This window comes from Hyperoodon ampullatus (assembly GCF_949752795.1).
Source record: "Hyperoodon ampullatus genome assembly, chromosome: 2".
Lineage (NCBI taxonomy): Eukaryota > Metazoa > Chordata > Mammalia > Artiodactyla > Ziphiidae > Hyperoodon > Hyperoodon ampullatus.
In genome coordinates this window covers 92,610,059-92,682,147 of record NC_136915.1, presented here as the reverse complement: position 1 = coordinate 92,682,147, position 72,089 = coordinate 92,610,059, and the positions used below count along the sequence as shown (strand labels likewise).

At 34.4% G+C, this 72,089-nt stretch overlaps 1 protein-coding gene across 1 annotated transcript; it reads right to left on the bottom strand.

The window, feature by feature from the left end:
• Window positions 1-35,266: 35,266 nt before the first annotated feature.
• Window positions 35,267-60,215, bottom strand: RNPC3 (RNA binding region (RNP1, RRM) containing 3; the record flags this gene model as incomplete). Its single annotated transcript, XM_079698380.1, has 15 exons — window positions 35,267-35,469; window positions 38,041-38,112; window positions 38,817-38,949; window positions 41,074-41,132; window positions 41,221-41,315; window positions 42,396-42,557; window positions 45,010-45,161; window positions 47,875-48,000; window positions 50,804-50,946; window positions 51,372-51,440; window positions 52,526-52,637; window positions 53,055-53,138; window positions 54,305-54,423; window positions 58,814-58,861; window positions 60,024-60,215. 14 exons carry the CDS (start codon window positions 60,213-60,215, stop codon window positions 38,053-38,055), a joined length of 1,554 nt encoding a protein of 517 aa, XP_079554506.1. The 3' UTR covers window positions 35,267-35,469; window positions 38,041-38,052.
• Between the last annotated feature and the right edge of the window lie 11,874 nt (window positions 60,216-72,089).

Below are 72,089 nucleotides of genomic sequence, written 5' to 3'. Positions count from 1 at the left end.
TGAATTTGTTGATTAATTCTAACAGATTTTTTGCTGGAGCCTTTAAGAGTTTCCATATATAAAATCATGTCATCTGCAAACAGAGACAAGTTTATTCTTCCTTTCTCATTTGTATGTCTTTTATGTCTTTGTCTTGCCTAATTGTTTTGGCTAGAAGTTCCCATACTATTTTGAATAGAAATGAGGAGAGGTAAGGTTCCTGATATTATAGGAAAATTTTTCAGCTTTTCACCTTTCAGTATGATGTTGTCTGTGGGCTTGTCCTGTACGACTTTTATTATGCTCAGGTACATTCCTTCTATATTTCATTTGTTGACAGAAGAATGTTGATTTTTTTTCAAATACAGGCATATCTCCTTCCTTGTTTTGTTGTGCTTTGCAGATATTGCACTTTTTACAAATTGAAGATCTGTGGCAACCATGCACAGAGCAAGTTTAAAGCCATCATTTTCCAACAGCATCTGCTCACTTTGTTACTTTGTCATACATTTGGCAATTCTCACAATATTTCAAACTTTCTCATTATGATTATATTTATTACACTGATCTGTGATCAGTGATATTAGATGTTATTACTGTAAAACTATTATGCCTCACTGAAGCCTCAGATGAGAGCCTCTTTTAGCAATAAAGTATTTTTTCAAACAGGCACGTACATTTTGAAAGATATAATGCTATTGTACACTTAACAGATTACACTATAAATATAACTTTCAATGCACTGGTGAAGCCAAAAAAAATCTGTGAATGGCTTTATTAAAATACACACATTATTATGGTGATCTGGAACTGAACCCATGATATCTCTGAGGTATGTCTATACTTCTTCTGCTTCTACTGAGATCCAAGCACATTTATGACCTGAGAAATCAAGGTAATCAGGAATTGGTGAAATGTGGGAAGAATTAGACTGAGGATGAGAGGAATAACTCTATTCCAAGGCCTTATCTTTACTAAGTTTCTACTTCTCAAAAATTGACATATTTTTCTTTTCTTCTTCTCTTTCATTACGTCACTTCATTTTAAAAATAATTATTGAGTTCTTAAATAATATCTGCCAGACCCTGTCATGCGACTGAGGATTCAATAAAGACCAAAATATACACTGTCCTATAGATTTATGGTGAGTGGTAAGAAGGAAAGTATAGAAAGTCATGACAATAATAGGGGAATTTGACCTAATCCTGGATAAATGACTTTATAGGAGTGGCCTTTGAACTAAGAATTGAATGATGAATAGCAGTTAAATAGGGAAAGAGGTGAAAAAAGATCCTTCCAAGTAGAGGAGGGAGAATTTCCCAGAGTTGAACTTGAGGAGATAAAAGGAGCTCAGTGAATCTGAGTAACTAAAAGATTAGTATGGCTATAGGAAAAAAAAAAAGTTGAAGAGGAGAGTTTGGGAGATGAGGCTTCAGATGCAGAAAAGTCTAATAACCCTGCTAAGAATTTTGGCCTTTTATTCTAAGGTAAGTGGTAATCCATTGACAGGATTTTGGAAAGGTGGTGGTGCTGGTGGTGGTCTTCTGATTTGAGAAGACCATTCTGGATGCATAGTAGACAATGGAATGATTAGAGGAAGGGCAGTAGATGCTGATGCTGAAGCGAGCCCCTCCATAATCAACAGAACATGAAGTTCTATCAGTTTGATATGCTAATAGTAACAATTTCAATAGATGCCCTTGATGTTTTATTCTCCTGGACAAGCTCTTTAACCTCTATACACATATGCTCCCTGTACAAATACTGCTATCCCATCATAGAATCCCTTTCAAATATCCTTTTTGAAGTTTGCAGCCTTAAGTCCATAATGTTCATCTTCCCTTCCCGGACGTACATACCTGATTATCACGGTTACCCTACTCCCCTGCTAACGACCAGGAAATTCTTAAAAGAGTTCTCTGTGTACAATCTTACCTAAAAGAAAGCATGTAATTCTGATGTGTGACAAAACTGCTGTGAGGTGTTCCCAGGCCGTGGCTTGTGTTTGGACTCCCTGCGTCCATCCTGCAATGCATTTTTACAAACAATAAAGTCTGGTTTTAAATTGTGAGTCTGTGGTGTTTTCTTCGTAATAATGTTGGTAAAATAAGAGATTTCAGTCATTTAACAAAAGCATGACTAGATAGTGGCAGTGGAGAGAGAAAAGAACTCAGTCGAGAAATATTTAGAAGGTAACTTAGGAATGTGACGCTGAATGCATGATGGTCTGAGTGACATATGAGAAGAGGGTTTCAACGATGAGACCAGCTTTCTTGCTTGCAGAACTGAATGACTGGTGATGCCAGTCACTGAGTTATGGGACCACTTATAAAGAACAGGAGCCAGCCATACTAAAACCTGGGTTAGGAGCATTCCAAAATAAGTGAGGGTAAACATCCCCAAAAATCTCCAAGGTGAAAAATAACATGGCCCATTCAAGTAAATGAAGAAAGTCCATCATGACTGAGGGTATGGGATTGCCAAGGGAAAGAGCAAAGCTGAGGTTCGAGGGCTAGATTCATGCCATATAATGTGTAGTATTGTAGGTTATCATGAGGAGTTGAGATTTTAGTCTAAATGCAATAAAAATGTAATAGTGTTAGGCATGCGAGTTTGTAATTTGACTTAAATACTATGAATATTATTTTGTGGTTTGTAGTAAAATCAATTGAGGAAGTAAAACAGTACAAACAGGAGAAAAGTTGTTTTGGAACACAGGCAGGACATAATGATGAACTGGATGAAGAGGTGGAAGAGGATACAAGAAAAGAAGTGAAAGGAATTAAGAGATAGTTTGAAGATAAAAATTCATAGATCATGCTAAGGTTTATATGAAGAAGTAGGGCAAGTTATTAAGAGAAGGGGGAAAAAATCAAGGAATACCTCAGGTATCTTAGTAAGTGGTGAAACAGAGCAGTGGGGAGACCAAAAGGCTTCTTGAAGAAACAAATTGAAGGTCACATTTTGGATATGTTAAGTAGGAGACGTCTGTGAAACAGTGAAGTAGAGATGTGAAGCATCTCTTGTAAATGTGAGGTTGAAGTCCAAGAAAAGATCTGCTTTCAACATGCAGACCTCCATGCCAAAGTATGTTTTCTAAATCCATGGAAATGATGGCAAACACTTCAAAGAGAGGATTGAAAAGAAAGAGAATTAGATCCAAATGAGTTCTTAGGTCAAAGAGAAACTAAGACAATAAAAAAAAATCTGAAAAAGAGCAATTAGTGAGAGAGAAGGAAAACAAGAAGAGAGTACAATCACAGAGGCCAAAGGAAGAGAGGAGGTGAGAGTGTCTTTCCATATTGAATATTATTGTGAAGTAGAGCAAGATGAGTATAAAAAGGTACACTGTATGAGTAACAAATATTTTATGTTGACAAGAGCAGATTAAATAAAGTGATGATGGAAACTGAACAGTAAGGAGAGGAAACATGACTAGTGCTGAAGATGTTGAGACTGTGTGATGAAAACTCAGCAGTTTGACTAAGTAGGGAAAAACTGAGGGTCAAGGATATTTTAGTTGAAAGATTCTAATGTGATATATGTAATCTGAGGGGACTAATCTGTCAGAAAAAGAAAGACTGTTAAATCCGAAGAGAAAGGATAATTTAAGAAGTAAAGTCCTCACAAAGGTAAAAACGCAGAGAATGGGCTTGGTAAAATGAAGTGCACTTTGTTCATCATAACAGGAGGATAGAAGAAAATGACAGGGACAAGTATAGATAGATTTGTGGGTGAAAAGAAGAGAGAGCTTCCAAGTTATGGCTTCTATTTTCTTATTCAATCATTAAAATAAAACAACTGAGAGTTATAAGAAGACCTAGATGAAAGTGTTAATAAATTCCACATTTATAGTCAAGGTGAAGGAGAATAGCTAGAGGATCAGGAAGAAAACTCGGAGTAAATGGTGTCATGAGAGCCCTACATAAACATCCATTCGTATTAGGGGTTAAAAAAGGAAACCAAAGACATACAACATTATCATGTGAAAGCCATTGGAAAGAGAATGAAAAAATGAATATAGAGAATGTAAGAGAAGATTCCTGTGAGCTCAGATAATTAATTATTATAGACTGCATAATTTGTTTCTTTTAGTTTTTTAACTTATTAAACATGAAAGGACCTTTATATTGTAAAAAGCACCTAAGTGTTATGACTTTGTATGGGAATCATCATTAAATCAGCTACCCTTAACTGTTAGAAACACCCTATGTAAGAAATACAGACATATATTAGAGATACATAGTTGGGCAAATGGTGTTAATGGCAACAAACATGTTTTTCAACATGCTTTTCTGAGTTCTTAGAAATGCCTTTGACAAAAAGATTAATGAGAATCTTCTAAAATACAACAAAATATTGAGTGTAATGATATTATAATTATTTAAGTATATGTGTTTTTTTATGCCTTTCTGAGTTTTTCAAGTTGCTTACTTATTAGAGCTGATCTAAATGACATTTTATAACAATGTTTTCCTTATTGAGGGAATTTTAACCTTTTTAAACATCTTGCATTTTATATATATATATATACACACACATCTATATATATACATATAAAAAGTCTGCAAGCAATTATTATTTAACAGGATTAGATTTTATTTCTAAAGTTCTAACCTAATAGAAGGAAAATAACAATTAGAGCCAACTGAATTCACAGTCAAAATATTGCCTTAACTACCTACTGCAAACATTTGCAATGTTTCGATTTCAAAAAGAAACAGAATATTCAATTCAGTTCTGGTATCACAAGCAATATTTTTAGTTACTGAAGTTTCTGCATTAAGATTTAAGAAACTATTTGGAAGATGAATGACCATGAATTGAGGAAACAGACTTTCCCCCTGCCCCCTCTATCAAATCCTTTGCTTAATTCATTGGCTATAGCAGTAGTGTGTGGCTTTTTTTCCCTTATCTCTTATAACCAAATATCTCTTATACCTGAAAAAACACTAGATTAATACATTCACATCAATTTTCCTTCTTAATACATGAAATCCTACTAGAGAGAATATAGTACATGTGGGGAAAAAGATCCATTCATTCAACAGCATTAACTGAGTGTCTGCCTTTTGCTAAAGCACAAGGATGATATTCAGGATACAATGATGAACAAGACAGACAAGATTTTGTTCTTGAGCAGCTTATATTTTAATGGAAAGGAAAGAAAATACATGAGTAAATAATGATAATAATGATGATAATAATATTAATAAAACAATTTAAGATGGCAGTAAGAACTAGTATGAAATAACAGTGTAATAAAATAGAAAATGACTTCACCATCAGGGTATTTTAGCCTGAAGAGTCAGGGAAGCTATCTCAGAGAAAGTGATTTTTAGGTAGAATTTGAAGGATTAGAAGGAGCCCGTTATTTGAAGATAGGAGAAAGAGCAACCTAGATAGAAGAAAGTGCAATAGTAAAAGCCCAGGTAGAAAAAAAGCTTAGAATACTCAGTGACACTAAAAAAATAAAATAAAATAAAGGCAGTGCATCTAAATAATGTGTGATCAAGGGGAGAGTAAAATGAGATTAGGTCAGAGAGGTAGGCCATATCATGTAGGACCCTTCGGAACATAATGAAAGAGAAAGCCATTGGGGTTCAAAGAAGGGGAGCTAAGAGATTCTGATTTACTTAAAAAAAATCATTCTTCCTCTTCTGTGAAGAAATTGGATTACACGAAGACAACATTGGAGGCAAGAAGATCAGTTAGGCTTTTCCAGTGGTCTAGGAAAGTAGTAAGTGGCTTGGAGTGCTGCACTAACATAATACATCTCAGAGGTAGAAGGGCAATAGGTTTATACATAGATTCAAGCTGAAGAATGAGGGAAAGAGAAATATTAAAGAAATAGGTATTTGGTGATACCATTTATTAAGATGAGGAAAAATGAGGAAGTACTAGCTTTTTCGAGGGGGTATCAAGAGCACTCTATGAATCCTAATGCTCTCCTTTGGTCCTTTCTAGGACCCAAAGTGGGTCCATATTCACCCACTTTATGAATATACACTGTGTCCTACTTTATGAATATACTCTGTGTCTTATTTTCTTATTCAGTTCAAGCTGCTATAACAAGAATACCATAGGCTGGATGGCTTATAATTAAATATTTATTTTTCACATTTCTGGAGTCTGGGAAACCAAAGACCAAAATATCAGAAGATCCAATGTCTGGTGAGAACCCCCTTCCACGTTCACAGATGGCCATCTTCTTCTTATATCCTCACATGGTGTAGAGTAAAGAAAATCTCAGTCTCCTTCCCTTCTTACAAGGACACTAATCCCATCAGGGGGGCTTCACTCTCATGACTTCACCTTAATGTATTTACTTCTCAAAGGCCCCATAGCCTAATACCATTCCATTGGGAGTTGGGGTATCAACATTTGAATTTTTGGTGGGGTGGAACACAAACATGAAGTCCCTAACACCCATCCATTGCAAAACTAAAATTTCTTCATATTTTACGAGGAATTTTATTCCTCCATGACTTTCATGCACTTTATTTAACTTTTTATGGTTCCCTTCCATTACCCCTGAATATCTGGTAACTTTTGTTCCTTTCAGATGCAGTTGAAAAAGCACCTGTATGAAGCTTACCTTGATATTCCCAGGAATAGTTAATGACTCCTCTCTAAGACAGCTTTTTAACTTATATGATATTATTAAGTGATATTTGATTTTTATTGTAAAAAATAAGTATTTATATGGCCATCATTCTGGGACCAATCTTCTTAAAGGTAGACTTCATATTTAATATTCCTTGCAAAACAAGTAGCATAATGGCTTATGTGATCAATAAATGGTTACAATATACAGACTCTAAAATCCAGGTATTGCTGTAGCTTGGGTCATGTCCACATTGATTTTTTTTTAAGTAAATGAACACCATGTCAGAAACTGTGTAATACAGTCAACTCTAATCCTTGCAAAATTTTTGTATACATAAAGGAACTAAGGCTAAGAGAGATTGAATAAATTGTTCAGGCTCATATAATAAGTAACAAGGCCAAAATCTGATAATCGTCCTATCATGAGTCAACATTCTCTGTACTAAACCAATGTTTCTCATAGAATTCTCAGGTTGTAATGTCCAATATGGTAGCCAAAAGCAACACTTTGCTATTGAACCCTTGAAATATGATTTATCTGGACAGAAATACGATATGTATGTAAAATACACTCCAGATTTTGAAGTTAGCATGACAAACAATGTAAAAAATTAATTAGTATGTTGTTTACATGCTGAGATAATATTTTGTGATACATTAGGCTAGATAAAGTTTATTATTAACATTAAATTTCCTAGTTTCTTTTTACCTCTTTTAATATGGCTACTAAAATTTTTTAAATTACATATGTGGTTTTCATTATATTTCTATTGGACAACACTGTTGTAGCACCTTTCTCATACTAAGTCTGAGAAAGGACACGTCCATGCACAAATACAAATAACAATAATAAAATGAAGGATATGATCACTATCTTAAGAGAGAGATGAGTAAATTGCTTTAGGATTTCATTAATAGGAAAATCCTTTGTAACTGATGGGAATGCGGGAAGGTAAAATTGACTTGAAGTATGGGTTTGATTTTAATGAAAAGAGATAAGGTGAAATGGCTTTTAAGTAAGAAAAAAATATAGCAATTGTAGGAATTGGGCAAGGAAAATAGCAAGAAATTAATATAGTTTTGTAGAACATTGAGTTAGAAGTAGGGGAGCCATAGGACTTAGGAAAGTTATATTGGGGGGCTCTCAAAGTCAGTGAGAAGAAAGCAGACTTCCTTCTGATAGCTATGAGAAGTTATAGAAGGTTTTTATTCATTTGTTTGTTTTTAAAAAGGGAAGTAACATGATTAGAGCTTTTGGAGTATAGCAGATGGATTGGCAGGCAAAGAGAACTGAGATAGAAACAATCGAAAACTTGTGCAGTAGTAAAACAGAGTAGTGATGAAAATCTGAACTATGATTTCAGCAGTAAAAATGAAAATTAGGAGACTGGTAAACTGTAACAATAAGTGCCAGCCAATGAATGACACTTGACAGTATCCATATTTTTGTGGAATCTCTTCCTACATAGATTATGGAATTGGTTTATAACTTGTTTTGTCCAGAGGGATGTCAGCAAACAAGTCACAAACACAAACAGAAGTTTGATTAGCATCTGCACATCTCTTGAAAATCTAAGACTATTGTGTTGTGATGATAACTGGGAAGACCACATGGAGAGATCTAATTGGCCCTAGCCATTCTAACCATGTGAGTTGACCTACCAGCTAACTGTTAGTTGAATGATTGTTCCAGAGCTAAATCAGCAGAAGAACTACTTAGTCAACCATAGACATATGAGACATAATATATTATTGTTATTCAGCAATAATGAATTGATATAGAAAGGAGAGATGCAATAGATTTGGTGGAGATAATTCTGCAGAAATGGTAGCTAATCAGATGTAGGGGAATAGAGAAAAGGAAGAATCAAAGAGGACTCATGATTTAAAGTTTAGTGAGTGGAACAATGACAATGGCATTATCATGCATAGTGCAACCTAGAGGCAGATTGATTTAGGGAAACTGAAGAGCTGATATGGAATATACTGAGTTTGGGCTATAAAAAAATTAGATATGAAGAAAGAAGAAGAGAGACTTGGCAGCTTTCAACAGAGAAATGATAGCCTCAGAAATGGCACACAAAATATTTAACAACTAATTTAGCACAGACACCAACCAGTCGGAACAGATACCATTCATAAGCAACTAGTGTGTATAGGCCATTTCACTCTGGTGGGATTATCAGGCCTAGAGAGCTGGACCCTTGAGAGTTGACAAGGTACCAATAGACATGTTGAATCCAATGTTATAACTCTGCAGTCTATATGATAGGGCAGGTAGTAGGGAATATATAAAGAGTTACCTTCAACGTAGGGAGAGGAGTTTAATTACCAAAGAAAGGTGTTCAAAAACAAATAGGGGGGCCTCCCTGGTGGCGCAGTGGTTGAGAGTCCGCCTGCCGATGCAGGGGATACGGGTTCGTGCCCCGGTCTGGGAGGATCCCATATGCCGCGGAGCGGCTGGGCCCGTGAGCCATGGCTGCTGAGCCTGCGCATCCGGAGCCTGTGCTCCGCAACGGGAGAGGCCACAACAGTGAGAGGCCCGCATACCACAAAAAAAAAAAAAAAAAAAAAAAAAAAAACAAACAAAAAACAAATAGGAAGGAAAATTTGCAAGGAGGACAAGAGACTAACTGAATGTACATGAATATTAGAAACAGAATAGGAGAGAAGACTTACTAAATAGTGGATGACATACGGCTGATGGTGATAAAGCGTTGAGAGTTAGAGAAGATAACATTTGAACTTCACACTTGACCCAAAGTTCCAAATGTTAAAATGTAATGGTTAAGACTATGACCTTAGGAGTTAGACAAAGCGTAGTTTAAATCCTGACCTTACCATTTATCTGCTGTGTGATCCTGGAAAGTAACCTCTCTAAATTTATCTGTAAACTAGAAAAAGTATTATGTACCTCATAGAGTTGTTATGATGATTAAATGGATTAACACATATAAAGCTGTTATCCCAGTGAATTGATACAGTAAAAGCTCAATGTATTTGGTTGCTGTAATATTGTTATTGTTTTATTGCTATTTTTACTTCTGGTACTATTCAAACTGCTATAAACTCATGTTCTCTCCCCACTTTCACTTATCATTACTTGGACATTCTGTCTTTCCATTCCACTATTCCCAAATTCTAATAATACTTTCTATATCTCAGACGTATTTTTATCCCCCAGAGGAACAGATGGTGATAAGAAAGAACCAGCAATGTTTTCTACCTGCAATTTTTTCCCCATTCTCTTCTCTTTTTTTAAAACTCTTTAGAGCTTCTGACAGTCTACATGTTAGTTTTGAAACAACTTCTCCTCATTGCTTCATTAGTTATCTCTGAACTGTTCTTTAAGTAACAAATAAGCGTTTTTCACAAAGCCTTTAAAAATATTATCAAAATAAAGGATAACTTGCAAACACAATTTGGGGGATTTTATTAGCATAGCATAGGTGGAGATATGAAAACATATAATAAGCTTTTACCAAGGATCAGCCATTGTCAGATGTTTTCTCATTTAATCTTAATTTTCATCTCAGTTAATGTAAAGAGTTATAAACTTCACAGTAGAGGCATTAAAACAACTAAAGTATATTTATATCATGGGAAGTAAACAATGCAAACAAATTCTTGACATCTTTGGCATCAACAACAAAACAAAAAAATAAGGACTTAAAATAGTTGTTATGTCTACTTCCCACTATAGTTTTCCTAAAATGGTTCTCCTCAGAGAAGCTATTCATAGTTAGTGATACTAATATCAATGCTCTGTTGCCCACACCTCATTTTTTCTGGATTGCTCTAAATAGAGGAAATTTCTTTTTATTTTAAAGCTCTTATAGTTACTATAATGTGCTAAATGAGATGTCTTGGGAATTGCTAAATAATATTAAATAGGATATTTGGTAATAGCTTAACAACAAAGCAATACTTTTTAGGGAGTATTTATATTTGAAAATTTATATTTGAAGTTTCAATAAAACATATCCAATGTTAAGAAGAAAAAAAAATTGTTAGCTCAGACTTACCCATAAGGTTTATTCTCAGGATAATAAGTCACATGTGAAGGTTAGAGAAATGAAGGCAAAGATAATCAAGTTTGCATACCACATTTCTGAAATGAGAGAAACATTTTGAGCCAAGCCTCAGACGCATTTCAAACACAAACAGTATACGCTGCTGGAAACTGAAACTTGAGTTGTCAACAAACCTAAAACAGATTGTGAGACTCTGAACTATATCAAAGCATATGACAGAAACCACCTATTTCAAGAAAAAAGGAAGGGGGGAACTATATGATACACAGAAACCATTAAAATAACTTACCACATCGACTTCCCTAAAGTCAGCAGTCTCTCAAATCCACAGTTCAGTCATTTCAATTATAAAACAACAAAGTCACACAGTTCTGGTTTTGTTTTCTCTTCAGTTAGGAAAAAAATGCTGAATTTAGGACTTTATAGATTTCCTATCATATTCTTCCTTTCAGTAGGTGGTCTTACAATTCTGCTCTAATTCTCCAAATCCAATTTGTACAAAAAGTCTAATCTGAGCTCCACAACGGCACCAGCTTGGCCACTATCACTCCTGTTTCCTGAGCAAACCACTGACTTCCCTCTGCCAGCTCAGTTGGCTGCCCTGCCACCTACTCTAATTACACTGCATCTTTTCAGTTGCTTGCTTTCTCTTTGTCTTCTTTTCTCATTCTCAATATCCTCTCCCAATCTCAGCCAGTCTTTTTTTCCTGAACCATTTATATCAATCTATAGGAAAAAAAAAAAAAAACCTTTCGCTAAAATAACCTTAAAGACACAGATTAGAATATGATTGTGTCAAATTAGTTAAATAAGTGTGACTAGAATGTAAACAAAATCTCTAAACCAAAAATCTAATTTTGAATCCAAGCTTTGCCATCTACTATGTGAACCTTAGAGAAACAATAAAGTCTATAGATTGCATTTAGGTTTTCATTTAGAAAATGAGAATCATAGTACTGTTGATAAATGATAAAAATACAAACAAATAATTAACAACTAGCAATATGCATTGAGTGTTACTATGTGCCATTTCCATGTATTATCACTTTGACTCCTCACAGATATACAAATTCAGGATAGAATTACGATTATATTCAGTCCTAAAAGAAGGAAACTGAGGCACTGAGAAATTAAGCAATGCAACTTGTCCATGAACATATTTTAGTACATGTTGAGACTGAAATTCAAAACCAAACGATCTAACTCTGTAGTGAGCCTTTGGCCACAATTCAGTCTTTTTAATCTCCCTCACTGGGTTGTTCTAAAATATCAAAAAAAAAAAAAATTGTATGTGAAGATATTCTGATATCTGGTAATTTCTGTTTAGCTAATATTAATATGTTCAGAAGATTGGAGAAGTAGTAAGAGTTATTCTCAAATTTCCTGTTTTTCTAATTTTCATTTTAAATACAATTCATTTTTCTGTTAGTTTTTATTCCTAATATCATACTCACCCACAGAATATATTGTTGTTTATAAATATTCAGTGCTCCTCCCTGCAGGTGAAATATATATCCCTGTCCTATTGAATTCAGGAGTGCTCATGTGATTTGCTTTGGCAATGAGATGCAAACAGAAGTAATGTTTTACTTTGGGGCTTCTATATGGTAAAATATGTGCCAGTATGTTTCTGTGACAGAATGTAAAGTGACTGATACAAAGAATCCCTTGTTGATCTGAGATGAACAAGAGAAATAAACTTTGCTTTTGTAAGGCACTGAGAATTTTTAATTCTTTGTTACTGTAGCATAACTTATTCTATCCTGATTGATACAACCATTAAGTTCCCTTAAGATATTTGATTCATAAAACATTCTTATATGACATTTTCTTTCTCTTGGGATGTAGGAGGTCAAAGGAAGAATAAACCATAAGATCAGAGAATGTTAACCTTGAGAGAGACTTTTGGAATAAACTAGTCCAGTGGTTTCCAGATTTTAAGTAATAACTAAAATTTCAAAACATTGTATAAAAACATATTTTAATATAAAGTCATGAAATTGTAGCTTTATAAAAAATCTGCGATTAATTGTAATGTCCCTTTTTTGGTAATTTGAAAACACATATCTAAATATAATCATCTTGTTTTATTGATATAGAAAATAAGACCAAAGAACAAGACAATTAGCATTTACATTAGAGAAATAACCACTCTAAAAAGTAACAAAACTAACATGAAATCAGCATCATGGTGCTATGCATTGTTCCTTTTTTCTCTCCCCTTTGATTTACAACTAATTGGACATCCATAAGCAAACAAAAGTCCTCTGCATTTTATACCAGGATGCCTAGGAGATTTCTACCCACCTGTGCATTCAAAGTAGGTAGATAAGACCTCAGATGGGGCTGCAGATCCAAGGGAGTGGATGAGTCTGCTTTACTCTCACTTGTTCCAATTGGGAGAAAGGGAACCTGGAGAACACACAACTGGGTGGACCCTCACAGCAGACAGAATTTGTGGAGGTCCAGCCAGCCTGATGGGGGAACCCAGGATGCCACTAGAGCAGAACTGAGACAAGTTTGGAGACAGAAGAGAGGCAGGAACCTGCCGAGGCAGCCCCCCTCTCCAAGGTGACACTAAACAACACTGGACTTTTAGCAATGGAAGTAGCTACCTCTGTGTTAGAGGAGGAGGAAGGCAAAAGTGGTGAGTGACAAACTGCCCAGATGCAGGTGGGTCGCAGCTGGAGGGTTCCAATTCTCTCCAGCAGACCTGGAGTTCTGAGGAGGGACCTCCATGACTGGGGGGGGGGGAGGAAGAGGAAAGGAAAGGGGGCAGATAAGACTATCAAAGGGCATTGAAGGAACATGTTTCCTGCTATCTGCTTCAGGACTCTGGGACACCCCACTCTAGGATCCCTCTACCAGGACATGGCACCCCCAAAGTCTCAGTTCTTAAGCCCAAGCCTCCTCCTATTCTGATGCCAGCTCTTTTTACAACTCTCAAGCACAGCCCCAAGAGCCAGCTTCTACAGGAGAAACCTAAAACTTGAGCTACAGCGCCACCTTTTGGAAAACAAAAGAAAGTTTTCTAATTGCCAGCCTGATGAGCTGTAAGCAAACAAATCCTTAGCTAAGAAAAGTGCTTGCTACTTCAACTGCGAAAGTAGAGGCACATATCGTCAAACACTATGAAAAATCAAGGGATATGGTATCACAAAAAGAAAATGATAATCTCCCAGGAACTGAACACAAAGGCACAGTATACTGAGATCTGATAAAGAATTCAAAGTAGCTGTTATGAAGAAATTCAATAAACTATAAGAAAACTCAGAAAGTCAAGTCAATGAACTCAGGAACAAAATTAATGACCATAAAGGATTCTTTGCAAAAGAAACTGAATTTTTTGGGAACCAAACAGAAATTCTGAAGCTGAATAAATCAATGAATGAAATAAAGAACTCATCAGAGAGCAAAGGTAACAGAAACAGAACAGATCAGATGGAAGAAAGAATAAGTGACTGGGAGGATTAGAATTTAGAAATGATTCAGTGAGAAGAGAACTAAGATTTTTTAAAAATGAAGAAGCCCTGTGAACCCTAACGACTTGTTCAGAAAAGCAAATATAATAATAACTGGTGTACCACATGGAGAAAAGAGGGAAAAGCGGAGTTTATTTAAAAAATTATAGCTGAGAACTTTCCAAACCTGGGGAAGGAATTAGACATAAAAGTTCATGAAGCTAACAGAACACCACGTTATCTCAATACAAAAAGTCTGTTTACCAGACATTATATTTCTTTCATCAGTTTCTTATAATTTTCTGCATACAGGTGTTTTGTCTCCTTAGGTAGCTTTATTCCTAGATATTTTATTCTTTTTGTTGCAATGTTAAATGGGAGTGTTTCCTTGATTTCACTTTCAGATGGAGAGATATACCATGTTCCTGGATTGGCAGAATCAACATTGTGAAAATGACTATACTACCCAAAGTAATCTACAGATTCAATGCAATCCCTATCAAACTACCACTGGCATTTTTCACAGAACTAGAACAAAAAATTTACAATTTGTATGGAAACACAAAAGACCCCGAATAGCCAAAGCAATCTTGAGAATGAAAAACGGAGCTGGAGGAATCAGGCTCCCTGACTTCAGACTATACTACAAAGCTACAGTCATCAAGACAGTATGGTACTGGCACAAAAAAGGAAATACATATCAATGGAAAAGGATAGAAAGCCCAGAGATAAACCCATGCACATATGGTCACCTTATCTTTGATAAAGGAAGCAGGAATATACAGTGGAGAAAGGACAGCCTCTTCAATAAGTGGTGCTGGGAAAACTGGACAGGGACATGTAAAAGTATGAGATTAGATCACTCCCTAACACCATACACAAAAATAAGCTCAAAATGGATTAAAGACCTAAATGTAAGGCCAGACACTCTAAAACTCTTAGAGGAAAACATAGGCAGAACACTCTATGACATAAATCACAGCAAGATCCTTTTTCACCCACCTCCCAGAGAAATGGAAATAAAAACAAAAATAAACAAATGGGACCTAATGAAACTTCAAAGCTTTTGCACAGCAAAGGAAACCATAAACAAGACCAAAAGATAACTCTCAGAATGGGAGAAAATATTTGCAAATGAAGCAACTGACAAAGGATTAATCTCCAATATTTATAAGCAGCTCATGCAGCTCAATAGCAAAAAAACCAAACAATCCAATCCAAAAATGGGCAGAAGACCTAAATATACATTTCTCCAAATAAGATATACAGACTGCCAACAAACACATGAAAGAATGCTCAACATCATTAATCATGAGAGAAATGCAAATCAAAAATACAATGAGATATCATCTCACACCAGTCAGAATGGCCATCATCAAAAAATCTAGAAACAATAAATGCTGGAAAGGGTGTGGACAAAAGGGAACACTGTTGCACTGCTGGTGGGAATGTAAATTGATACAGCCACTATGGAGAACAGTATGGAGGTTCCTTAAAAAACTACAAATAGAACTACCATATGACCCAGCAATCCCACTACTGGGCATATACCCTGAGAAAACCATAATTCAAAAAGAATCATGTACCAAAATGTTCATTGCAGCTCTATTTACAATAGCCCGGAGATGGAAACAACCTAAGTGTCCATCATTGGATGAATGGGTAAAGAAGATGTGGCACATATATACAATGGAATATTACTCAGCCATAAAAATAAATGAAATTGAGCTATTTGTAATGAGGTGGATAGACCTAGAGTCTGTCATACAGAGTGAAGTAAGTCAGAAAGAGAAGGTCAAATACTGTATGCTAACACATATATATGAAATTTAAGAAAAAAAAATGTCATGAAGAACCTAGGGGTAAAACAGGAGTAAAGACACAGACCTACTTGAGAATAGACTTGAGGATATGGGGGGGGAAGGGTAAGCTGTGACAAAGCAAGAGAGAGGCATGAACATATATACACTACCAAACATAAGGTAGAAAGTTAGTGGGAAGCAGCCGCACAGCACAGGGAGATCAGCTCGGTGCTTTGTGACCTCCTGGAGGGGTGGGATGGGGGGGTGGGAGGGAGGGAGACGTAAGAGGGAAGGGATATGGGAACAGATGTATATGTATAACTGATTCACTTTGTTATATAGCAGAAACTAATACACCATTGTGAAGTAATTATACTCCAATAAAGTTGTAAAAAAAAAAAAAGACACATTATAATGGAACTGTCAAAAAAATCAATGATAAAGAAAGAATCCAAAAGGCAGCCAGGGAAAAAAAATGAAAGTAATCTACAAAGGAATACCCATTAGGCTATCAGTGGATTTCTCAGAAGAAACTCTACAGGGCAGGAGAGAGTGACATGACATATTCAAAGCATTGAAAGGTTGAAAATCACCAGCCAAGAATAGTTTACCTGGCAAAGTTATCCTTCAGACATAAAGGAGATACAAACAAAAGGTGAAGAAGTTCACCATCACTAGGCCTGACTTACAAGAAATGTTAAAAAAAAACTCTTCAAGCTGACATGGAAGGATGCTAATTAGTGATACAAAGACATATGAAAATACACAACAGTTTAGTAAAGGTGAAAAATAGATAAGCACAATTAGAAAACTGTAACTCTATATTAGAATGGTGTGTTAACCATTTCATTATAGTACAAATGTTAAAGGAAAGAAGAATTAAAAATAACTATAACTACTACAATTTGGTAATGAATTCACAGTACAACAATAGGAAAATTTGGCATCAAAAATATAAAAGAAGTAAAAGGATGGAAACTTTATAGATGAAAAAAGAGAAGTTCTTATCAGGATAAAAAGGACTATTTTATTCCTATGAGATGTTTTGTGTAAGCCTCATGGTTACTAAAAAGCAAAAATCTACCATAGGGACACAAAACATAAAAAGGGGGGACTGAAAAAATCACTAGGGATAACCACCAATTTACAAAGTTAGGCAGAAACAGAAGAAAAAGAAACAATTGAGATGAAAAACAAGCATAAGGTGAATAATAAGATGACAGTAGTTAAGTCCTTACATACTAATAACCATTGTAAATGTAAACATACTGAATTCACTAATCAAAAGGCACAAAGAGGGCTGGGAAAACCAAGACCCAACTATATGCTGCCTACAGGAGACTTATTTCAGGTCAAAGTGACATACATAGGCTCAAAGGATAGAAAAAAATATTCCAAATAAGTGAAAACCAAAAGAAAGTGGGGTTAGCTGTACTTATATCAGACAAAATAGACTTAAAGCCCAAAATAGTAACAAGAGACAAAGAAGGTTATTAGATAATGACAAAGAGGTCAATAGTTCAAGAAGATATAACAATTGTAAATATACGTGCACCCAACATGAGAGCACTAAAATATATTAAGCAAATACTAAAAGATCTAAAGTGAGAAACAGACAACACTACAATAATAGGTGACTTCAATATGCTACTGTCAGCAATGGATAGGTCATCCAGACAGAAAACCAACAAGAAAACATTGGATTGAACCACACTTTAGAACAAATGGACCTAACAGACATTTATAAAACATTCCACCCAACAGCAGCAGAGTACTCATTCTTCTCAAGTATGCATGAATAGTCTCCTGGGTAGATCATATAATAGGACATAAAACAAATCTTAGAAAATTTCAAAACACGGAAATCATACCAACTATCTTTTTTGACCACGATGGTATGAAACTAGAAATCAACAAGAGGAAAGCTGTAAAGTCTACATATATGTGGAAACTAAACAACACATTTCTGAACAACCAGTGAGCTGAAGAAGAAATCAAAAGGGAAATAAAAAATTATCTTGAAACAAATGAAAATGAAAATACAACATATCCAAATGTACGGTATGCAGCAAAAGCAGTTCTGAGAGCAAAGTTCATTGTGATAAATGCAGATATTAAGAAATTAGAAAAATCACAAATAAAAAATTCTGATTTTAATATCTCAAGGAACTAGGAAAAAAGAACAAAGTAAGCCCAAAGTTAGCATAAGGAAGGAAATAATAAAGATCAGAAAGACAATAAATGAAACAGATAGAGATCAGAAGAACAGTAGACAGGATCAGTGAAACTACGAGATGGGTCTTCAAAAAGATTTTTTTTTAATGACAAATCGTTAGCTGGACTAATTAAGATGGAACTAAACTCAAATAAATAAAATTAGAAAGTAAAAAGGAGATGTTAAATATAATACTACAGAAATACATAGGCTCATAAGAGACTATTAAGAACAATCATGTGCCAACAAATTAGATAACCTAGAAGGAATGGAAATATTTCTAGAAACACACAACCTATCAACACTGAATCAGGAAGAAATAGAAAGCCTGAACAGACCAATAACAAGTAAAGAGATCAGGAATCAAACCCTTCCAACACAGAAAACCCAAGGACCAGAGAGTTTCACTGGCAAACTCTACTGAACATTTTCAGAAGAATTAACACCAATCCTTCTCAAACTCTTCCAGAAAATTAAGCAGAAGGGAATACTTACAAACTCATTCCATGAGGCCAGCATCATCCTGATATCAAAGCCAGATAAGGACACACAAAAAAAGAAAACTGTAGGTCAATATCCCTGGTGAATATAGACGTAAAAATTCTCAACAAAATATTAGCAAACTGAATTCAAGAACACATTAAAATTATTATACATTGTGACCAAGTGGGATTAATCCCTGGGATGCAAGAATGGCTCAACATATACAAATCAATAAATGTAACATATCACACTAATAAAATGAAAGATAAATATCACAGTCATCTCAATAGATGCAGAAAAAGCATTTGACAAAATACAATATCATTTCACGATAAAAATACTCTACAGATTGGGCATAGAAGGAACATACCTCAACATAATAAAGGTCATATAGAAGAAACACACAACTAACATTATAATCAATGGATAAAAATTGAAAGCTTTTCCTTTAAGGTCAAGAACACGACAAAGATGTCCACTCTTATCACTTTTATTTAAATAGTAGAAGTTCTAACTAGAGCAATTAGATAAGACAAAGAAATAAAAGACATAAAATCTGAAAAGAAAAAGCAAAACTGTAGCAATTAGCAAGTGATGTGAGCTTGTATATTGAAAATCCAAGAGACTCAGCCAAAAAAAAAATTGGAACTAGTCAATTTCAGTAAAGTTGCAGCATACAAAATTAACATACAGAAATCAGCTGTATTTCTATACACTAATGATGAACCATCTAAGAAAGAAAGAAATCTATCTCATTCAAAATAGCATGAAAAACAACAAAATATTTAGGAGTAATTTTAACCAAGAAAGTGAAAGATCTGTCAAAAAAAACTATAAGAATTTGCTGAAAGAAATTGAAGAAGACACAAACAAATGGAAAAATATCCTGTGTTCATGGATCAGAAGAATTAATATTGTTAAAATATCCATACTACCCAAAGCCATCTATAGATTCAACACAATTCCCATCAAATACCAATGGCATTCTTTACAGAAATAGAAAAAAAAAATCCTAAAATTTGTGTGGAGCCACAAAAGACCCTAAATAGCAAAAACAATACTGAGGAAAAAGAACAAAGCTAGAGATATCGCACTTCCTGATTTTAAACTATACTATAAAGCTATAGTAATAAAAACAGTATGAGACTGGAACAAAAATAGACACTTGGACCAATGGAACAGAATAGAAAGCCCAGAATTAAAACCCCTGAATATACAGTCAACTAATATTCCAGAGGAGAGCAAAGAACACCCAGGGTGAAAGAATAGTCTCTTCAACAACTGGTGTTGGGAAAACTGGATAAACACATTCAGAACAATAAAATTATACCCCTATGTTACACCCAATGAGAGCTCAATAAAGATTTATTGTATTTTTAAAAGATTACAATATGCAATATTTCTATCACATCTCAGAATCCCTTTGTAGTCAGTTCATCTACCCAGACCTGGTCCCTTGGCGCTCATTCATCAGGTAGTTGTCTTATAGTTTTGTTTTTATATTATTTTATAAAAATGTAGTCACAAAGTATGTGACTTTCTGAGTCTGGCTTCTTTTACTGAACATGATACATTTGAGATAAAGCCATGCTGTTCCATGTATCAGTCATCACTATTTTGTATACAGGTACTAAAATAGTTGAAGAACATTCGAGTTGTTTCCATTTAGGAGGATGACGAATAAAGCCACTGTAAATGTTTACATGCAGTTTTTTTTGTTCAAATTTTTGCATTGTTACACATACATCAAAATTTACCATCTTAATTTTCTAAGCATACAGTTCAGTGGTATTAAATACAAACATAATATTGTACAACCATCACCACCATTGATCTCCATAGCTCTCTTTGTCTTGCAAAAGTGAAATTCTGTACCAGTTAAACTCCCCATTCCTCCCTCCACTCAGCTCCTGACAATCGCTGTTCTATTTTATGTCTCTATGATTTTTATTACTACAGGTACCTCATATAAATGGAATCATATGGCACTTGCCTTTTTGTGACTGGCTTGTTTCATTTAGCATAATGTTTACCCTGCAAGGTTTATCTCTGTTGTAGTATATCACAGAAGTTCCTCCTTTTTTAAGGCTGAATAATATTCCATTGTATGTATATACCATATGATTCTTATTCATTCATCTGTCAATTGACACTTGTGTTTCTTCCACTCTTTTTTTTTTTTTTTTTTTTGCAGTATGCGGGTCTCTCACTGTTGTGACCTCTCCTGTTGCAGAGCACAGGCTCCAGACATGCGGGCTCAGTGGCCATGGCTCACGGGCCCAGCCACTCCATGGCATGTGGGATCTTCCTGGACCGGGGCACGAACCCGTGTCCCCTGCATCGGCAGGCGTACTCTCAACCACTGTGCCACCAGGGAAGCCCTCTTCCACCTTTTAGCTATTGTGAATATTGCTGCTATGAACATGGGTGTACAAATATCACTTTGAGATCCTGCTTTCAATTCTTTTGGATATTCACCTAGAAGTGGAATTGCTGGATGGTATGATAATTCTACTTAAACATTTTTTTTAGGAACTGCCATACTGTTTTCCACAATGGCTATACCATTTTAGATTCCCACAGCAGAGCACAAGGTTCAACTTCTCCACATCCTTATCGACATTTGCTGTTCTCTGTTTTTTTGATAGTAGCCATCTTAGTGTGAGGTGGTATCTCATTCTTGTTTTGATTTGCATTTTCCTAATGATTAGTGATGTTAAGCATCATTTCACATGCATAAATTTTGGGCTGTCTTCTTTGGAGAAAAGTCTATTTAATCCTTTGCCCATCTTTCAATTGGGTTGTTGTTTGTTACTGAGTTTTAGTAGTTCTCTATGTACTTTGGATATTAATCCTTTATTAGATACATGACTTGCAAATATTTTCTCCCATTCTGTGGATGGATTTTTCCTCTATTGATAGTATCTTTTGATGTACAAATTTCAAACATATTCATGAAGTCCAATTTGCCTGTTTTTTGTTACCTGTGCCTTTGGTGTCACATCTAAGAAATCATTGCCAAAAAAAAAAATTGTGAAGTTTTTGTCCTATATTTTCTTCTAAGGTTTCATTGTTTTAGCTCTTAAATTTAGGTCTTTGATCCATTTTGAGATAATTTTTGTATATAAGTGTTAGGTAAGTGTCCAAATTCATTCTTTTATGTGTGGCTATCCAGTTTTTCCAGCACCATTTGTTAAAAAGAACCTTTGCCCATTGAATGGTCTTGGCAACCTTGTCAAAAACCATTTGACCATATATGTAACACATTCATTTCTGGGCTCTCTATTCTATTTCATTGGTTTATATGTTTGTTTGTATGACACCACACTCTTTTGATTACTGTAGGTTTGTAGTAGGTTTTGAAATCAGGAAGTGTGGGTACTCCAGTTTTGTTCTTCTTTCAAAAGATTGTTTTGCCTATTTGAGGCCCCTTAAGATTCCATACGAATTTTAGGATGGGTTTTTCTATTTCTCAAAAAAAGTCATTGGGATTTTGATAGGAATTACATTGAGTCTGTAGATCACTTTCCATAGAATTTACATTTCAACACCATTAAATCTTCCAATCCATGAACATGGGATGTGTTTCAATTTATTTATGTCTTCTTTAATTTCTTTCAGCAATGTTATCATTGTACAAGTCTCTCATCTCCTTTGTTAATTCCTAAGTATTTTATTCTTTTTCATGCTACTGTAAATTAAATTGTTTTCATAACTTCCTTCTCAGATTGTTCATTATTAGTGTATAGAAATGCAACTGAACTGGTTCATTTTGTTGTACAGCAGAAACTAACACAACATTGTAAAGCAATTATACTCCAATAAAGATGTAAAAAAAATGCAACAGATTTTTGTATGTTGGTTTTGTATCCTGCTACTTTGTTAAATTTATTACTTTTGACAGTTTTGTGTGTGTGTGTGTGAAATCTTTAGGGTTTTCTAAGTAAGATCATATCTACAACTTAATAGAAAAAACCCAAATAACGCAATTTCAAAATAGGCAAATGACCTGAAGAGACATTTTTTCAAAGAAGATATACAAATGGGCAACAGGTACATGAAAAGGCTCAATATCACTAATCACCAGAAAAATTCAAATCAAAACCACAATGAGATCACCCACTTCACACCAGTTAGAATAGCTATCATTAAAAAGACAAGAGGTAATAAATGCTAGCAAGAATGTGAAGAAAAGAGAAGGCTCATACACTGTAGGTAGAAATGTAAACTGGTAGTCACTATGAAGAACAGTATGAAAGTTCCTCAAAAAATTAAATACATCTACTATATGGTCTACTAATCCCACTTCTGGCTATGTATTCAAAGTAAACAAAACCATTATCTAGAAGAGGTATCTGTACTCCTATGTTCATTGCAGTAGAACCAAAATGGTCATTAACAAATCAATGGATCAAGAAAATGTGATATATGTATATATGTGCATAAACACGCACACACATACATACAGATACATAATATTCCATGGTGTGTGAATGAGCTTGGGGGTATTAAAGAAACCAGATAGAAAAAGACCAAATACTGCATGGTATCATTGTATCATTTCTATATCAAAAAAAAAAAAGTTGAACTCATATGCAGAAAGTAGGAAAAGTGGTTGCAGGGGTTGGATGGGGGGTGGGGAATAGAGAAAGGTTGGTTAAAAAAAAGTACAGACTTTCAGTTATAAAATGAATAAGGACTGAGGACATAATGTATAACATGATGACTATAGTTGGTAACACTGTATTGTATAATTGAAATTTGCTAAGACAGTAGTATGTAAATGTTCTCACCAAAACAATATAAAACAAAAAATGTGATACGATGGATGTTAATTAAATCAACGTGGAAATTCCCTTCACAGTGTATACATATATCAAATCACCATGTTGTATACATTATCTTATAATTTTGTCAATTATATCTCAATAAAGTTGAAAAAGTCATATTATCTGTGAACAGAGATACTTTTACTTCTTCCTTTTCAATTTGAATGTTTTTTATTTTTTTCTTGCCTGATTGCTCTGGTTAGAACTTCCAGCACTGTGTTGAACAGAAGTGGCAAAAGTGGACATCTTTGAGTTGTTTCTAATCTTAGAGGAAATGCTTTCAGCCTTTCAGTATGGAGTATGATGTTCACTGTGAGTTTTTCATATAAGAATATTATTATATTGAGGTAGTTTCCTTCTGTTCCCAGTTTGTTGAATGTTTTTATCATGAAAGGATGTTGAATTATGTCAAATGCTTTTCTGTGTCAATTAAGATGATTGGGTAGTCTTTGTCCTTCATTTAGATTTGATAGATTTCCATATGTTGAACCATCATTGCATTCCAATATAGATCCCTCATGGTCGTGATGTATAATCATTTTAATATGCTCCTGAATTTGGTTTGCTAGTGTTTTGTTGAGGAGTTCTGCATCAGTGTTGAACATAAGGGATATTGGCTTGTAGTCTTCTTTTCTTGCAGTGTCTTTGTCTGGCTTTGATATCAGGGTAATATTGGCCCCAAGGAATCAGTCAGGAAGTTTTCCTTCCTCTTCAACTTCTGTGAAAAGTTTAAGAAAAACTGGTCTTAATTCTTCCTTAAATGTTTGCTAGAAATCAATAGTGAAGCTATCGGGTTCAGGACTTGTCTTTATTCTGATCACTGATTCAATCTCCCTACTAGTTACAGGTCTATTCAAAATTTCTATTTCTTTGTAGTTTAGTCTTTAGTAGGCTTGTGTTTCTAGGAATTTGTCCATTTTATCTCGTTATACAATTTGTTAGTGGAGAACTGTTACAGTACTCTTATAGTCCTTTTTATTTCTGTAGAATCTGTAGTTTGTCCCCACCTTCATTTCTGATTTTAGTAATTTAAGTCTTTTTCTTAGTCCCTGTAGCTATAGGTTTGTCAGTTTTGTTGGTCTTTCTGAGCAATCAACTTTTGATTTTATTGATTTTCTCTACTATTTTTTAATTCTCTATTTCATTTATCTCTAATATTTATTATGTTCTTCCTCTGCTAGCTTTGGGTTTAGTTTGCTCTTTTCCGAGTTCTTTAAAAGTTGTAAAGCTAGCTTGCTGATTTGAAATCTTTGTTAATGTTAGTGATTGTAACTATAAATTCTCCTCTTAGCACCACATTTGATGCACCCCATAGTTTTGGTATGTTGTGTTTTATTTTTTTTTAAGTATTTTTTTTCCTAATTTCCCATGTAACTTCTTTGACCCACCGGTTGTTCAAGCGTGTGTCATTTAATTTCAACAATAGTGTGAATTTTCCACTTTTCCTTCTGTTATTCATTTCTAACTTAATCCCATTGTGGTTGGAGAAGATACTTTGTATATCTCTTTTCACTGAAACTTAATTTGTGGCCTGACATATGGTCTATTCTGCAAAATGTTCCACGTGCACTTGAGATAAATATGTGTGTTATTGTTGGCCACAGTGTTCTGTATATGTCTTTTAGACAGTTATTAAGTCCTCTATTTACTTACTTCTGTTTAACTGAACTATCCATTATCGTTATTAGGGTCCTGAAGTTTCCAACTATTATTGTAGAATTGTCTATTTCTCCCTTCAACTCTGTCAGTTTTTGCTTCATATATTTTGATGATCTGTCATTAGTTTGTAAATGTTTATAACTTTTATATCATTTTGCTCTATTGAAACTTTCATTAATACATTTTCTGTCTTTTAACCTTTTTTGATTTAGTGTATTATTTTATCTGATATTAGTATAGCCACCCCTGCTCTCTTTTGGTTATTATTTGCACTGAATATCTTTTTCAACACTTTCACTTTCAATCTATTTGGTCTTTGGATCCAAAGTGACTCTTGCAGATAGCATACAGTTGGATCAACTGTTTTAATCCATTTTCTCAATCTTGGTGTTTTGCCTGGAGAGTTTAATTCATCTATACTTAAAGTAAATACTGAAAAGGAGGGACTTACTTCTGTCATTTTGCTTGTTTTTTATATGCCTTATAGGTTTTTGGGGGGTTTTTTTTGTTGTTTTTTTTTGTCCCTCATTTCCACCTTAACTGTCTTTTATGTTTAGTTGATTTTTTTGGTAGTAAAATGTTTAAAATACGTTCTCACTTCCTCTTGTGTATATTCTGTAGCTCTTTTCCTTGTGGTTACCATGGGGTTTACATTTACCATCCTAAAGTTATAACATTCTAATTTGAATTCACACTAGCTTAACTTCAGTAACATACAAGAAGTGCCTTTACAGTTCTGTCTCCAGTCCTTTCTCCCCCAAATTACATCTTTATACATCACGTGCCCCTAAACATAACTATTTTTAAAAGCATTAGTCCCTTAAATTGTGTTGAAAACAACATGTAGAATTAGACCACAGTTACAATAATATCAATACTAGCTTATAGGCTAACAATTGTCTATTCAATGTATTAGTCTGTTAAATCATGTAGATAACAAGTGTAGTAAAAAAAAACACTGTTACAATTATACTAGCTTTTATAGTTGTTCATATATTTCCCTTTGTTAAGATCCATATTTCTCCATATGGCTTTGAGTTATGGTCTAGTGTCCTTTCATTTGACTCTTGAAAGAGTCCCTTGAGCGTTTCTCACAGGCAGGTCTAGTGGTAACAAACTCTACTGCTTTGTTTATTTAGGAATGTCAATTTCTCCCTCACTGTTGAAAAATGGTTTTGCCAGATATAGGATTCCTGGTTGAATTTTTCTTCCTTTAGCATTTTGTATATATCAGTCCACTCCTTCTGGCCTCCAAAGATTCTAATGAAAAATCTGCTGATAATCTTATTGAGAATCCCTTGTATGTGAAAATTCACTTCTCTGGCTTTGTTTTTGTAATAAGTTTTATTATGTCTTGATGTGGATCTTTGAGTCAATCTTACTTGGAATTCGTTGAACTACTTGGATATTTATATTCACGACTTTCATCAGACATGGGAAGTTGTCAGCTATTATTTCCTCAAATATTCTCTGTCTCTTTCCTCCTCTCTTCTGGTACTCCCACAGTGTGCACGTTGGTCTGCTTGATGGTTTCCCATAGGACTCTTATGCTATGTTCATTTTTGTTCAATCTTTTGTCGGTTCCTCAAACTTGATAATTTCCATTGTCCTCTTTTCACTGTCTTATGTTCACAGATTCCTTCTGCATACTGAAATCTTCCTTGGAATTCCTCTAGTGTATTTCTCATTTCAGTTATTATACTTTCCCAGCTCCAGAAATTTTTGGTTTAATTTTAGATTGCCTATCAATCGATATTTCCATTCGTAAGTTGTTTTGCTTTTACTTCCTCCACATCTTCTGTTAGTCCCTCGAGCATCTTTAGAACAGTTATTTTAGTCTTTAAGTATGGCTGCCATCAGGTCTTCTTCAGGGATAGTTTCTCTCCATTTAGTTATTTCTCTTTGAACCACCCATGTTTTCCTGTTCCTTTGTATGTCTTGTAAATTTTTTCGTTGAAAACTAGACATTTGAATTTAACATTATGGTAAATGAAATCCATATTCTTCCCCTTCCACATGGTTTGCCTTTTTTATTGTTTTTGGTTTTTTGATTATTGTATGCTGTATCTGTGCTAAGGACCAGCCTGAGGTGTAAAACCCAAGGTCTTCTCAGACTTTAGAGCCTTTCCCTTGAATTAGTGGGCAATTTCTAACTTTCCCCATATGTGCAGTTGTTTTTGAATATCCTTGTCTTTAAGCATGTCTGGCTCCCAAAGGGGAAAAGGAAAAATAAAGAGGGAGGGGAAAAGGAGGTGCCTGCCTTATTATTCCCCTGTAAGTCATTTCAATGGGGCAGCAGATAGAAGGGATAGCTTACAAAAATGGGAGGAGGTACAACAACCATGGCTGCCAACCTCTTTGTACCTCTGTGATCAAAAGCAGCAATTAACAATTAGAGCATAGATTCCCCAGTATTTAGAGTTCAGGGTCCTTTTGCCCACCCTGACTCCTACCAGCTGCACGCAAGGTGTTCCAGGATACATACATGGCTGCCTGCCACATGGTTGGGGTTGGGGGATTGGTAGATGCTACTATGAGCTGAAATTAACCTAAATTAACTACAATTTATTGTCCAAGGCTTCCCCTGGAAGTTGCAAGCTTTTAATAGACTCTAGAGTTCCAAAATATTGACATCAGGCAGATTCTGCTGGTGCAGCTGTCTAGGTGGGGAGATGGAATCCTGGTACTTCCTACTCCACCATCTTCCCAGAAACCTCTTAGGTATAGATTTTCATGTGAACATAGTTTTTTTGTTGTTCTTCTTGGATAAATACTTAGAAGTGTTTTGCATAGGTTACATGTAAGTGTATGTTAACTTTATTACAAACTTCCCCAAACTGTTTTGCAAAGCAGGTGTACCAATGAGAGATGTAGTTGCTCCACATTTTTTTTTTTTTTTTTTTTTTTTTTTTTTTTGCGGTACGCGGGCCTCTCCCATTGCGGAGCACAGGCTCCGGATGCGCAGGCTCAGAGGCCATGGCTCACGGGCCTAGCTGCTCCGCGGCATGTGGGATCCTCCCGGACCGAGGCACGAACCCATGTCCCCTGCATTGGCAGGCAGACTCTCAACCACTGCGCCACCAGGGAAGCCCGCTCCACATTCTTGACTGCTCTTAGTACTATCAGAATTTATCTTAAGCCTTTCTAATAGGTGCGTGGTCCCATCTTATTATGGTTGTATTTTGCATTTGACTAATGGCTAATGATGTTTAGCATCATTTCATGTGCTTGCCATCTGCAAATCTTTGGTGAAGTGTCTTCAAAATAATTGTTCATTTTTGGTTTTGTTTTGTTCTTACTGAGCTTTTAAAGTTCTTTATATATTCTGGATACACTCCTTTGTCAAATATATGTTTCCCAAAGACTTTTCCTAGTCTGTGGCTGCCTTTTCATTCTTCATAGTGTCTTCTAAACAAACAAGATTTTTATTGGACAAAGTCCTATTTCGTTTTTTAATGGATCAAACTTTTGGTGTTGTATATAAGAACTTCTTGTGTAAGCAAAGTCACACAGATGATTTTGCTAGTTTTATAGTTTTACATTTTACATTTTGGTCTATGATTTATTTTGAATTTTTGTGTTTAAGAAATGTATCAAGGTTCATCTTTTTTTGGGGTGGGGGGCACATACAGGTGTCCAATTATTCTAGCATCTTATATTTAAATGACTACCTTTCTCCACTGAATTGTCTTCTCATTTTTGTCTAAAATTAATTTACTATACATGTGGGTCTATTTCTGGACTTTTCTGTTCCAGTGATCTATGTGTCTATCCTTCTGCCAAATACTATGTTACTTATTCTAGGTTTATAATGTCTTAGAAGTACATAATCTAAGTCATACAACTGTTTTTCAAAATTGTGCTGGCTATTCTAGTTGTTGCTTTTCCAAAGAAATTTGAAAGTCAGCTTAGCAATATCAACACAAATATCCTGCTAGAATTTTCAATCTGAAATTAATCTATGTATCGAGAAGAGGTGACAAAATAATCGTGAGTCTTATGAAACATGTACACAGTGTATCTCTCCGTTTATTTAGGTCTTATTTTTTTTATCAAAATTTGGTGGAGGGTCTTCAGCATACAGGTCTAGTACATTTTGGTAGATTTATACCTAATTATTTCATTCTGGAACTATTGCAAATGGTAATTGTAGAAAAAAATTTCAATGTCTAACTGCTCATTGCTAGTGTACAGAAGTATAACTGATTTCTACATATTTACTTTTAATCTTACAATCTTGTTTAACTGGACTGTAGGAGCTTTTTGTTTCTTTGGGATTTTCTACATAAACAATCATATCGTCTCTGTATAGGAATAGTTTAATTTCCAATCTGCATAGCTCTTCTCTCATTTTAAGCACTGGCTGTCAGTGAGATTTTGAATAGGAGTAGTGAGGGTGCCCTTCCTTGCCTTGTTTCCCCTTTCCTTAGGGAAAAAAAACATTTAGCCTTTAACCATAGAGTATCAGGATAGCTGGAGGCTGTGCACTTTTCAGCTTAAGGAAGCTCTTTTCCTAGTTTACTGAGTTTTTATTAAGAATGGATATTTAATTTTGTCAAATGCTTTTCTTTCACTTATTAAGATGACCATATGCTTTTTCTTCTTTAGTCTATTGATAGGATAAATTACATTTACTGATTTCCAAAGGTTCAATAGCCTGCATTTTCTAAGATAAACTTCTCTTGGTCATGATTTAAATCCTTTTTACGTATATCTTGATTCAACTTGCTCATATTTTGTTGAGGACTTGTGCATCTATATGAGAAATAGGAATATGTAGTTTTCTTGTAATTTTTTTTTTTTTTTTTTTTTTTTTTTGTTTACCACCAGGGTAATGCAGGCCTCTTAATATGAACTTGGAAGTGTTCTGTTGTATAGTATTGTTGGTTTTTTCATTCAATGTTTGGCAGAATTCACCAGTGAAGCTATTCAGCCCTCCAGGGCGATTTTTAACTACAAAGTAAATTTATTAGATATAGAATTGTTCAGGTTACCTACTTAAAAAGCTTTGGTAGTTTAACACTTTCATTGGCCCATTTCATCAAAGTTTTCAAATTTATGGAAATAAATTTGCTAAAAAATATTCCAATATCATCTTCTTACAATTTGAGGGGGAGGGGTTGTTTTCCTTGGCAGTAAGGCTAGAAATTTTTCCACTTTATTAATCTTCTCAGGAACTAGCTCTGTTTCCAATGATATTTTCAACTGTTTTCTGTCTATAAGTTCATTGATTTATGATTATTTTTATTATTTCCTTGTTCTGCATGCTATGTGCTTAATTTACTTTTTTCTAGTTCCTTAGGGTAGAAGGTTAAACCTATTTTCTTCTTTTCTAATATGTCTAATATAGCCAAATTCTCTTTAAACCCTCCTCTTAGCTGTATTCCCCCCAATTCTGTTGTATTTTCATTTACATTCAAATATTTCCTAATTTCTCTTATAAAAAAGTCTGCTTTGATCCATATACAATTTAGAAATGTTATTTAATATCTAGGAACTTGAACATTTTTTCAGATATTTCTTTTACCAATATCTGGCTTTAATCAGCTAAAATCAGAGAATGTACATTGTATGATTTAAAGTTCTGAACTTATTAATGTTTAATGTTTTGTGATACTGAATCATTTGTCTTCTAAATTATTCACTGTTGTTTAGTTCTTGAGGTTGGGTAGGAAGAAAAATCTTACTCTTTTTAAACAAGAGGATGGATACACACAGCTCAGAAAGAGACATAACATCATATTGTGGTATGACAATTTCATAAAGGATGATTAGGGAAAAAAAAGTCTAAAAATCCTCCTGGATGGGGGGAGGGCAAAAAATGGCTAAGAAACACTAGATTAGAGGTGTTTGACTATTTTATTTTTAAGATGTGATATATTTGTCATACAGAAAAGTGTAAAAAAATATAACAGACCCCATATCCCAAGCCCCAGATTTAACAGATGTTAACATTTAGACAAAATAGTCTTCAGATCTTTTTTAAAGAAAAATCCATTATACACAGAACTACCCAAACTTCAATTTCTTTCCCTTCCACCTTTTTCTTCCATAGCAAGATAGTCAATGTCTTCATAAATAATATATAATATTTTGTGTATCTTATTAAGCTCTGAAAAGGTTTAAACAATAAAGAAATTAATCAGTTGCTCAGATTTTCTTCTGGAATTCTTAGATTTCAAATATCCTGGTATATAAGTAGTATAGAAGTGGTATATTGATGCTACACCATAATTCAAAAAAATAAAATTTCCTGTGTAGTCAAATACCTTTTACTCATTTCTGATATGTATAAATATACACATGTATTTTTAAAAGAATATAATCCCTTTAAATCTTTGTATATTAAATCATAGATACCTCATTTGATCTCCCAGTTTTTCCCCATGGCATTAAAGCTTATGCTTAGTATGTAAAGGATCTCTCTTTCCTGGTACTTTTTCCATATTCGGTGAGTCTTTGTTGTTTATTTTAGATTCCCTATACTGGTCTTTGTGTGACTGCTGTATCTCTACTACAGTTTGCTTTCAGGAAATGCCAGAGTAGAATATATAGTAGTTTAAGTTCTTGGGGTGGGAATTCTATTTCTGAGAATCATCAGTTCTATCTTTTATGTGCCTAACACATGTAGTTAGCTCTCATCTCTACTGAATAGTCCTACTGAAGTCTCTATTTTTCATTTTACATGCATTAGTAAAGGAAATTAAATGTAACAGAGTATCTAACTAATTTTATTAAACTTCTCCATTACTCACAAAGGCAAGTGTTCTCTTCTTATAGGGTGGTAAAGATCAAATTACTATACCTAAGCACTCAGTACTATGCTTTTTGAATTTTAGGTACTTAATAGGTATTGATTCCTTTCCCTTACTTCCTTTCAAAGACTTAATCTCTCTTGACATTGATTTTTGAAGGAGTCTCATTTGAACAGCAAATACCTTCCAAATCATCTAAAACAGCAACTTGTATGCTACTACTTTTTATTTGGTGATTTACCTAATCAGGATTATGCTGATTCTGTCCATGACCAGGGTGAAGTTACTCTGAGAGCATATGCCTCCTTAAATTTTACACCCTAGGAGCCTCCCTCCCTATACACTAGTCCCTGCCCTTGTAAAAGGCATAAATGGAAAACAACCACACGGCAGTTAAGAGTTTTATATACTGTATATTGTAGTAAAACATTTGCTTTTGCCTGCCTAATACCTAAGTTTCTCTTTTGATTTCAGTGCTATGCTTTCCCTTTAGAGAACAAGTCCATTCCCAACTCTCCTTTCATGTGGTTTATATGAAACTTCACTTCTCACCTCAGAGGTGACATATTTGACCCACACTTGGCCAGTGTGCCAAATCCCTCTAGCAAAAAGAAAAAGGTACTTACTGTTTAAAGTAACTGAAAAATTCAATGACAGACTAGCTATTAGGGCTTTTGCTGTGGGATCAAATTATAAGTAGTTCTCCATTTCCATGATGACTTTTTAAAAAACTCATAGGTTGGGGGCAGTTTCTGTACAAGTTCTAGAAATCTTTCTAATTTTACTTACTTGAGGCACATGCTCAGTTTATGAAGTAGTTATGGGGTTGGAATGTGTGTTATCCATAAAAAGGTTAATTCCTAGACACCAAAGATCCTAAACTTATCAAAATAGTCTCATGCTCCCTAAGTGTGGCAAGGAAGAATCTGGGCATCTCAGTGATAATCATGGTGGAAAGATGACTGAAGTTTTATCTAAGACCTTGGAATTTTTACATCACCTTCAGGACCAGGTGAGTTGAGTGGAAAGATGACTGAAGTTTTATCTAAGACCTTGGAATTTTTACATCACCTTCAGGACCAGGTGAGTTGAGAACCACCAAAACCACCACCATGACAGCTAATGTTTATTGAAAACTTGATTATATATATAAAATATAAATACCAGGTTTTATATATATATATATTATTATGTGAAATATAAATGCCAGATTATATATATATATTATATATATAATATATATATAATATATATATATATTATATATACGTTTGTTTTAAGTATTTTATATTCATCTGATCATCTTTACAACAACTCTGAGGTAGGTATTTTTACTATCCCCATGGAAACTGAAAAAAAGGTACAGAACTTGCCCAATGCCATAAAGCAATTAAGCTATACACACAAGATTTGAATTTAGAACCAAACCTGTAAAACCACTTTAATACACTATTTCTCAGTAAACTAGTTAGGCTGAAATTCCTGTCACTGTGGAAGGATAGGGACTCCAGAGTTTTATTCAGGTTGATTTTTAAAAATATTCTTTTTTGGCATACCTGACAGATCTAAATGTTCTAAGGAATAATTTTTTTAGCTTTTGATTCACTACTCCTGTCGTAATTTTTGATAATTTCAAAATCCACTTAGATGATCCTTTCAATACCTGAGTTTCTCAATTTCTTCAATTCATCTCTTTCCATGATCCCGCTTTCATTCAACTACCATGTTCACGTTCTAGAATGTGAACTTAGTCACTAATTACTGTACTCTAATACTGTCAATTTCAGTCCCTTTCTCTTATTTCAACCTCCCAAATTTCCTACCTCTAGAAATTAACTACATCTTCAACCACACTGCAACCTCAATGGATCATACCATTTCTCCACTGTGCCTCAAACTCCTTCATTTTATTAATTTGCTCGTTACCGGATTACTTTCCATGTCCCTCCTTTATCATCATTCTCTTGAATATATCAACACCTTTCCCTTTCTCCTTTTTTGTTGTATTCACCTGGGAAAATTCTAACTTTAATCATTTGACTCTGTGTCTGCTCAATGATAGGACCAAGGCTAAACTTGAGAAAAACACAAAACCATGTTGACTGATCTCACTTAAATTAATAACCATGGACTTCAAGTATGCATTTTAAGTAACATCTAGCAATTCTTCTAAGAGTCGTCTATTCATTCTCTCACTTTCCTAAACATCTATTTTTACATCTTCTTTTCTTTCCTCAATCCAACACATTTTTCCCCAACACTTCTTCCCTCTACTTCATGACCTTGCTTCCTATTTCACTGACAAAATGTAACAAAACTTTTATATGCTCCCACTATATGTACTAAACTGCAAATATCTAGACCTATATAATCTGTCCTTCCTTCCACTGCTATTAATGAGCTGTTTACACACCCGTCTTTAAAACTAACCCTTCTATTTGTACACCGTATCTATGGCTCCAGCAATATTCCTCTCCTTCCTCCACATCATGTTCTCTACTAGCTTAGTCCTATTAACACATAAATCTGCTATATCTTCAATCTTTATAAAATAAAAACAAAAACCTTGATACCATACCCCCCCATATTAACAGTCCATTTCTCTACTTCCCTAGAGAGCAAGACTTAATAGAGTTGTCTTCAGAACTCATCTTTCTTGCATCATTAACAGACCTGACATGTTTAATCAGTCCTTCCTAGTTGAGATTTTTTTCTTCATTTGGCTCTACCTATTCCTAGTCATCCTCCTTTGATGTTTTCTTACCACTTGACATCTAAACGCTAACATGTTCCAGGGTTCACATTCTCATTCTTCTTCCTATCTTTAAGTTTCTCATTTACCTTATTTCACAAAGCTACGAGTAAAAGGGAAGAAGCTGTGATTCACAACATCATTCCAACAAAGACATGACTCTGAGATAAAACTGTTATTACATACTCACAGGAGAGTATCAATCAGAGCAAATTAAATAAAACATATCAAACTTTCATACTTAACAGAGAGCTGAAATTAATTTCACTAAGGGAAGAGAATAACTTTATATGAGAAACATTTACACCATTGAGTGACATTCTGATAGATTGGGGGACACAAAACTGGAAGACTAAGTTAGGGCAAGGATACAAATTCCCTAAACTGCGAAAAATCCCCCACTACTAAAAAAACACAAAAACAAAAACAAAATCGACAACAAAAAAAATCATCAAAACTCATAGCCAATCAAAACCACTCCTAGAATAATTACAAGAAATAAGATTACTATAAAAAAAATGTTAAGTGCATCAGTATCCAGGTAAGAATGAAAAAAGGGCAATATTTGTAATCATAAAAGAAAATTTATATTTAATATAAAACTACTTAATAAAAAATTTATGTAATTATCAAATTATACTTTCCTTGATGTATAAAACATAAAGAAAAATTAAGATCATTATTTTATTGGAAAGAAAATAATTTATTATATATGAGGAAGATGATTAAAATACATGTGATATATCTCTAATAAACTGATTTAAATGCATATAGTTTTAATTTTTAAATACACTTTAAAAGCTGTTACGCACAGTTCCATAGTCCAGGTGGTCAATTTCGTCTCCACAAAGTTGGAAAGCACTTGAGAGATATGAAAAATTCAAATGGAACCTAAAATACCATAGAAATTCATTAAAAGTAATCATGATTATAAAACAGTTCACTAGTTTTAAAATACCTAAAAGCTAAAACATTTATATTTAGAAAATTAGTGAATCATGTCAGTACAACAAAATTTTAATTGTCTAAATAAACAGCTTACACAGAAACTGGTTTATAACATTAAAAAATAAAACATTTTAACTGTGCCAATAGAAAAAAGTAACAGCAATTTCAATATCTCTAACTTTTTGTACTCAGAGTGACAATGATTAACAGAATTTTTCATTGGTTTCATAGTACTATTTATAGCAGGATTTGCAAGAAAGAAATGTAAAGGCTCCAATGCTTTATTTTCCTACTTATAAAAGTTTAGATGGTTAGGTTGGTGTCTCGGATCCACCTTGCCATTTTAATCTAACAAGTAGAATCCAAACTGGTCAGTCTTTAGAACTACTAAGGGACCTTTTTAAATTAGATTCTTGGTCTTGATTCCAGAGATTCTGATTTATTAGCTCTAAGGCAGAGTCCAGGAATCTTTATGTGTAAAAATCCTTCCTCAGTAGTTCTCAACCTTGGTTGCACATTAGAACCAATACTTTGGGAAATCTGAAAATCCTAATATGTATGCTGCAATCCAGACCACTGAATCGAAACTCTGGGGGAGAAACCCAGGCATCAGTATATTTTTTAGTTTATTATTATTGTTTTCTTTAGTCAGTTTTTTTTTTTTTAAAGTTCCACAAGTCATTCCAATATGCAGCCAAAACTGAGAACCACTGTTCAGGTGGTTCTGTTTATCAACTAGTCTGGAAACCACTGCTCTTACATACCTACCAGAATTTTTTCTTTCCACTTACTGAGCTACCCTGAGTCAACATTATGTATTCTCCTCTCTGTTACTCTTTTCTTATTCCTTTTGTTTTACTTTGCTTAGAAAAAGAAAGAGGAAAAAAGATACTTCTACTTGCTATCTCAATAATAAAACCTCAGATGTAAGGTCTGCTACTCTTATTTGGAATTTACATTGAAATCCAGTTATTTAAATTTTCAACAAATGTACTTTTTAATAGGAAAAAAAAAAAACCAATCAAATTTTACAACACGTTATATATACAGAACACCTAAACCAGATACATCATGAAAAAGAAAACATATATGCTACTGAATTAGGTTTAGAAAATACATAAATAGAAGAAACAAGAATAAAATTTGTGTTAAAGCAAATGTATACATTGTCCAAGTAAAAAGCTGACCTGATTCACTAATTTTCCCTGGAAAAATTACATAACCTAAAGGACAGCACAGAAAATTTAGCAACAAATCTAAAAATCCCATAAAAGATTTGTTCAATCAACACATAATTTTTAAAGTACTTCATTTCAATACATTGTAAAAAAATTATTGCTTAAACTGGATCAATGGGTTGGGGAGAGACGAAACACTTGCAGGAAAATCAAAAAAACACTGCCCCAAAAAGGATACAACAAGAAAGGATACACTTTGTATGACAGTATTACAGCAGTATTTACGCAGGAATGCTTCTAAAGAAGAACAGCAGAATGCAATTTAATTTTTTTCTTATTTGTCATACTAGATTTACAAATAAAATGATTTTTTTAAACATACACTGAAAATGGTTTATTTTTATCTGTTCTTCTAAGGTATTTGTAAGACTTCTGACTATACTAGTATAGACACTTTACAACAAAATTCAAATATTCAAGGTGCCTCCCAAAAGGAATAAACATTAGGCAAAATTTTCTTTATATAATTTTTTCAGCTTAACCATCAGTAATTCTGGCTCACTTACTTCATATTCTTCCAGTATACTAAGGCAGAAAGATTTAAAATAATAAAAAACAAAAGGAATATATTTCTACTCATCTTTCTTAAATCAATGTGACATAAAATGCTTAATTCTACCATTTTTAATCATTAAATTACTTAAGTATGAATTAAAATTACTTATTTGAAAGATGAAATACTTCATTCCAAAAAAATATGTACATATTTCTGTGAGGTGTACAATTAGTAATTAGCAATGCAAATCCTCAGCTCCCACCAAGGGTAACCAACTTGTCCTGGCGTGGCAGACACTTTCCCAGTGTTAGCATTAAAAAGTCCAGTATCCTGGAAAACCCCTTAATCACAGGAAAACTAGGGACGATTGACTACCCAAGGCCCAACCCCCTTGCAGACTGACTGAATCAGAAACTCTGGGTGCGGGTGAGGGGAAACCCAGTAATCTGTGTTTTATCAGGCCCTCTAGGTGATTATAATACATGTTAAAATTTAAGAACTACTGCTTTACTCTATGAAGAAAAAGTAAATAAAGACTAATAAAGATACACTGCCCTTATAAAATTCATTCCCCAAATTTAATTTTTACAAATAGGTTTTATTCCATAGTTTTAATTGTGAAGTTTAATGGAAATTAACTGCATAGACAGAAAGAGTCAGAGGGAGGATCCTTTAAAAATGTTAGAAGGTACACGAGTTACTATTCTCTCAGGCTTTTATCCTTCCTTAATTTTATCTCAAGAAAGTCTTGTCCTTTTATTATGTTATCTCCACACTTACCTTTACTAATTTTTAACACTTTCTTTTTCCTTCTTTAGAATCTTGTTTTGGTCTGGCAGATCGAGCAAACTGCTAATATTTAAAAATTAAGGTTTTGTTCACAAACATGAAAGTAATCTTTTCTAATGAATTGTCAAGAACTTCCTAATGTAGGGTAGGAGTACAGTTTTTAATTTATCTCTATATTTGTCTCCCTACTCAGTCATTCATCAAATATTTGTTGACTGCCTCCTAGCTGTCCATGATCTGAGGAAGAAATAAAAAATTTATCTTTTCTTTTAGTCATTTTTTACACCTAGACCTTTGCTCCTTCATTTATCCCGATTTCTAGTTTGAAACTGCATTAACTACTGAAAGCAGGATGGTAAATCAATGATATATACTTTGTTATTAAAATTCTCAAACATAAATATGAATTATAATACAATAAAATGTAAGATAATAAAACAACGAATCATATCTTTCTTTAACGATTCCAAATGTACTTATGGATACTATAGTATCTTAGGCTTAGCATGAGTATGTATATTTTAAGCTGTATTAAGTAAAATGTTTACACTTGGCTGGATTTTAATAACCTCATGATGTTTATTTTCCAATAAAAATTTAAATAACATTGTCATTTGACTCAACTAAATATATTTATAACTGAGTATTCTCAAGCTAGAATACCAGCTGTTGAGATGAAGGATAATATAAAAATTGGTTTTAATTATACCCTTACTCCTAAAAACTATTGATCCATAAGTCTTGGAACAGACAGATTTGAAGGATACAACCACCATAGGTTTTCCAAAAAGAATGTATCCATTAGCTTCCTTTAATGCTTTTGCTGCTGCTTTTTCATTTGGAAGTCCAATGAAAGCTTGTCCTTTCATGCGACCTTCTTTCATCAAGCGTATATCAAACCTAGAAGTCACGGAAGAAAAAATGGTTTTGACTCAAAGAATTGTCAAAGAATTCTGATGAAGTCAATGGGAATGCGTTGAACAATTTAAAAATTTGCTGTTTCAGAATAAAAATGACTATACTATCTGATTAGCACATTACTCAGGCTTTCTAAAATTATATTTTATATTCTGTTCTAAAATTGATTCTCTAAGTAGGTAATACTTACAGAATTATTTTGATGATGTGCTTATCTTTTTTTAGCTGTTATAAATATATGTGATTTAAAAATCATATTACTAGCAACTATAAAAGCAAACTTCATAAGTTTTTCTTTCATATCTCTATTTTTAAACAGTTTTATTCAGCCAATTTAATACTGATATTTACTCAAGTAAAAAAAAAAAAACTATACGACCAAGAATAAAAGGGCTGAGAGGAACTACAGAAAAAGTAACATGGAATTTCTGAGTAGGAAGGGACTTCACTGATCATCTAGTCAAAAACCACCATTTTACAGATGATGTGTATAGAGACGGAGTGACTTCTTCAAGGTCGCACCGATCGCTAAAGTTAAAGCCAAAAACACAAAACAGAATTTGTATTCCAAGTGTAGTCTTCTATTATTCCCTAGTGTATTCATTTTTCAACATTTTGGGGGAGGAAACTATACTCAAAACTACTTAAAAAAACAGACTAATTTATAACTAAAGTACTGCCTAGCATTTAGTCTATGAGACTAGCAAAAGCATATAAAAATACTTAAAGTATCAAAAAATGCAGCTAAATTGTTTTCTAACAAATTCACATGACTAGTCCCACAGGAGACAATTATTAATTTATCATTTTGATGTGTACAGCTTTCTCAATATAGAATTTTCTTTTCCCTTCAAATTCTAATGGCAGGCAATACTGGAAATAGAAAGAATGTATATACATTATATATATATGTGTGCGCGTATATATATACACACAGACACACAATACATATACTTATATATACCTATGTGACACATACATATATTTATATATATACACACACACATATTATCTATTTTTAAATTTTTTCCCCTTATAATCATGATTCAAAGGCGGCAACAAGGAAAAGGGCCAGTATTTTGCACGGCCAGCAACATAAACTTTTGTTATCCTGATAAGATATATCTGTCACTAATGAATATAAAATGCACATGGTTTTTAAGACATGGTGATCACTGTGCATGCCTATATAAAAAGGTACATAGCCCAGATAAGACTTTAAAAATATTAGTTTCACATGAAGATTAAAGCAAAATTAACTAGAGTCATTTATCTAATTTACCTCCATTCAAAAGTCTCTCTCCTTACCTTTTCTAATTTTCTTTACTTCTAATTTATATGGCCAAGATCTTACATGCTTTAGAGTTAACCAATTATAAAATTTTAAAGAATGAAATTCTAACTCCAAACATTAGCTTTGATATCATTTACAAATCATATCGTTCTCTTTTGCACTCATAAAACTGGAAGCCTTCCGAATTGAACGAAGAGAAGTTACTGCCATGGTAAGAATCTAAAAAACTCTGCCTGACTGCTATATATTCCTGGATGAGTCATTAAAACTCTGCCTGACTGCTATATATTCCTGGATGAGTCATTAAAATGCTAGTTTTCAAAATGTAATCTTTGGAGCAGCAGCTTAGTCATCATCCATACACATTTTAGAAACACAAATTCATGAGCCCTATCTCAACCTAGAATATCAGACTGTCTAGGGATAGACCAAGAAAATGGTTTTAATAAGCTCTTACACAGGTTAAAGTTTGAGAACCACTGCTTTAGAGCTAGAGATTGAGGCCTGTTTCTATAAATAATGCTTTACTGGAACTCAGCCATTACTGTTCATTTATGTATTGTTTACAGCTGCTTTAATGCCACAAAGACAAAACTGAGTAGTTGCAACAGACACCATACTATTTTAGTATAATATTAAATTTTTACTATCTGTCAATTTAAAAAGAACTTTGCTGACTCTTGCTCTAGATGTCTAAAAGAGCAATTTCTTCATATAATTTTAATCTCTAAAGGGGAAATGATGTTTAAAAAAGGGCTAATTTCTAACAGATTAAAAACAAAACACAATTTGAGAATATACATGACACTTACATTATGCGTTGTGTTTCCGACGAAAAGTCAACGTATCTTCCAAAAATAAATTTAAGGTCCTAGAATTTCAACAAGGAAAAGACTAATAAGGAAAGCCAGGGGAAAAACATGTAAAATAATAAAACCAATTTATAAATTTCAACTTACCTTTTCTTGAACTTGTTTAGCTAAATTCTTTACATAAATTCTACAGTTTGGTTCACCAGGTTCATAACTTCTAAAAACTGCAAGTGTTTCCATTTCTTATATAAAAACAAAACAAGGATACAAAATTAAGACAGTTTCATCAATTTTTCAAAGAAAAACTATAATGGCATTCAAATATATCTGTTAAATAGACAAAATAAGCATTAAGAAAATGTTAAAACCATACAAATTAATGGCAATGTTACTAATGGGATAAAAATACCCATTAAAAATCTAAAATGGTGATATGAAAAAAAGTTTAAAACTTTCAGGCATCTAGAATAACTAAAATTTATCCAATAAAATATTTCTGTTAAAACTCTGTAAAGCTTAACTTTAAGATGAGTTACTTTATTACAAAAACTAAAGCAAATAAAGATGCTACCAAATATTTGTGTAATTATTTTGCTTAAAGTCAATCTCCCAAACTACCAGCACCCATATATTCAAATGTAAAAATAAAGTACTCAAATGTAATAATCAAGTATTTCAGGCAAACTGTAGCTTCTGAATCTCTATACGGCTACTCCTATTTAGTGACAATAACCATCTTTACTGACAACTAGATGTTCTAGGCAAAAATATGTCAGTTGGAAGTCTGTTTCCCATTATTATGGGAAAAATTATAATGTGTTACATGTCAATCTAAAACCCCTAAGTATTTTCCTAAAATATACTAAAACAAGAAAAATCCGTTAAGAAGTAAAAAACTATCACATTACGATATAAGATTCATAAACACAGGCTTTTAATCACCAAATAGTTAAAACTATTTTTTTTAGACAGATAATTGCTCTGCATATATCTCAGATACAGTACTGTGATGGTCTATCAACTGTATCCAGAATACAGAATTCCAGACTGTGGGCCACACTGATTTAACATGTCATATAAGTTTCAGGAATGAAAACATTCTTCCAAATAAATATAGACTGGAAACATTATACTGAGAGATGCTTTTCCTCCCTATAAAGTATGAGTACTAAATACCAAAAGTGGTGATTAAAAACATTAACTGGAGAGATGTTTTGAAGCATGTGCTTTGAATAAAGTAAACATGAAGAGATTTGTTTTGCTTCTGAAGGGCCAAAGAAATGTAAAATGGAATAAATGCTGGTTTATTTCATGAAAATTACCTTCTCTAGAAATTCTGCCCTTTTCCAACTCCCTTCTAGAAATACATTCTGATGGCATTTCATCAGAGTCTTCTTTAATCTCCTCTGCGATGCTCAAATTTGGTTTTGGGAAGATTTTTCCAAATCCTATATTGGATTCATCAACTTCAGAAGCAGGTAAGTCTAAGAGTTAACATTGACATCAGCCATTAAAAATCCCTCCCTTCAAAACAGTTTTTCTTCTCCATTTTTAATTTTTAAGATATATTCTAGCACTAAAACTCTTTGGTGTTTTTCTCAATACTCTGAAACAAGGATAAGCAAACTTTTTCTATAAAGGCTCAAACAGTAAATATTTAGGCTTTGCAGGCCATATGGTTTCTATCATGACTACTCAACTCTGCCATTAGAACATGAAAATCATAAAATAAGACACTTCCATTTGAGGGTACTAAAAACACATCCATTATGCTTCTCACCAAAAAAAAAAAAGAGCCAATCCTAATCAAAGTCAGGAAAAAGAAGTATTTGCGCACTTAATTACTTATTCAAATAGGAAAATTAAAAACGATTATAAATTTTAAATTTACAACATAGCAACATAATGGATTGCATTCAGAAAACATGAATCTTACCTTCAGCAAAAATTAAACTGACTTGGGGGAGAGGGTTGGGAAGGACAGGACTAAACATTCAGTAGAAAAATTTTAGTTATACTACCTAAAAAAACAAACAAAACCCTAAAAAAGCTGTGAAAATGATGCAAATAACATGCCATATTTAGGATTATAAAAGTCTCCTCAGGGCTTCCCTGGTGGCGCAGTGGTTGAGAGTCCGCCTGCCGAGGCAGGGGACACGGGTTCGTGCCCCGGTCCGGGAAGATCCCGCATGCCGCGGAGCGGCTGGGCCCGTGAGCCATGGCCGCTGAGCCTGCGCGTCCGGAGTCTGTGCTCCGCAACGGGAGAGGCCACAACAGTGAGAGGCCCGTGTACCGCAAAAAAAAAAAAAAAAAAAAAAAAAAAAAAAAAAAAAAAAAAAGTCTCCTCATAACATAGAAAAACCGTCGTACCAACAGACCTCCTGTAGCCTGAAGGCATCAGTAAGAAAAAACTTTTAAAACTGTTTTTACTGTTAATTCAGCATTTCTCTACGTTGATGCAGAATGGGACGACTGTCCCCCCCTCACAAAGGTCTAAATCCTTGAATAAATTAAACTTAAAAAAATAAAAACTTGTGTCAAGGGGTGACTAGCCATGAGATAAGAAAGAAAACCATACAAAAATACAAATATAAATACTGAAACAAACAAAAAAGGAGCTATCTGAAAAGGCAATGCATTCTCACTAACCATCAGAGAGACAGGAATTAAAACCAGTTACAGTTTATCACTCAGTATATTTGCAATACTTACTAGAACTCTATCCTATATTCACACAAGTGCTCAAAGATATATGTACAAAAATGTATATTCCAGAATTTTCTGTAATAATAAAGAAAATGGAAACAACCTCAACTTCTATCAATAGAGTATAATTAAATAAAGATTGTTATAACTATACTATGGAGTGCTATGCAGCCATAAAAATGTAACCCATGATGGCTATTTAAAAAAAGAAGTAAGGGGGCTTCCCTGGTGGTGCAGTGGTTGAGAGTCCGCCTGCCGATGCAGGGGACACAGGTCCGTGCCCCAGTCCGGGAAGATACCACATGCCGCGGAGCGGCTAGGCCCGTGAGCCATGGCCGCTGAGCCTGTGAGTCTGGGGTCTGTGCTGCGCAAAGGGAGAGGCCACAACAGTGAGAGGCTCGCATACCACAAAAAAAATAAATAAATTAAAAAAATAAAAATAAAAAAAATAAAAAAATTTTTAAAGTAAGGGAAAATAAAATGTTTATACACAAGTATAGGATAAGATCTGGAAGGACTATTTTCATACCAAATTATTAACAATGGTTATCTCTAAGTATTGGGATAGGGAAGTGGGGTTTGAGGTGTTAACTTTTTATAACTTTATATGCTCCTGTTTTGATTATATTTTCTATAAGCTGGTATTATTTCTGAAATTTAAAAATTAAAGAACAAAGAAATGCCACTGTAGTATAACATCAAATTAATGTTTAAAATAAGCAGAAAAAAATCTGTAATTCAATACATTATCTTCAAACTTAACAAACAGTATCTTGTAAACAATCTTCCATGTCTTTTGGATTAAAAAAAATTTTTTTACATGAAATCTACAACTCAAAAAATAATCACACTGCTTGTTTTCCTAACCAATAATACAACTGTACTAATAAAACCAGAGCATCACATATAACAAGCAATGAAAAAACAGATCAATACAAGAAACTGTTTTATCATATTTTTAGTGTAAACATCAGCAAAAACGAGACTAAACCTCAACCTAGAGTTCATTACTAGCAAAAGGTAACTGTGACAATCTTACCACTAAGCTCCAATTTTAGTTATATAAAAAAGTTTAAAATGGATAGTATTCTAAGACGCTAACAAAGACCTAATTGCATATTTTAAATATATTCACAAATACTAAAAAAAAACATATAAAATTTAATTCTAATACAAAAAAAACTGAGAAGAATTTTTACATAGCATGTTAAAGAACTAGAATACGCTTACCACAATTTTGTTCTTCACAATTTTGTTCTTTTTCTAAATCTTTCTTAAATGCAGCTGACATGTCGGTAGATATATGGAATTCAATTTTTTTATTACCTACAGGTTGTGGTTGGTCAAATACATCCGAAGGTAACAACACTGGATGTAAACTGCTGTTTACAAACAATCACAGCATTACTTTGTAATTGCAAATAAAATTTTGAGTAAAACATTATTTCATATTTACTTTAAATTTAAAAAAGCTAACACTGATAAAACACACTATAGGCATTGAACAAAGTAACTTACATTTAACTTCAATAAATCCTAACAAATGTTCTCATATAGGTATTATTAAATTCCTAGTTTAGACAGATAAGGAGTTTGAGGCTAAAGGGTGTTAAGAAATTGCATAAAGTCACTCAGTAAATGACAGAGATAGGACTTTAGGACTATTGATTCTAAACTTCAGGATATTTACCAATAAGCAAAAAAGTTCATTCTGTGTTTAATGTAAGCATTTTATGCACTGTATTCTATATACTATATATAATAAACCTATGCAGGTCAATGCAGTAGCCAGAAGCCACATGTGGCTAATAAGCATTTGAAATGTTGCTGTACTTATGCTCTAAGTACAAAATATACACCAGAGTTTAACAACATTGTGTGAAAAAAGAAATATAAAATGTTTTAATAACTTTTTATATTAATTATATGTTAAAATAACATTTCAGATATAATCCGTTGGATAAAATATATTATTAGAATTAATTTTATCTTTTAATGTGGCTATTGGTAAATTTAATTGGTTCACATTACAGCTGACCCTCAAACAACTTAGGGGTTAAGGGCCCCAACCCTGCAGCAGTTGAAAAGCTGTATATAACTTCATCAGCCTTCCATATCCATGGTTCCTCTGTATCTATGGATCCATATCTAGGGATTCAACCAACCTCAGATCATGTAGTACTGTAGTATTTATTGAGAAAAAGTCTGCTTATAAGTGGACCCACACAGTTCAAACCTGTGCTGCTGAAGGGTCAACTGTATTAGTTTTTAATTGTTTGGTGCTGCTACAGATCAAAAGCATGGGACTGTGGTGTCAAAACATACATACATGGGAAATATGCATCATATTATGTATACTTAACATAAAATAATAATTTTAAAAAAACCCAAAGACCCATTCCTTTAAAAATGTAAAAAGATCATTTTAACAAACTTCTTCCTCAATTTATAAAGTTACTTACAAGTTCAAGAGAAATTTACCTTGTAGAAAAGCTGAATAAAATTAAAATTGCAATTAATGGCAATTTTCATCTGATTAAGATATTAAAATACATTGAATTCCATGGCAAAAAGGCAAGTACAATTTCTGCCATAATTTCCAAGAAAATTTGTTAAGCAAAATGTCAGATAATCAGTGAAAAAGGAAAAAAAGGACAATATATTTCAAACGAAATACACGTAATAAGTACTATTTCATTGGCCATTTCTCTACTCTAACTGAAAGTTTAAGACATAGTCGGAAGTTAATTTATACCTAATAAAATTCTTTCGTACCCATAGCCCTGACCATCACCCAACATCTACATAATTTTCCTGGAAAGTTTATTACAAGGTGACAAAGTCTGAAAGAAATTCTTGTTTTTAATATCAATGGCATTACAATGGCTCCCTCAATGTATTCAAACACCATAACTTAACATTTAAGGCAGTTATCTCCACATCCTTCTAGCTTTCCCTTTCATCATTTCTATTCCTACGCACCAAATTTTCCTACCTCTGGAAACTCACTTTTTCATTCACACTGAATATCTCTTCCCTGCCTAAGTTTTGCCTCTCATCCTTCAAGCCCAGCTCAAATGTCTCCTATCTCTTAAAGTCTTTCCAGATTTCTTGACTGGCTGTGACCTCTCCTTCCTCACAACCCTTCATTCTTAGTTACATTTTCTTCTTATGTCATTTATTATAATTGTTAATGTAACAGTCATCTGTGCATACGGCTTACTTACCCATAAGACTATTAACTCACTGTTTGAAAAGATAGCATTGAGCTTTGGAAGAATGTTCCAAACCACATAATATTTATCAGAGAACTTATCACATATTTGATAAATATTTAAAGGTGGGACCTGTGTGCTAAGCCATGTACATGTACAGTACTACATGTGAACTTTTACCAGGTAGGGTACTTTGAAGTAAAAAAATGTTTGATATCAGGTAGTGGAGTTAGGAGAAATTAACAAAATTTCATATAAACACACTGGTGATGGATGCCATTATCAGAACTGTGAATGCAGGAGGAGAAAGAGATAATGAAAGGAAAGTAAATGAATTTTGTTTTGGATAATATCTTAAAAGTGCCTACAAGACACTGAGTATGCAAATAGGAAGCTGGAAATGAAGACTTTAGATCTCAGGAGGTTAAATCTAGAAATGGAGATTTGGAATCTATTAGCTGCAACAGGTGAACCATTGAAAAAATTAATGATATTAACAAGGAGCATAAATATATGAACAGAAAATGACAATGGACAGGAGTATATGGAATCCAGGATTTTAAAAAAAAGCAAGTGAGTGAGTAAGAGAAAGTCACAAAAGAAAAAAGTAGGAAGGAAAAGAGGAAGAGAGGAAATAAGATGAGAAATAAAAAAAGAGAATGTAAAATTAAGGGTGGACAATTTTGAAACCTGGGGTAGTCAATAGTATCAAATGCTGGTCAACTTTGAGAATTAAGGAGACTTGTGAATTTGGCAAATAAGCAGTCACTGGTAAACCAGTGGACTGATGAAATAAAAGTCAGAGTGAGGTATGATTTGAGTTAAGCAATCAGACAAAGTACATACAAAACCCTTATCTTAAAATCCAAAACAAAATTACCTGTGTGAAGCAGATGATGGTATATTCAACATATCCTTTATTTTTCTCTTTTTTCTCACATGGTGCTGCTTTACTGTTTTTGGTCTTTTGGGCTGAAGATTTGCTAGTTCCATTAGTTTGGTCATTCTACATTGGAGGAAAGAAAAGTAGAAAAGATTTCTTTTTGTAGAAGCATAGCTATTTATAACTGCTTTTGTTAAACAAATTTGTATTGAGCTTATAAATTATAAAATGATTTGTATGGCATAACTATAATTTCTAAGCCATCAAATAAGATATATTCAATCTGACAAAAGCTCAAGTTACAAATCTCCTTGCTCAACTTTCATCTTAGTTTGAAGGAATTTGGAATTTACTTAATTGCAATTTTTAAAGATATGTTTTACTAAAAAAATTATTAGTTGCCCAAATGACTGAACTTTGATGCCAAAAAGTTAAACAAAATACACTAAATATAATCTCTGTAACTTTATTGCTCTTTTCTTGACTAATATTCAAAAGACCTTGCGAACATAGTAAAATTATTTTGATTCATATTCTAATTATTAAAGAGAACCTGCACTTAAGTACTTTTACTTAAAATATTTTGTGCATAATTGTTGGAAAGCATCATTATATAAACAAGATACTTGAGAACAGAGTTTTCAAATACTATACTCTGAAGTAGCTTAATCAATCAAGGGGTGACAATTGATACCTTATACATAGCTTATCTCCATTATGATTATGAATAATATCTAGAATAGATCTTGTCTAGGCTTTCTTGGATCTTCCACAGGATCAGATATAGTGCTTCCACAGAGCAAGTTCAAAAATCACTAGTCACAGCTCTACTTCTCCAGAGTTAAGTTTGTGAAATTTGAAAGCAAAACAAGCACAGTAAAATGTAGTGAAGAAGAATTTGGTTAAAATAAGTTTTAAACCTTTTTTCCTTAAGCGAGGAAAAATGAAAACATGTTATAAATTTTTAAAGCCTCTTAACAATCATGGTTTACGAAAAATTTTATGAATAAATCCAGTTATACAAAATATATGTCTATATTCATAGATTGCTCACCCAAAGTATACTAAGACTCTACACAGTGCAAGGCATATGTTAAGTAAGTAATCAATAGACATTTGCTGACAAATACATAGTGGCATATTTTATAATATTTCCAGAAGATAACAGAGAAGCATGAAACAAGAGGTTAGTTCATGCAAAGGCTTTGTTCTCATGACTCAAGATGAATTAGCAGGACTCCTCACTACATCCCTAAATGGAAACCTAAATAAACAAAAACAAAAATGGTTTTAGCTAGCCTATTAAAGCATTTATCATTACTATTATTATTTTTATAAAGAAAATAAAATTTACAGGTTAAGTAATTAGCCCATTGCAATGTTCTACATTCTTTATTTAGCAACAAGTTAGTCTATCAAGAACTGCCAGCCTTCCTTATTGTCTTTATTCAAGACAGATACTCTATTCACTCCTTCCTCAGAAAGAGAAAATATATGGAGCCACTACTCAAGTGGATGTTGCCTCAGTAACAGTCAAATTGCTGCTGATTACTTGTATATGCTGCTTAGATTCTCTGCTTGGATTTTGACTCCTGTCAACCACTCCTTCTGTATCTGGTTGCTTCTGTGCATATCTGCCTAAGATTTCCATCATTGGCCTACACAGGTCTTTTAGGCTAGGGGTTGACAAATTACAGCCGAAGGACCAAATCTAGTCAGTGTCTGTTATTTTTAAATAAAAAGTTTTGTTGGAAGATAGCAACATCCACTTATTTAGGTATCATCTATGGCTGCTTTCCACTTCAACAGAACTCTCTGGCCCTATACAGAAAATGTTTAGCAATTCCTGTCTTAGGCTATGCTGTGGATTATATACCTGAACATTATTAACAATTTATTGCTTTTTGCCAGAATCTTTAAACAAAATATATGTAGATCATCAAGAAAAACCAATAAAAGAATAATTCATTTGCAATTTTTGTGAATGTTTTTGTATAAAATCCTATAGAACTGCTCTAGAAATTATTCTGAGGTGAATAAAGTCCAGGGGAATAAGCTGACAAAAACAGAAATACAACTTAATTTTGTTCTGTAAAGTCTCCACAAACACTGAATTAGTGAATAATGGATCACTGCCCCTAGGGCAGTGATGTTCCTGCAAGCATGTGCTTACATTTCATCAGTTGATCAATACATACCTGGTTTTGTGCGTGTTTCTGTTTAAGAACACCTTATTTAATATATATTGTTGATTCATTAACATTGAACTCACCGTCAATAGTGCTATAACTCAGGCCTGAACAAAGTTTATCTAACACACAGCATTTTCTCCATAAAGCACATCACAACCTTCTTGATCTTGGAAACACTAGACAGCACTTCAACACTATGCTTGGAGACCATTTTAAACAGCAAAATCAACAAGAAACAGCACAAAAATGTGCAAAACGTGGTACAAATAGTGAAAAAGACACTTGTTTATGGTATGAGAGCTGAAACAAGGCAGAATGTCACCTTATTCTACCTCATCTAGGAATATGCATGTCAAGAGACTCAAATTTTTCACCATTCTGCACATGCTGTCTTCAGAAGATCATAAAAGCACTGTAATTATTGGTGCTAAAGTCATAAATAAATTGTAACAAGTAGGCAAATTTGCAAATACAGAATCAAAAAATAATGAGGATCAACTGTATACCATAATCATCAATCCAAAAAATTATTCATAATACAAAAATGTTCCCTTAAGTCTTGATATCCAGTTTCAGGTCTTAATCTATAGCATGATGGGGAGCTGGGGATAGACAAATTCTAAAGACCCTGAATTATGAAGAAGTGTATGCAAAACTTAAGAAGAGCAAGAGAATCTCTCTCCCATATTCTATGTTTCTTAGAATCTAAACAAATATTATTTGACATTGCAAACCTTTGACGGTCTTCATCATCACTGCTTTCATATTCTGATTCTTTACTAGATAATTCCTCATCCTCATCTGGCAAAGGAGGTTCCTCTGGTGGCTGAGGAGATGCAGGTGGAAGAGGAGCATGTAGTGGCATATAGTCCTCATACTAATTAAAAGAACAAAGCAAAAATACTATGGTAATCTATGATGTTTAGAAAACCATTTCCTTTCAGATACATGATTCTCGCATCTCTCTACCTCATGATTTTCTTCTACACATTCAACATATATTGATGAAACACTTGTCTTAGCAGCCTTTAGCTGATCACAAAACTTGTTTCTTCTTCCTTGGCACTTAGCTGGACTAAATTTCCAAACCTCCTTTGCAGTTAGATTTCCCCTGAATTTTAGTCAATGAAATGTTAGCATAAAAAACTCCCACACATATAATTCTCTCTTTCTTCTTGATCTGCAGGCTTAGACCTCTCTGACATTAGAGGTCACTGGCACAACATTTGTAAAATTTAGCCTCAATAATTTCACCTCAAGAAGAGAAATTTTGAATCTTGAAAATTCTAAGAGCTTTCTTACCATGGGAGGCCTTGCAGTAATTGGTCCAAAAGGTGTGGGCAAATTCATTTTATTCATAAGATGAAGCACCTTAATAAAAGTGGTAAAACATTTAAAATAAAATAGAAAAATGATGATTCAACTCATATCTGATATTCTATGTACTTAAAAACTTTGCAATAACACTATTCATTACTTTAGTGCTAAGGAAGGACCACCTCTTGCCTTTATAATCCCAGGACAGGGCTAAACTACTATATCTCAGGCACTGGTGTATCTCAGAAGATTAGCCTTCCTAAAATATTTGTCAGTTCTACAAATACAATTATTCTCATTATTAAAAATGTCATGTTCTTACAATATAAAAATTTACTGAACTGTTTTTTTTCCCCTTGATTATTGTGAAATTACAAAACAGAGAAGTACAACAAAGAAGTATCATCTATATTTTGTACTTAAAAGTATGTTTTATTGTCAGTACTTTCAAGCATTTGCTGAGGGGTCCTCAGCTGAAAGGAAAAGGTGTATGCTAAAGTAACAAAGAATTACCAGAAATTATATTTCCCAAATTAGCTTATGTTTATTAGTATTATTAATACTAAACATGTTAGTATTTTTAAGCTATAGTTTATAAAAGCATTTACTTGAATATAGTAATTTTTTATTACCTTTTGCAATGGACTGAATGTTTGTGTCCCCCTCCAAAATTCTTATGTTGAATCCTAACCCACAATGGGATGGTATTAGGACATAAGGCCTTTGGGAAGTAATTAGGTCAGAAGGGTAGAACGCCCATAAATAGGATTAGCGTCCCTTATAAAAAGCACAAGAGAGAGCTCTCTCACCCTCTTTCAGCTACATGAGGATACAAAGAGAAAACGGCCATCTGCAACCCAGAAGAGGGCCCTCACCAGAACCTAACCATGCTGGCACACTGATCTCCAACTTCCAGCCTCTAGACTGTGAAAAATAATTTTTTATTATTTAAAAGCCATCCAGGCTATGGTACTTAGTTATAGCAGCACAAACGAAGACACCTTTAAAATACTGAAACATCATTGTCCCTATAGGAATTAGTCTAATACTATTATAAAAAAAAGTTTGAGAATTAGCATGAAAAGTAACATATAAGGTTGTACAAGTACTTACTTTGAGGAACATTTTATTCTACTTACCTGTACGTAGAACTTAGGCACACTTGCCAAAGCATTTACTATGTTTGCTAGAATTGTGCTTGAAGGTGGTGGGTACATATACTTGAGGCATGAATTTAGAGGAAAACTCAGCCTAAAAAAAATATTTTAAAATGCTTATTGTGTTTTAATAAGCTTCATATCAATAACTCATTTTAGGTAAACTAATAACATACAAATTGCTCAAATGATTCAGTAAGAGTACTCTGTTCCTAACAGATCCAATTGATTACATTTAAAAAGAAACTTGCCTTCTGATTGCATTATAGAAGAATACGGCATTTCTTATCAGAGAATATCTTACAACTTTGAACATTTTAATGGAACCAAATTCAGTGACAAACTCTTAGAGCTCAGTATGTTTAATCAGCACATTAAAAATATGCACGATACATAATAAAATGTTCTTTAAAAAATTATCTTATTTGCAATACACACACATCCCACACACACACCACCTATCCAAAACGAAACCAAAAGAACGATGTAATACAAACAAAAAAATGCTAACCCATGGTTTGGTGCAATTCCATTTTCTATGGTTAAACAATCAAGTTCTTTCTTTTCTTTATCATCTTCCACAGTATCATCAGACCTAAGAAATACAGAATCAAAGTTGATCTTACCTTTAGAAATAGAATGAAAAATTGCATACAAAAATGACATACTGGGCTTCCCTGGTGGCACAGTGGTTAAGAATCTGCCTGTCAATGCAGGGGACATGGGTTCAAGCCCTGGTCCGGGAAGATCCCACATGCCGTGGTGCAACTAAGCCCATGAGCCACAACTACTGAAGCCCATGCGCCTAGAGCCCGTGCTCCACGACAAGAGAAGCCACTACAATGAGAAGCCCGCACACCGCAGTGAAGAATAGCCCCCGCTCGCCGCAACGAGAGAAAGCCCGCATGCAGCTACAAAGACCCAACGCAGCCCAAAATAAATAAATAAATAAATAAATAAATGACATATTATCTTTTCAAACAGGGCATTATGAAAACAGTTCCATAAGTAAAACTTTCAACTATTTAAGTAAACACCAATGAAAAAGAGTATCTATTCCAGATATTATAGAAGTCATGGCACATTTTCATTTACTCCTCACAGCAACCCTATGAAGATGCTATGATAAATCTCACTGACACCCCCGCCCCACCAAAACTGAAGTTCACATGGTATAAATCAGTGGCACACAAATTTTCTCAATGTACATCAATGAGGGTCTGTTAAAACTCAGACTGCTGGGGCCTATCCTCCTCCCCAACCCCATACCCCAAATTTCTGATTCAGTAGGACTAGGTTAAGGCCTAAGAATCTTTCTTTCAGTCAAGATCCTAGATGATGAAGCTGGTACAGGGATTATACTTTGAGAACCACTGGTGTAAAGCAAATTTATAAAGGTTATATAACTACAAAGAATTATAGCTGGGACCCAAATACCAGGCCACGCCTATTCATGACACCTTGCTATATCTAACACAAGGACTTTATACTAGTTACCTTCCCTCCACTTAAAGTTGAATGCTTTTCTCCCTACTCTTTTCCCACTTCACATTGATTAATTCCTAATATTAAATCAATACTCAGGTTCCTAATGCACAATTAGGAATGAACAAATATACTGCTTTAATATACTAGATTCAGTAGAGAGATATAACCATTTACTGCTTCAAATTATTTACCTGCTAGTCTGAAAACAATCCAAGAGCAATACAACGGATTAAAAAAAACACTTTTAAAATGTACGAAAACCTATCTACATACCTTTTCTTTTTTTCAGTGCTTGAAGAAGGACATGGTGAATGAACTTGATCTTGCTCTTTTGCAAATTCAACAACTAAAGTATGACCTAAAAGCTTCAGTTGATGAAGTCTTGTCAATGCCTTCAGTTGGAAGAGTAAAAAAAAAAAATTAATAACTGTACCAAAATTATTTGTTAGATACCATATATAAAATAATTTATACATGTTTTTTGTTAACGCTCTTAACATTTCCTTGGCTATTTCTTACCCATTTCTCATCTCAGGCTGACAAGGCTTCATTACTTATTAAGCAACTGCTTCCAATCACTTAGGAAAACTAAGATCTGGTTAACTACAATGCTGCCTATACCCAGGCAGCTGAAAATGGTTAGAAAAACAAACATAATGAATTGGGCTAGTCTCACTTTAAATTCACAACCACAAATCTGAGGGTGACCCTTAAGGAAGCCACCGTCATATATTATATTAGTTCATTTTTTCTACCAATCTCTAAAACAATATTTTGTACTATTTCCTTCTTCCTCAACCTCACAATACTCCTGTCCCATTCTTTTAGCCTAGGATACTGCTTCCTACTTTGAGAAAACTGAAGCAACAAGATGAGAACTTCAGATTTCCCACCATAAGTTCCCATCTACCAGCTTCTGCCTCCACATATTCTATCCTCTATCTGTTATCACATGTTAACAATCCATGTTTTTATTTAAATCTAGTTGTTTTACTTGTATACTAATTCCCAGCCTCTCTTCTGCTCTCTGGAACTGTACAGGGTGTGTTCCTACCTACATTGCTAATTTTCTGTCCTCTATTGGATCATTGACATCAGCATACAAACATAGTCTGATTTCTCCCATCCTAAAAAATACTTTTTCTTCATCTGTTGATCCAACTTATCATTCTCCCCCACCCGCCCCCACCCCGCACTCCGCCTTAAATACTCTTGCAGTAAAACTCAAGAATTATCTATGCCCTCTATCTAAAATTCCTCTCTGCCCATCCAGTCTCAAACCCACTCCAATCAGGTTCATGCCTTAATCAGTCCACTGACACTGCTTGTCATAAACAACAAATTCTGTACTGCCACACCAATGGTCAATTCTCAATCTTCATTTTACTGCATTTAACACAATCACTCCACTCCCTCCTTCATACATGTTCTTCACTTGGTGTCTAGACACTATAATTTCCTACAGGTTTCTTCCCAGCTCATTGGTTTCTACTCCTCAATCACTGTGGCTTATGCCATCTCAAACTCTTAATGCTGTCATACTCCAGAGGTCTATTATTGGTCCTCTCTATCTAATCCAGCACCCTAATTTTAAAAACCATCTCTATGCTGATGATTTCCCAATTTATAATTTCAGCCCAAACCTCTGTCCTTAAATCCAGGAACATATATCCAAACTACTGGAAAGCTTCTCTTAATTTTAAATATTTTAAAATTAAGACTTCAGGAATTGAATCTTCTCTCCCCATCCCCCCTCAAATGTTCTCCATCTGGAACCTTCCAGTGGTAACCCCCTTCTTTCATTTACTCATGTCAAAAATCTTGGAACCATCCTTAACACCTCTTTCCCACGTTGCATATCCAAGCCACTGAGAAATCCTGTTTGCTTCTACCTACAAAATATATCCAGAATCTGACTATTTCCTACCATCTCCACTGCTACCATCATGGTCCAAGCAACCATCATCTCTGGACCGAATTAACAGTATAACCTTTTAACAGATTTCCCTGTTTTTACTCTTCCCTGCCTTCCATCTACTCTCAACACAAAGTGATACTTTTAAATATAAGGTGAATTATGTTACTGCTTTGCTAACAATACTACAGTGGCTCCCAATTTTACTCAGAGTAACATCTACGGTCCTTACAGTACCTACATGATATGGTCCTCTTACTCCTCTGATCTCAAATTCAGTATCTCCCCTCATTTTTTTTTTTTGCTTTAGCCACAAGCTAGTGCATGCCAGCTATTCCTCTTATTGGAATGCACTTCCCCAAAATTCCCTTAGCTAACTTCCTTCACTTCCTTTAAAATGTTGCTCAAATATGACCATAACCACCTTAACTGTAGTTTAATCCTCCCAACCCAGCACTCCTGATCCTATGGTTCTTTTCTTATAGCATTTATCATTTTCTAAAATATTAAACTCATTAAGCTTATTATTTATGGTCTGTCTCCCCTTTGAGAATGTGAGCTCCGATGAGGGCATAAATCTGTGTTTTATTCATTGATATATCCCAAGACCTAAAGCAGCATCTAGCAAATAGCAGGCACTCAATATTTTTTGAACAAATGGAACTTTAGGCCTTAACAGGGACTATAATTTTTTTTTTTTTTCGTTACGCGTGCCTCTCACTGTTGTGGCCTCTCCCGCTGCAGAGCACAGGCTCTGGACGCGCAGGCTCAGCGGCCATGGCTCACGGGCCTAGCCGCTCCACAGCATGTGGGATCTTCCCGGACCGGGGCACGAACCCGTGTCCCCTGCATCGGCAGGCAGACTCTCAACCACTGCGCCACCAGGGAAGCCCAACAGGGACGATAATTTTATTCTACCATCTTTATGCATCCTTACTCGACTCCATTATACAAAGCAATTTTCTATATGTTTCAATAATTTTCAAGTCCTTAAATCAGCCTAGACCTCTTACTATCAGTGAGCCTTTGATTATCTGAAATACGGCTGAATTGCTGAATTGCTTTAAGTTTCTTCCTCTCAAAATGTATGTCACACATTCTTTTCAAAGTTATGGCTTTTAAGTTTTAATGCTAGACAATGACTGGTTCCATGCCCTCTCCCCCAAGTTAATCTTGACTCTAAAACAAGGTGGTTTTCATTACCATATTTTACTAAAAACTTTTTATGCTATATTTCAAAAGGTCTTTTCTGAAAAAAAATTTTTCCTATACTTTAATACATATAATGTGAAAGTCCTCTGTAATCCCATCCTTGGAGAAAGACATTTATTATTCAATTTGGTTTATAGCTCTGCTACATTTTGTTCTATAAACTAACATACACAGTATTGATACTAGTTTTCCAAAATTCCAAGGTTACATATTATATAATGCTTTGCAACTTTATTCATGTACTCTATCTGGGCTATATTCCTTATTAGTACATATTCATTTGAGCTCATTCTCTGAGGGTTGTAGTCCAGTGTATGGATATACTACAATTTAAAGTATCCTTTCCTCTTACTGATAAAAATTTGGGTCATTTCTATAGTTTCATAATAAAAATACTTTACTAATAGACTGTGTTCATTCTTCACCTTGTGTCATCACAGGATCTTATCTTCTTAAAACTCTCTTCTCCTTGCATCCATGAGAATTTATTTTCTAGTTCTACTTCCTTTTTAACTTCTCTCTCCCAGTCTTCTTTGTTGGCTCTTCTCCCTTTGGGCAACCATATCCATTTACCTTGTTGAGGAAACTCCATTTTTAACCCTGCCTCAGCTCTAGGCCCATATTTTTAATTGTTTTTAAAATATTTCCACAGAAGTAGCCCACAGGCTCCACAAAATTAATAGATAATATGTGAATTCATTACCTACCTTTGCAAACATCCTCTGAATCCTGCCCTTCATGTCAACTAATGTAATAACCCAATAACTCAGTCAAAAAATTTCCGAGTATTCCCTCTCTCTCAACCACTACATCTACAGGGATCACAGGACCAACAAACACAATCTCTACCAAATGTATATCTACTTCTTTCTTTGTCTTCTTACTGCCTTATTCAGATCCTTTCTCTTGCCTTAGCCATTATAACATTTCTCTTATCTTTGCTTTCCCATTTGGTCTTTCTAACTCTAATCTTTTTCCATATCCAATCCGTTACATGAACTCTACCAGATGTCTTTCACAGACCTGACCATATTACTGGTCAGCTCAAATATATCAAGTGCCTTAAGAATAACTACTAAACAAAATTCAATCTCTCCCTCCCTTCCACCCAAATTTAGACTCAACCTATCTTCCAAGTCCTATTTCAAGTTCAACCCTTAGTTTTTGCTCCACTTAGAACTTTCCATGCCCCACAGCTTTATTTAGTGTTCTCTAAACCTGGAAGGTCCATCTCCCTTTGTTTTCTTCTCAAAATCTAACTAATCATTAAAGGTCTACCTCAAAGGTCACCTCCTTTGCAAATGATCCCCTAGGATTTTTTTTAATATATATATATTTTCCATTTAATGCTTAAAACATCTTGTCTTGCAACAGTTACAGAGATTTATCAATGTTTGCATCCTTTAGAACTTGTCATTTTTAATTACATACGAGATTACAATTCAATTTTAATTCATGTTCCAGTTTATCTACTAGTCTTATGCCCAAACATTGGGCAAAATCTGCCAGATGACAAACCAAATGTAGCCTATGGGGCAGACTCTGAAAATATAAACCCTTTTGCTTTTAAAAACTATAGTTTAACATTATGCTCCATTTTTGAACTAAAACTGGATAACAGAAAATTGTTAATAATAGAAAAGAAAAAGTCATACCTTTATAGCTGCTTTTTCATTAGGGAAAGTGGCAAAAGCTGTATGTTTCTGAAAAACAAGGTACAAATTATTTCAAATATAATTTCTCATAAGGAAGTCTGATATTTTACCAGCTGACAGTGATTTGACACATTAATAAAATCACAGAAAAGGACAGGAAATCCAGATCATTTAACTGATTACTAAATTCAGTACACTGCTTTTTAATCAGTTTAGGATCAAACTTCTTTGAAAGACTTTCTCATATAAAGGGGCACGCACGCGCACACACGCACACACACACACACAGCATGTTTTACATATATTTTCAAGTAGTTCGACAGTCCATAAGTTTAAAAACCCCTACTATACACAGAGGACCACCCTTAAACCATCCAAAAATATAAAATATCTTCCATGTATAACGCATCTATGATCTAAACTTTCCTCTATATAGCCAAATGCAAAGTTTAAATTGGTCTTTCTCCTAACTCAGTAATTCTCAACCCTGGCTGCATTATTAGAAACACCTGGGGAGACTTTAACCACTGATGTTTTGCCCCATCACAGGTCATCTGGCAGAAACTTAACATCACCACTGCTATTTTAATGGACAGAACTCATCTAAAACATCTTCAGGTATAAAGGAAAATAAAGTAATTGTGTACCTCCCAGTGTTGGACTTTGAACAGTCTTAAAATATTGCTCCCTGAAGGATTCCGTTGGAAATTTTTTATGAAGAACATCTTCGTCAAAAACTTAGTAGAAATCCTGTAACTTAGTTTACTCAAGTTACTGACTAGTGTAGCTTCTCCTCTATTTTGATGAATGTCTTGACGCTGGCTTATAAGTAAACCAAGACTTTTAAACAGTCCTTCGTTACATATTTCTGAGAGTACTCTTGAGCCTAAGAGAAATACCTCCAAATGCAGAGGAGTTTCGAGATTCCCAGGATGGGAAAATGGAACTAAGCTTCTCTTTTCAGTTTTTCTTCTTTGCCTTTCTCACTTGCCCTTTTCCGCAGCGCGGAGACTAACCTAGGCTCGAGCCAATTAAAACTTGACTTGGGACGCAAGATATTTTGATATGAAGGAGGAAAGACTGGGAAGCCCCCACTACACAAGCGCATCTCCCTCACTCTTTTCTGTCCTCTTCCTTCTGTCAGAACTCCCCCTCCCCAGGTCAATGGCCAAGGGCCTTCCCCGGAGGCTCGGGACCGGCGCGCCCTTACCAGTCGCCCCTTATCGGACAGGACGCGCACGGACTGCGCCCCGAAATACTTCAGTAAGTCCTCTTTCTCCTCAGCGGTCAGCTCGGCTGGCAGGTGCCTCACTAGAAGGGTTCGGTCGCCCCGCGGCGGAGAAAGCGAAGCAGAGCTCTGGCATCCTCTCGACATCGGAAGCGGCTGTTCTGGAGCCGCCATTTCTCACGGAGAACCAACAACAGGGAAGCCACTGAAGAAACCGCAGGGATCATAAAAAGCTGAGCTAAATGAGTGTTTTCCCACTTCGCGCTAAGGATTCTGGAAACAAGGAAGTAACGCGAGAGATGTAGCCTTCTCGCGAGACCTGCACCATGGACGGGTGCCAGCTCTTCGGAGACACGTTCCTCAGACTGAAGGTCAAAGTTCCACGGTGATGGGAAAGCAAAATGATTCAAATTCCAGGTAGTTGATGACGGCATTAAAAACAAAAATTCCCCCGAGAGAGGTGTAAGGATTTAAAAAAACTGTCAATGCGTGAGAGACTTCAGCCCCTTTCACGAAAGAGGAAGTAACCCCAAGGCCAGAAGGAGTCACTTTTGCGCATGTGCTAGCTGGTAGCGGGTCTGGGCGTGGCGCCAGGGAGGTCTGGAGTTGCGCTAGCCGGGTTTCTAATCCTGGCAGATTGCAAAGTGCGTCTGATTGGCTGGCTGGGACTTGGTGTGGGAATACCGGTTCTGTGTCTACACTAGGGATGATAATGCCTAAAGATTGCACATTCTTTCTTTGGCTCAGTAGCCTTCACGTAGCCAGGCGAACTCAGTTTTAAGGAACAAAAAGTTGAGACAGACACTTGTTTTCTTGAATCATCGGACACGTAGCAGCAGCCTGATACGGTCTGGCCGTGGTTCCCTTTCACGGAATTAGCGGCCTCTAGGGAGAGATGCCCTAATATAAATCCCATCAACCACTCTAAGGTGTAGGTACTCCTCCCTATTTTACAATTGAGCACTCTGATGTACAATACAGGGAGGTGTAAGTCACACAGCTATTAAATGACCGAACTGGGATTTGACCCTGCTAGTGTGACTGGCCTTTACACTATTCTGCCCCGTTCCTTAATGGAGCGAGGCAGAGAAGTCTTCCTTATTCCATACAAAGAGGGCATTGAGGATTCTGGATAGAGATATTATTTTAGGTGCAGCTACTACAGTCTGGAGGCCTAAGGTGCCTCTTAACCTCTCTTTTTTATTTGCTACTTGATTAGATGGTAACTGTATAGCAGTAAACACTATATCAAAGTTTGGCTCCCATGGAAGACGGGTTGGGGAACAAGGGAGGGTCAGACATTACTAAAAACTAGAAAAACTATGGAGAACCCCTCCACAAAATGTCTTGTATATAGAGCGAGACCATGAGGGCCCTGTGGTTTAGTTTGAAGTCTTGATTAACCGAAGAGCAATTGGAAACTGATAGAATTTTTAGTAGAGGTCTGTGTGTATGTGTATATGTATGTAATGATTAAATTTTAGATATGAAAATTTCTCTGGTTGCAGTGTGAAAAATGGAGTAGAAGCAGGAAGACCAGTTGGGCTATTGCAGTAGCCCAGGCAAAAGACACTGCTAGAAATAGTTAGGTAACAGTAGACATGGAGAAAAGGAACAGGAATTGAGATGTATTTTGGAAGTAGAATAGATAGACTTGCAGATGAAGAAGAGTAATTAAGGATAAATTTTGAGGTTTTGGCTTGAGCCCCAACTGTCCACCATCTAGGTGGATGATGATGCCATTTACTGAGCATAAGAAGAGTTAACTAAAGTGTAGCTAGATTAGAGACTGTAGGGGAGGAAGGAACACATTAAATTTAAAGTATCTATTCAGTATCCAGTGTTTGAAGTAAGCAGTTGGATGTGTAATTATGGCATTCTGGAGAAACATCAACACTAGATACATATATAACATCAACACATATAATACTTATATCCAAGGTATAAGAGTGTAGGTAGAGAGAAAGGGGATCAGTATTGATCCATGGGGCATGCCAGTGTTGAGAAATTGAGAGGAGGAAGAACAAGGTAATACTTTTTCTCTTGGCACTTACACTCTAGTAATAAAGACAGACTAAAACATGTAGATAAGTAAGTAAATGAGTCCCTTTTGGAGAGTAAATAAGTGCTTTGAGGGAAAAAAAACAAAAGTAGACCCAGGGTAGAGGGATAAACTGATTGGAGAAGGCATGCTACTTTAAACACTCCTTTACAGGCTTTTCCCTGCATCTCTTATAGTTATTATTATATATGATTAGCATATAGTAGACATATATAAATATTTGTTCAATGAATGAATGCATGAATGGATTAACTTTAATATTACCACTGCCACCTGTGGTCAAGAATTGCTACATGGGTCATCAAGATAAGTTTAGTGGTCTTTACTATAATTGAGATATCACAGCTCAGTGAAATAGAAACATGACAGAATTTTATTTTCTCTTAGTTACTTTTAGTGGTACTTAATGAAATCTGCCTTATCCTTCTTTTGACAATAGCTCAGGCAGATTTCATAATGTCTTGGTCATTTTCAGTTACTAACAGTCCAATTCGATTTGAAATGTCAACTTCAAACTCTAATAAGGTCACGCTTTTTACGCTCCCCTCATATAAGACTTGACCTGAGGGATAGGAAGAAGATGTAATTTGCTTTCATCTCTGCCATGTTTAAGTGGAAGTGTGTGTGGTCTGCTTTGAGTTGCATTTTTCTCATTTCCTTTTCTTGGTATAGCCCAGAGGTTCCCAAACTTTCTCAGCTCCTGGTGCCCTTACTGTCTCAGTAATTTTTTTTCACAGCATCCCTAGGTGCCACCTTGTTTCCTGTTACCCCTTGATTTTTAAGAGGCACTGCCACCTGGGCTAACTCAGTAAGGTTCAGCAGTTATTCCATATATTCCTCTACTTTTTCCAACTCCCATGTTAGGTGCAACCGTGCGATTCATTCTGGTCAGTGAGCTGTTATGAAAGCAACATGTGTCAATTCCAGACTATAGTACAGAAGAGGGGGTGTGAAAGCAGTGATCCTGGAGGCCACGTATTGAGGTCAGAGAGCTGTGAGGTAAACACTGCATGGAATACCTGGTCACCACATCAATGACAACTTCCCTACAAAAGTGCTTGACCCCCTCCAAACCTTGCAAAAGTAAGAAATAACTTTTATTAACTTTTATTATGTAAATACACAGATAGTTTAGGGTTAATTCTTTTTATTTTTTTAATTTTATTTTTTTACCATAGCAAAGCCCATTCTTTCACCAGTAAAAATACACTCTGATGGTTCATTTTCTGTGTCAATTTGACTGGCCACAAGGTACCCAGATTAAACATTATTTCTGGGTGTGTCTCTGAGAGTGTTTCTGGATAAGATTAGCATTTGAACTGTTGAACTCAGTAAAGTAAATTGCCCTTTCCTATGTGGGTGGGCATCATATATCCATTGAGGGCCAGAATACTACAAAAGGTGGAGAAAGGAAGAATCACCCTTCTTTTCCTGCCTCACTGATTAGGCTGAGACATCTAATCTCATCTTCCACAATCAGACTGGGTTCTACACCATGAATTCCCCTTGGTTCTCAGGCTTTCAAACTTAGGCTGAATTACACAACCAGCTTTCCTGGATCTCCAACTTGCAGATGGCAGATCATGGGACTTTTCAGGCTCCATAATCACATGAGCCAATTCCTCATGATAAATATCCTTTTATTTATATATATATTTATACTTTAAAATTATATAAATAAATATAATATATACATGTATAAATAAATATATGATATTTTAATATATAAGTATATATTTTATATTTTTGTTTTTATACAATATAAATATAATAAATATTAAATATACTTTTATTCTTATTTATTCATGTATAAAATTATATACATAAATTAAAATGTTATTGTTATTTATTTTTATTTATAAATTTTTAGTTTACTATACATGTGTAATACTGTATATAATATATTCTTCAGTATGTTTTTATTATCAGAGCCAAAGTGATTCTGTTATGCCCTCAGAACTTTCCAGTGGCTTTTCCTCTCACTTAGACTAAAAGCTAAAATTCTTCCTTGGATTTCTAAGAGCTTATATGATCTGGCTCCACCAATGTATTACTTTTTTGGCTTCATCTATTCTTTCCCCCTCCTTCACACTTCACTGTAGACATACTAATCTAGCTGTTCTTGAACTCTTCAGACACATGACTCAGATCTTTGTAGTACTTGCTAAAACTTTGAAAAAATGCTTTTCCCACAGATATCTGCATTTTGGCTCCTTTTCTTTAGGTGCTCAAATGTTACCTTTTAATTAAATTGTTCGTTGTCAGTCAACATCATCTCTGCCTCTTCTGTTCTGTTCTCTGTGTTGCAGAGGCTGAAACACAGGAAACTAGATTTTTCATTATTTTTGTTGTCCATTGCTGTGTAATAAATCACCCCCAAACTGTGTAGTTTAATACAACCACTATCAAAGACTTTTCCTTTTCTCAAGGCAGAATTTATGTCTTTGTTACATTTACTTTTATACTAGAAATCATCATATATAAATTTGAGTGTGTATATAGTTTCCTTATTACTGGTAAGCTCCTTGAAGATAGGAATTGCTGTATTCATCTCTGTATCCTCCAAGCATTAACATAGTGCCTTAGAAGTAGATTAGTAGTCACTGAATGTTAAAACATGTAAATTAATATTACTCACAAAAAACTAAAATATATCCTGCTGGCAACTAGTGATTGCATACTCATTGATTTGCATGATGACTTTAAGAAACCAGGCTAAAGAGTTCACTGAAAAATTATCACACTGGTCAAAGACAAAATGTCAGTATTATTCTGTGTTACTTATTGAGTGATGATTATGTGTGGATCTCGCAGATAGTCATTTGTAGATTTACTCCCTGTGTAAAATAAACAATTTACATAGCCATGAAATCTTATGTTGGTGTGCATATGAGGGCAAATTTTTGTCATTAGCTTTTAGAAAAATAATCCTTAATATTTGTTTAAATAACATGTAAACATGCCTTTTAACCCAGCAATTCTGTTTTCAGAATCTATGTGAGACAGCTGGTGCTGCCATAACAAATACCATAAACTGAGTGGGTTACACAATAGAAATTTATTTTCTCATAGTTCTAGAGGCTGAAAGTCCAAGATAAGAGCGTCAGCATTGTCAAGTTCTTGTGATAGCTCTCTTCCCGGCTTGCCTTGCTGCTGTGTCCTCACATGGTAGAGAGAGAGAGAGAGAGAGAGTGAATGTTCTGGAGTAATTGTTATAAGGGCATTAATTCCATCATGAGGGCCCCACCCGCATGATCTCATCTAAACCTAATTACCTCCCAAAGGCCCCATCTACAAATACCATCACGTTGGGTGTTAGATCTTTAACATATGAAATTTGAGGGAGTATAATTTAGTCCATAGCAGAATCTACCTTATAGAAATAAAAACATTTGTATGTAACCAGCTGGCTCATTGGTTTAACTTACTCAAATCTCATGGAGCTACCAAATATATATATATTTTTTCTTTTTTTTGATTTTTAATTAATTTGATTTTTTTTTCTAAGACCCAAATCAAGCTTTCCTTTGAGACCTAACAACTTATACCTGTCACTCTACAGCTGAGTTAACTCGGTGGGCAGTAAGCTAGCTTTCTGCACATGAACCTTATGCATACATAATTCTACCAGTCACTTTATGGATTTAATATTTCTCTTTTAGGATAAATGAGTTCAAGTCTCTGGAAGTAATGTGGAATAAAACTATCACTTAAAAATATATTCATGATCTGTTTTTGCAAAACCTTTGGCTGATATAATCATCTTTCTTGGTATTATGAATATGTGGGTACTGACATCTGCTCATAACATGTAAATCTACCGTAATCCCAGTTCAGTGACATAACACGGTTCTAAATAAATTTTACCTTCAATTTCTTCAAAATATAAATCACAGAAACAAGTATATGTATATTTTACAGCTTCAAACATGTTTTATTGGATCTCCCTTCCCTGACATGTTCCTTAACTTTCCTACTCATTTTGATTTTAAAAACAAATCATTACTTATCATCATTCAGTCCAATTAAAATACTAATCTCACTTCTAAGCTTATACCCTTCTCTAAGGAAATCTGTAGTGGACTCACTACAGATTTCCTCAGAGAGAGAGGACTTTGCCACTGCTTTGGAAATAGCGTGCCTCTTCACCTACCCATCACTAATCACTTACTTGCCTTATTAATTTTTTGGCATATAACAGCCTAGAAATTATATATTAATTCTTACGTGTGTTTATGTGTGCACGCCTGTATGTGTTTATAATATAAGCTCCATGACATTAGAGTGTCTATCTTGTCTTTGTTTTATTTGCTTCTTTATCTACAGGCCAAACATAGTATCTGGTACATTATAGGAGTTTGGTAAATATTCGTTGAATGAATGAATGTTGTCCAGTCCTAATATTATCTTGCTTGCATATATCACAGTTTCAGTTTTACATTCAGAGCACAGATAAAAGCACAGATTTGGGAGTGAAACAGTCTGAGTTTTATAATCCTGCTCTACTCTCACACCTAGGGGAAGTTACTTAACCTCTCTTCTTCAGTTTTCTGATATGTAAAATGAAGATAATGTCTTTATCATAGAATTGTTATAAGTATTAAATGAATTCTGCACAGAGTCGGTGCTATAGAAGTGGTTATATTTGTTATTTTTATATTTAATTGGTGATTATTTGAATAATTTCTATCTTTCCCACTACAGTTTTAGGATCCACATTAATTTTTTCCAATCATTGTATCTCCACATCCCAGCTCATAATAGGAACTGTATAAATATTTGTTGGGGGGAAAAAAAAGAATGGTTGAAGTTTTGAGGCAATGCATGCATGTTTGTGTGCACTAAGTGCGTTCCCATATTCTGTAGTTACAAGTCATTGTCACTAGATGGCAAACTTGTCCTAGGCAAGGCAAATGTTTGCATTAAACCATCAAACTGAAGAATGAGGGTGCAAGGTAGGGGGAAATGTCACATATGTGTTTCTTAGGTTGGTGAGATGATAGGAAGATGAAAGTTTAAGCATAAAATAAAAATTGCCTGTTTTTATTCTGCTTCATTTCTACCCTTCTGACTAGCTCATCTTTTGCATAATAATGCATTTTAGCATTTCTGTCATTCCACTGACCTCTTATTATATTCATAATTTCTGTTAAAAGCAATGTTTAAAAAGGTCTCTTATACTATTCATTATTAACAAGAGTTCCCTAATTTTTTCAACCTCAAACCCTTTACCTGCTGTTTTCAGAATCTTATGATTTTGGCTGGGACATAAGTTTCTCTGTATCTTATATCCTCTATTCCTCATTCTTTTTTTTTTTTTTTTTTTTTTTGCGTTACGCGGGCCTCTCACTGTTGTGGCCTCTCCCGCTGCGGAGCACAGGCTCCGGACGCGCAGGCTCAGCGGCCATGGCTCACGGGCCCAGCCTCTCCGCGGCACGTGGGATCCTCCCAGACCGGGGCACGAACCGCGTCCCCTGCATCGGCAGGCGGACTCTCAACCACTGCGCCACCAGGGAAGCCCTATTCCTCATTCTTGAACAAGTCTTTCATTTATTTATTTTTTTTCTTGTGATAAAAACTCTTAGAATTTACTCTCTTAGCAACTTTCATATATAACATACATCAATGTTAATTATATTCATCATGTTGAACGTTACATCCCTAGTACACTTATTTATCTTATAAGTGGAAGTTTGTATCTTTTGACCACCTTCATTCAATTCCCCCTTCCTCAACCCCCTGCTGTTGGTAACCAAAAATCTGATCATTTTTCTATGAGTTTGTTCTTTTGTTGAAGTATAATTGACATCCAACACCATGTTAGTTCCTGGTGCACAGCATAGTGATTCGATATTTCTATACATTACGAAATGATCACCACAATAAGTCTAGTTGCCATCTGTCACCATACAAAGATGTTATATTATTATGACTATATTCCCCACAATGTTACCTTTCATCCCTGTGACTCATTTATTTTGTAACTGGAACTTTATACCTCTTAATTTTCCTCACCTATTTCATTCATCTCACCACCCCTCTCCCCTCTGGCACCCACCTATTTGTTCTCTGTACCTATGACTCTGTTTCTGTTTTGTTATGTTTGTTCATTTGTTTTGCTTTTTAGAATCCACAATAAGTAAAATTATACAGTGTTTGTCTTTCTCTGTCTGGCTTATTTCACTTAGCATAATGCCCTCTATGTACATCCGTGTGTTGCAAATGGCAAGATTTCATTCTTTATGGCTCAGTAATATTCCAGTGTGTGTGTGTGTGTGTGTGTGTGTGTGTGTGTGTGTGTGTGTGTGTGTATGTATCACAGCTTCTTTATTCCTTCATCTGTTGATGGGCCTTAGGTTGCTTCCATATATTGGCTATTGTGAATAATTATGCAGTAAACATAGGGTTGCATATTATCTTTTTGCATTAGTGTTTTCTTTTTCTTTGGGTAAATACCCAGAAGTAGAATTGCTGGATCATATAATAGTTCTATTTTTAATTTTTTGAGGAAACTTCATACTGTTTTCCATAGTGCCTGCACCAATTTGCATTCCCACCGTCAATTTCAAGGATTCCTTTTTCTCCACATTCTGGCCAACACTTGTTATTTATTTTATTTTTGGTAATAGCCATTTTGACACGTGCGAGGTGATATCTCATTGTGGTTTTGATTTTCATTTCCCTGATGATTAGTGATGTTGAACATTTTTTCATATGTCTTTTGGTCATCTGCATGTCTTCTCAGGTCCTCTGCCCATTTTTTAATTGGGTTGTTTGGTGTTTTTTGATGTTAAGTTTTTTTTTATGTCTTGTATATTAACCTCTTATCACATATATTGTTTGCAAATATCTTCTCCCATTCAGTAGGTTACCTTTTCATTTTGTTGATAGTTTCCTTCGCTGTGCAAAAGCTTTTTAGTTTGATGTAGCTCCATGTTTATTTTTGCTTGTGTTGCCCTTGCCTGAGAAGACATATCCAAAAAATATTGCTAAAACATGTCAAAGAACATACTGCCTATGTTTTCTTCTAAGAGTTTTATGATTTCTGGTCTTATGTTTAAGTCTTTAATCTATTTTGAGTTTCTTTTTATACATGGTGCAAGAAAGTAGTCCAGTTTGATTCTTTTGCATGTAGCTGTCCAGTTTTCCCAATACCATTTTTGATCTCTTCCAGTTATTGTACCATCTTGGGGAAAGAATAAGTTAGGTTCAATGCTATTATGCTTGTCTAACTTTACCTTTGTTTAGCAAAATTATCAATAAGGACCTGGTAGAAAAGAAAGTGTTGAAAGCCTACAAATTAGATAGTCAACTTCTGAATGATCAATTTTGGGAGGAATTCTGGAAATTAATTTTATAAATATCAATTAATTAAATTGATTAAATGTATGCATATTCTTTGGTAAATTAAATTTACCAAAAGAAGAATGTGGATATGTAAAAATGAATAATAGTACTTTGAGACAGTAGAAAAAGTTTTCATTATAGTAATATTTAGATAATTATTTTCTTGTTTATTTTTTGAAAAAATTAACTACTGAAAAAAGTCGACTTTTGTACAAACTTATAAATAATAATTATAAATAACTTATTTCTTTATAATCTTTTCCCTTTGTGCCTTTATGTGACATATTATCGGCCAAAAGACAGAAAATTTGTTGATTTTCTTTCAACTGCTAAAGGAAAGATTTTTTCCTTCCTTCTCTCTACTTAGTAAGAAAGGTAATTATTGCTTAATTCTCTACTTGATTAGAATGACTTAAAATGAAAGGAATATAAATTATTTAATTGTTAACATTTTTTTCAAGTTAAGCTAGATCTTGGTTAGCAACAATTAGCAATGTTGGTAGAGATTCAGATATACAGATAGTCTTTCTCAGGTTAAATGGTTCAAAGTGGAAAAAAACATTCAGTGGTGGTGATTTCCTATACCTTGGGAAGACTTACAGTATAAATTCCAAGTCTTGCATTGACTTAGACCTCCTCTCTATTCCCTCTACCCCATTCCCAACTTCTCTTGCAAACCAGACTCATAAAATTGTTTTACATTCAACTTAAGAGAGGATTTATGAGTTGACCTATATTAGTGAGAAGGCATCCTCCAAGTAAATTTTCCAGATATATTACTGTCTCATAAATATCTTAGATTTAGTCAATCTAAGAACTTACATTTTTAAACACAACTATAACTTAGTTCAGATTAATATATTACTATTTTCCAAAAGTAGTATATATTTATTGTTGAAACTCTATACTGATTAGCAAATGAAAGAAAGAAAAAGTGTAACCCCACCAACTATTAATAATTTATATTAGCATTTTTGTATAATTCCCTTTACTCCTTTATCTACCTATATTATACACATGTATTTGTAAAAATTGAATATTATGATTCATATGAGTTTGTAATTTTTAGTAATGTGTTGCAGACTTATTTTTGTATGATTATACATTGTTCTTCAAATCATGTTTTATAGGATCCCAATGCATTGATTTTACCAATTTCTTTATTATTTGCCTTTATTGTATCTTAAAATTCATTATTAGATACAGTATTAGATACAGTATTAGATGGATGCGAAAGAATATATGTGACATAAATATTTTACAGACTAATAATAACAAAATGAACACCCATGAACCTACTGCCTCACTCCCAAACTAAAATATTGTCTGACAATGATCATTCTACATTGTTAAGTTTCCCATTGTGGAAGCTACAGGTGAACTATCCAGGTTGGACTCCAGAACTCTTGGTCCTGCCCCATGTGCTTGAGGTCAATTTTTTCCTTCTTGCCTTTAATCTAGTGTCTTGGTTTTATCTATCCCTTATGAGTAACTGTTTGAATAAGGATAGGCAGACACTTGGATATCACATCTTCCCCAAATAGTTTTCAGAGAAACATTGTCTTAATCCAAGTTTACCAAAGATCCATTTTCATGAAGGAAACAGTAAACATTAATACAAGACCTCTTTTTAAACTTTTCATTCCAGAATAAAACCTTTGCTTTACATTTTTATAATCAAAAGTCCAGGTAATTTTTCTCTACTTATAGAAAAAAGGAAAGGCTAACTTAAAGATTTCTTCTGCTTCTATCCTATCAAGTTTTAAAAAGATTTATCTATTTTTATCAATAGATACTTTTAGATAGTTTTATCTAGATTGTTTATTACAGTTTATTAAGTCAGAGAAAATATATATATTTTAAGATCAAAACCAATATCTTATTCTCTTCTGGGTCATTTTATGGTATACCTAACTAATAGAAGTCTGGCATTTAGTCAACATTTGCTAAATGAATGATTGTGTTCAGTAGAATTATTCAATAATACCTCAATTGAAGCAAATTGACAACCTATTCTATGTAAAATAAAGCTTAGCCACCCCTCAAAAAATATTTACAAAAGTCTCCTAACACTCATATGGGGAACTTGCATTTCTCAGCCATGAGGTTTAAGTTGAGTTACCCCTCTCTGTTTCAGGGCTAAACTCATTGGCTTGAAGCAATCCTGATCTAGTCACTGAGCTTATTTCAGGGGTAAGCAGAAGTACTGGTCCAATTAAAGTACACTTCAAGACTTTTGCTGTGAATGCCAGAGCAGATCCTCTCTTCAACACTGGTTATGATTATGAGTGGCTTGGAAATAGCGAAGCATTTTTGTTAATTGGAGAGGCATGGCATAAGATCAGGGCCTCCAAAGGGAGTAGAGCCTGAGAATTTATCCTGGTACAGTTTTGTTTCTGACCTGAAGATAGATCTAACACCATATGTTTTTTCTGTATGTTAGCCAGTATCCCCTCCTTTTTTGCGGCTTCCAACTTTATTGCATCTCCTGTCACAATCAAAAGAATTCTAACTGATTGATTTAATTTATTTATAGGTGATTTATTTAGTTCTTATTTCAGATACATATCTTTAGTTTATGAACAATTTGAAAAACCTCCGTTTTGTGGTTTCAGGCAAATAGTAGAGAAACCAAAATT